The sequence below is a fragment of the Columba livia genome, chromosome 4 (genome assembly GCF_036013475.1).
Source record: "Columba livia isolate bColLiv1 breed racing homer chromosome 4, bColLiv1.pat.W.v2, whole genome shotgun sequence".
Taxonomy (NCBI): domain Eukaryota; kingdom Metazoa; phylum Chordata; class Aves; order Columbiformes; family Columbidae; genus Columba; species Columba livia.
The window spans coordinates 20,777,016-20,849,104 of NC_088605.1; the positions used below are offsets into that span (position 1 = coordinate 20,777,016).

Sequence of the window (72,089 nt, forward strand, 5' to 3'; positions counted from 1 at the left end):
CATACATACATACACAAATGAAATCCCTTTTTCTGTTGTGTGTAAATGTGAATAAGAAAAAGGGAGGATCTGTCTGGAACCAACTATACATTGATCTTTCAATCGTGCACAAATAATTTTTTTACAATCCTGATACCTGTAGCATTTAGCTTTATTTTTTTTCATCAATAATTTAATCAGATTTTTTTCTTTAAGTGCAAACCCCCAAGCAGTTAATAAATGAAATGCTATTTTAACCCCAACTACTTCCTATCCAAAAAACCCCAGACTTTATTACATAGTCTTTTCTATGCTTAAGTTTGTTGAATTGGCTGTGTGTGCATGTGTGAAAATACTGAATAACAGACATACCAAGAGCCTCCATTATCACAGAAAAATGTAACCTGAAGAATTCTTTTTACTAACAGTGTCGCAGGAGCACCCCAAAAGTCAACTTTAGGTGGACAACAAGTTCCAAAATAGACATTATTCTAGCCAGAAAACTGTAGCAAATAAATCAACTAAAACCAGGGTTTATACAATTATTTAGCACTCCAACAACATAAAATACACATCCAGATACCAGTTCAGGAGATTATTGGGGTATGACAACATAAGACTAATGGGGATTCACAAAGTGCACTCCTTCACTCAAAAGAAACAAAACTAGAGGCCACTCACTCCAGAGTACCCACAAGAAATAATCACTCACCTGGGTTAGGCGAGGGCTCACACTTGCCTGGATTAGACTAGGACTCACTCAAGGATATATCCAGCAAAAAACCACTCACCACCGGAGGAGGTGAGGCGCTCTCAGTCCCAGGAAGTCTCCTTAGACTGTGTCCCAGTCTAAGGGGAGGACTCCAGTTCACAGACCCACTGCTCCAAGAAGACCACTCCAAGGTGGTCTTTGGCAGGGATCCCATTTTATAGCCTGGTCAGATCTGGCTGTGGGCATTACAACATAGTCCAGAAGCTTCTCAAATTCCCTGGGCAACTCCTTTGTTGAGGATCCTGTCAACAGACTGAGGGTCCCACCCCTCCTGCCTCCACAGTTGGGTGGAGGTGAAGTCACCCTGCCCTGGGGCAGGGGAGGATGTGACTGTCACCAGCTTGGCACCAGCCTAGGTGTGTACTTGGGAACAGGCACAATGAGACAAAAAAGGTGCTAAGGAGCCATCAACTGCCCTGTTGAAGGCTTCAGATGTCAGGGAGATGTGCAACTGCTACAAGCGGGTATGCCCCAGCTTCCAGAAATCAGTTCTCTACTATGTGTTACGTTATACTGCCTTATTTTACTTCTAATGAGTTATGTTAAACTAATGCAGCAATATGGGCAAAATAGATTATACAGTTCTGTGTTTAAATTAAAGTCTAATTCAAGTTCTTCTAAGATCTTGGTTTTAAGATGTTATTATTGTCAAGGAAAAACAGATAACAATGTCATTGATTCTCTTAATTAAAGTTTCTGCCACTGAATACTTCTTTGCAAGAGAAATATAATAACAATTATAGTTGTGCACAAAGGAGTCCACAGACTGTGAAGGGAGTGTTTCAACTATCTTCTTTTTTAAATCTCAGTAACAGAAGCAATACATTTATTTTTCTTTAAGAGGTTTCTTCCGTTGTTCTGATCAATGTCAGATGCGTCTCTTTTTCAGTTATTTTTTCCCCAGTAGGTTCCCTTTCCTTCATCTATGTTTTATCTTGATTTTTTGCCAATATGATTAGACCAAACCTAAATGTGCCGAGAGAATGCCTTATTGGTTGTTTGCCATTCCTTCTGAAGGATTGCTTGTAATGTAAGATTAATTTTGTATTAAAATACCAGAAAACAAACACATTCAATTTTAATCCTCAGTCTTCAAACCACTTAAGATGTATATTCACAGGGTCCTATTGAAATAAAAACTTTTAGGTTCAATAAATGTCAATTTCATTGTTATATGAGCAGAATTAAGCCAAATTTCCTTGTAAAAGGACATTTATTCTTCTCTGTATTATTTTAATTACCCCGTCAAGAGGCTATGTATATTCATCTCAACTATTTAAAACAGAAGTTTCATGATGACTTTGGAATAAAACTACTCATACTCTTATTCCAATGCCAGGGTTATAAGTCGTTATTCCACTGCAGAGTTTGTTACCTCTTTTCCTTCCAGGAATCTATTTGAATTTAAATACTGTTTTGAAGAGACAAAATTTCACATGGCCTGTTCCTTTCGGCACCTAGTCAAAACAGATTTGCCCCCTCACTTTTAATCTTAGCCATTTTTATTTTTATTCTGTTTGACTTAATTTTTCTGTATATAACAAACACTTGTTTCTGTCTTAACTACAGTGTGACTGTGTGCTTTTAAATATCAAATTAAGAAATATTTAGCTAATACTCCATGCTGAAAATCTAATGTACTTTAATTCTTAGCTCATAAGTTGAAAGAGTCACTTTTAAGAAACAAGGAAGTGTTTAGAAGGCAAGGACAATGGTTCTGGGCTTGGACTTAAACTAAGGTTTCTATGATGGATCACAGCTCAGGAGACTGATTCACAAGTATGATGGCTTCCTTGAGTTGCTGCAGGAAGTATTGACCACACTGTGTGACCTGTCTTTCCCTGCCTCCTTTATGCATAAACAGGTCAGCCAACAAAATGATGAAATATCTTCAGTTCAGAGCTTGCTATCCTAAGGAAAAATATCCCCAGTGAAAATCTCATTTATACGAGTCTGTAGTGTGCTCTCAGTGCAAAGGAGTGCAAACCTCCAAATTACTAGCAGAGCATACAGCTGTGAATGATGTTTTCTCCAGCTATTTATTTATGAATCTCTTTGTTCGGATATTGTCCTGGTTTTGGCTGGGATAGAGTTAATTTTCTTCCTAGTGGCCGGATTTAGAAGGAAATGAGAATAATGTTAATAATACATTGATGTTTTAGTTGTTGCTAAGCAGTCAAGTACTTTTCAGTTTCTTGTGCCATGCCAACTACACAAGAAGCTGGGATGGGACACAGCTGGGACAGCTGGCCCAACCTGGCTGAAGGGATATTCCACACCATATGGCATCATCCTCAGCATGTAAATCTGAGGGAAGAAGGAGGAAGCGGGTGTGTTCAGAGTGATGGTGTTTGTCCTCCCAAGTAATTGTTACATGTGATGGAGCCCTGCTGTCCTGGAGCTGGCTGAACACCTGCCTTGTGGTGGTAAGTAGTGAATTAATTCTTTGTTTTCCTTTGCTTACATGCGTGGCTTTTGCTTTACCTATTAAACTGCCTTGATCTCAACCCAAGAGTTTTCTCACTTTTACTCTTCTAATTCTCTCCCCATCCCACTGTGGGGAGGAAGAAAGCAGCTGTCGTGGTGCTTAGTTGCAGACTGGAGTTAAACCAAGAGAATATGTACAAGGGCTAGTATAATTCACAAATCAAATGTTTTTCAAGGTCACTTACAACATTCTTCACTGCACTGACTTTAAATTTGCTGCAGGGTTTTGCTGGACTTTCTCTCTTTCAAGAATAGTCTTTCAAATTTTGTAGAAAGCAGACTTAAAAAAAAGTTTATTAGTAACTAACCTAATTATATTTTTTGTCAAAAATTATAACCTTTCTGTGTTACTTGATTTTGTTTTCTAGTTAGTCAAATATTTTAGTAGCTGTAGGCTATAAAATCTGTCATTTATTGTAAGAAATGGGGTGGAGTAGAGTTCTTCCCGTCACAGCTGATGACACCTAATTATATACCAGAAAATAGAACTCCCTGGGGAAGAAAAGAATTCAGATCATGTTCAAGTGCAATTGTTTAAGGCTATTTTGGATGGTGTGAGTATTTATGAGCTCTATTAATAATAAATGAACTAATGTTGTAGCTCTACAATTTGCAGACAACCTCATCTGACCGTTGAGAAGACAGTGGCTTTCTGGCAATAATAAAAGCACATAAATATTAATATAATAAGAAAAAACTCTTAGCACTGTATAATGGATGAAAGTACATAAAATGTAGTGAAAAATATTAAAAATATTGGCCATTGCAATTTGGGGTAGCTGACCATGTTTCTTTATTTGTGGCTTAAGAGCCATGTTACATATTGTCTCAGTAATAAAAGTCTTAAAATTGTTACCCTCCAAACAGTTACTCAACCAACAGTATTAATTACTTGTTGAATCACAATGCTGGACAACTATTCAGATGCACAGAAACATTGCAAGCCTTTGCACATAACTTTTTGATGTATTTTTTATACCTCTCTAAAAGCTAAATTAATGCTACATAATTCCAGATGAGTTATCATGCTTCACATTTTACGTTGACAAACACACAGAAGCCCACACAAATTCCAGGAAATACCTTCTAAACACCTGCTCCCAGTTTGAAAATGTTGATAATTATAAAGCTTGTTAGCATTTTGTTTGGGGCTATTCTTACTTTGTTTCATAAGTAATTCCACAGAAATTGTAGCATAGCTAACAGGAATATAGTTCATTAATGGTTCCTATTGTTCATGATCATCATTATAATGCCTAGGGAACAGGACAAAATATAAAACTAACATTTCCCTTCATTTCTTAAAATCTGAGAACATGCTTTTACCCACTCTGATTAAGGTGGGCATCTACACTTACAGCACACTCCACAATTCAGAAAATAAGAAGCACTCTCTGAATTGGGAGTCAGAATAGTTCTATTGCTTAAACTTAGTTTTACAGCAGAGAAAGTTTCTGCTTGCTCAGGGATTTCTGTGCCAGTACGTGATGTAGGTACATTCTGGGAGTCGTACGCATAATGAGAACTGGGGGAGGACTGGTGAGAAGACATACAGAAAGTGGTGTTTGAAAACATTTACCACTCTGCAAGTTACATATGCTTATGTTCCCGGTGGGTCCAGCAATACTCTGCAAGATTTTTCCCTTTGATTTTCCTACAGTTAAGTTGTCAGTTATACAAAGCAGGGACAGAATATTTTCATCTCTGAATTCAATCAGCATAACCAGGGACTGTAAAAGACTTTTTAAAATGAAAAAGACAAAATAACAATGCAAGTTAATTGTTTTTATCTCCTGTCAGTAAATTTAGTGATTATTTTCAGTAACATAAACATGTATCTTGATCTCATAATGCAATTTCATATTGCAATTCAAATATTTATGTGTCAGATCTAAATGTAAAATCATGGAAGAATCCCCTGGCAGGACAGAAAGGACATAAAAGCATGAGGACATGAGGAATTGTAACCCTGAATCTGAAATGCAAAGCAGCACCAAGGGTACAACTATAGTTCAAAGTCTACAGTGGCAGCTACAGAAGATATCTGACTTCTTCCACAGCTTGATACAACTCTCCATATCAAGCCAGTTAATGAGCTGCACTTCATTCAAAAGATATAGCTCAGAGAAAGACAGTCTGATAAAATTATTTTCTTTTTCTCCCAGAAAATGTATGTTGTCGATTATTTGAGAATCAAATACAAGAAATGTGGAAGAAATAAGATTTTTTTTTTTCCTGGTTCTCTTCCTACTGTTGAGGTCTGTTGTACAGATGCTTTTGTAACAATCTGTCTACTGCAATGCACAGGAAATATGAGAAAACTTGCTTGTGTCATAGGCTTGACCTGGGATTTTGTTGGTCATCCCCAAGCTCACAAAGTTGGGCATTTGGTAATTCAGGCAGAGTGGAAAAAGAGTCAACAGGGAACAAGTTACAAGACTCTTCAGAAAGGAGGCAAGTATTTATTTTCCAACACATAAAAAATAATAGACTCTCCTAGTATTTTCTTGTCAATGAATAACCTGTAGTGATCTTGTTTTGTATGGTGGTGTTCTGTACACCTCTGTTGTATTATATATACTGTTATACATGTGCACTCACATATATATACATACAAACACTGTTTCAAAACTTTCTTTTAGAACCCTACCAGCTAAAAAGCCCTAGCCCTAAGAGGTTCTAATTATTTTGTAAGTCATTTTGCCTGAGTATTTTTGTATAGCTGCTATAATAGAACTGTGTGATCCCTAAAATTCTAGACATCTATCTCATTTCTAAAAAGGCATTAACAGGGTCAAAGATTCACCCTAATTCACTGAACAACATTAAACATGAATAAGTGGAGAAACTCTTGCTATTTTTAAACAGCCAGGGGAATCTCTATACCAATAATTTATTTAAACCATTAGCAATGTGATGGTAATATTGAATCCACAAATAATTTCCTTTTTGTGAATTTCTGTTTTACTTCATTGAACTGCAGTGTAAACCTATTCTACTGATAGCAATTTTCAGAAACCTGAGGGACTTCTCTACTTTCTTTTAATTATGCTAAAGTATGAGACTGATTGCAGTTTAGCAGCACACTTTGGAGAGGGCAAAGCATACTTTATTTATTTTTTTTTTCCCAGACATTTTCAATAGTAAGAAAAAGAAAATCATATAGTCTGTAGGTCAGTGTCAGTGTTACCAAGATCTACTAAATACACCATTCGTCATTGAAAATAATTTTCAGGGCATCTTCAGGGCAAAACACAGATGTCCTCGTCCATAAAGAACTGAGTCTTATTCCACTGGAGCTGATGATGCAGGTCTTCTCAGAACACATCTCCCTGAGGAAAAAGGATTTTCCTCAAGTTGTGCAATATGTTTTTCTCACATGGTAGGTTGCTGTTCAACATACAGAGGTATTAGAATCTGTCCAGGTGCTCTATCACCATTATTGATGAAATGTTTTCCTGGTTTTAAAAAGTTATATAAACTATAATGTTTTTTTCCCCTGCACGTCTTATCACGCAAATAGTCCCATTTTGTTTCAAATCACTAGCTACTATTAGAAGAGTCAAGCATTGGAGCTAACTGCCCAGACAGGTTGTAAAATCTCCAGCCTTAGAGTTTTCCAGATGCAGCCGGGTATAGGACTGGGCAACCTGATCTGATCTGTCAATTAATGCTGGTTTGAGCAGGAAATTGGGCTAGAAAATTTCTCAGGTTCCTTCCACACTGAATTATCCTATTAACCTGTGCTGCTAATACAATTAGTTATTGCATGCTAGGTATGTTAAACTTTTCAGTTCATTACTGACCCTTGCTTAATCCTTATTTCTCTCCACAGTTTCCCTCAGTCATACATAGAAACAATACTGTTAAAGTCTACTAGGGACAAGGACTGTGGAGCTCAGCAATAGTCTGCTATCTTGGAAAACAGAAAATATTTTTCTGCTCTCTTAGTGCCTAGAGGTTTCACATTCGAGGTGACCTAGAAAAGATTTTTCGTGTTTTTTATCATGCTCATCTCTCTCTCCAACATCCAGGCAGTTTTAGATAGTTACAGATTTAATCTTATTTTGGTCTGCCTTAGTTTATACTTTAAAAGAGATTTCATCATGTCACTTTTTCTTCATGGCCTAGGGATAAAATGAGGATGGACACTTATGCATAGCTTTATTGTCAGAACACTGGGCATTTCTGTTGTTGAAGCTGTGCAGTATGTTTTATATGACATGGAGAGCTACCTGGGAAAAAGAAATCTCTCCGGCTTTTCACAATTTTCCAACTGCTATTCTTTGTCTCCATGACCAATTAGTTGTTGAAAATCAAGGCTCAAATTTCATTTTCTTTTCACTTTGCCTGTTTCAATGCTAAATCCACAAGTTTATTTCCATTCTATTGTCCCATTTACTCTCTCTGCTCTGGACTGGATTTCTCTTGAACTAGACAGTTTCTTTCTGGCAGTGCTCAGTATTAGAATCCGTAGAAGCATAGCATCGAAAATCTACAATCGTTGGGTAACAATGTCCTGAAGCTGCAAATTGGAAAGTTGTCCCTTGAATAGAGAATGTTCTACATAAGCAAAGATGTCTGAGACAATAGTTGCTAATTATCTTGATATTGTATATTAACTTTCATTTTTGAAAAGCTTCTAACAGATTAGACTAGATTTTCATATAGAAGACTAAATGAATATCTTTCAAACAAAGGCCACTCCATACCAATTTCTAACTGCTCCAAAGTGTGATGCTATTCTATGTCTTAAAAAAGGTTGGCAATAACTTAACAATGGCAAACAATATATTCTTTTCTACTGTCATTATTAGAGATAAATGAACTGGTTTATCTGACATTAAAATTGAAAAAAAAAAAAAAAGGAAAATAAAAGCACAAAGAAAATAAATCTAAATCAATCACTGAGAATGGAAATTGTATACCCAAATAGATGAAGTTTATCAATATTCTGAGCAATTCAAAGCATGATTTTGTAATGAAAATAATCAGATTACCTCAAAAACAAGTGGTATTGCCACTTATTTAAAATAAGTGTTCAGATATGCTTGAAGAAATTAATGCTCACCAGAATTAAAGGCTAAGCAACTGTTCTCTCTGCATTTAAATACAATTGTGTTAGAATTATGCATTTTATGCATGACCTGGTATTGAAATCCTAGCAGTGTCCTACAGTAACTATCTCTGGAGTATTCTGTGCACACACACTACAGTCATTTTGTTTTCAGTGGCCCTCAGTCACTGTCAGCTATGGATCATTAAATGTTGAGCATAGCTTGCTATAAGAACAGATTCACTGAGTCTAGTTGTGGATGACAGTAGATGGTATGCATCAATGAAACATAGTGAGACTTGAGATGGTGTGTAACAAGAAAAGGACTTTCGGCTTCACTGTACGTAAGGAAAATTCAAGTACATATGTAAAGAACTAACCTCTTTTCTAGATCTCAATCTGCAATCTCTGAGTTAGACTTTTCTCATTCAGCACTCAATTAGTTCAGTGTATTGAAAATATATGTCACCCAAAGCATTATGGAAATCCACAAGGTCATTCAACATGGCCTGTCCACAGACTGTATTTTTACACAACCATTACAAGGTTGAACTGAAACTATTTTCATGACTTATTGGAGATATAAATGTGACTCACACTCTCATTCAGTGCACTCCTGCCTTATGCATCTAATTATTCGAATGAAAAAGACTATCACTGCAAATAAGGAGGAATATTTGCCCGTGCACAAATGTCAGACTCTCTGGTCATGGGCATGAATCTTGTATGCCCAGGAAATTTTTAGTAACATCCTTTTTCTTATCTAGTATGGAAAAATATTCACCTGTATCAATTGGACAATGTCTATCACTTACTTTCCTGGCACAATTTCTAGCCAGTGGATGGTACAAGGCTCATAGTGTCTGAGACTGACATATCGCCAGCATGCCTTTTACAGTTAAAGCAGTGTATCTGCAGCCAGGTGTGCAGTTGTTCTGCTATACGGGATCTAAGAGGAGTATTTTAAAAAGCATCTTTGTTACTGGCACTGTGACTTTGACAGTGGCCTCAGTAGCCCAACACTCTGAAGAAGGGCTGATAATATGCCGTATTCACATTCAGTGCTGGTGAGGATCTTTTACAAGTTTGATAACTGAACATGGCTTGGGCTGACATAACCCTGACCATAACATTTGGATTATAATTTCTATTTACTTTGCTTTCCCTCTCCTTCTATGGTGCACTGTTTGACATCTTTCTAAAGAGACAGCAGGAAAAGAGTTCCGTCTGAATGCTGGTGATTATATTTTACTGATTCTTTATCATGCAGATACTCTCTAAATAAACATCCTATATTTTCCATTTCTTAATATCTCTCTCCCATAGGTCAGCCTCCTTTACAGGGAATGCTGGCTTCCTCTTTCCTTCACTATTGTTCTCCCTCTGACCAGCTACAACAGAGAGAAATCCTGTGCCTGAACAAAGTGTCTGGAAGGGAACTGACTTTTCACTGTACAGCCTAACACCAGCTTGTATAGGTGCCTGTGTCAGCATGTTTTGATATCTACAGCTGAGTGGGTATCAACTGAGTGGATATCAACTGATAGGCACATATCAACTGAGAAAACATTTAAACCTTCACAGTATGATTTGAATCAATTTGGCCAGGTTCTAAGCTTCTGTGTTTTCAGGTTCCTTATTGTTTTCTGAGACCTAGAAGGTAGGTAGATTTTCAGCATAATCCTTGCTATTTTTCCAGTTTGTATATGTCAGTTAGTGATCTCTCAGTTGTGGTGGTGTCTGTATGCAACCGAAATGATTCCATAAAGATACAGAAGAAATAGATTTTTCTAATGATAAACCTACCTAATATTTTTCTGTTCTCTGACACAAACAAAATCAATTTTTCAAGAGATTTAAGAAATGGTACACATTTTCTGCTGCAAATATTATCTATAAGATGCAGACTCATAGAAATCCAAAACACTTTCAAGTTACGACTGTTTCAGCTCAGTGCAGTAGAACTAGACCTAAATAAATTCTGCCATTCTCACAATACCTTCTTAGCTGCAGCTTAAAGTGGCCTGATTAGATAGAGGTTCATTCTGTCTAGCTAGAAGGAAAAAACTTTTGCTTCCAACTCTTTCCTGAGCCTACAGCTTTTGTTGCATACGTGTGAACTCCTAATACTGTTCTCCAGGAAATAGTCCATTTAGGATGCAAATATCTCCCAAAATAATTCTGCCATACTGGATTTGGCTCCAAGAAGCCCCACCCTGTAAGAGGATTTATTTGTCACTTATTTAAAGAAGATATGAAAAATATACTGGGGGAAAAAAAGGAAGGGAAGGGAAGGGAAGGGAAGGGAAGGGAAGGGAAGGGAAGGGAAGGGAAGGGAAGGGAAGGGAAGGGAAGGGAAGGGAAGGGAAGGGAAGGGAAGGGAAGGGAAGGGAAGGGAAGGGAAGGGAAGGGAAGGGAAGGGAAGGGAAGGGAAGGGAAGGGAAGGGAAGGGAAGGGAAGGGAAGGGAAGGGAAGGGAAGGGAAGGGCGAGGAAGTATTAATTAGTAACTTCCCACAACCAACTATATAAAAGGTGTGTGCAAGGAATGTGTTCCATGGTTTGTCAGTTCTTTGCTCAGTCAACTTTTATGTTCAGTACTAACTCAAACTACACTAATCATAGAGTAATCGGAGTCAATAAGGCTGCTGGAAGGGACCTCTCTGGAAATCATCTGCTCAAATCCCAAAATGTGATTTGGCTTATTTAGGACCTTGACAAGTCAAAATATTTCCAACAACTGATAATTCAAAACCTCTCTGGAAAATCTGTTCTGATGTTTAAGCACCTTCATTGGGACTTTTTTTCCTTGGTGAAAATTTCCCTTGTCTTGGCTTGTGCTTATCATCTCAGACACGTCACTGTGAAGAGTCAGAGTACATCTTCTTAGTAACTCCCCTTCATGTGGTTAAAATTCTCAGCTATTAATAAATCTCCCCTTATCTTTCTGTTTTCCAGGCTGAACAAATCAGGTCTCTCAGCCTCTTCTTGTGCAACATGTGCTCTAGTCCCCAACATTCTTAATGCTTCTCCACTGGATTTTCTCTAGTTTCTTCAGCTCTAGAGCTGATGACCTGAAATCCAGACACAACATTCCAAATGTGTCTCAGTAAGTGCTAAGTATAGTGAACAATTGTCTCTGTAAACCTGAAAGCTATGCTCTTGCTATTGTAGCCCAATACACAGCCATCAGGACCACAAGAGTGCAAGCTGATTCATTTTTTCTTTCATCCAAGAGAAACCTCAGCTATCGACCAGCCTGTGGAATTGTATGGGGTTGTTCAGAAAGGTTTTGGTTTCTCTAATTCTGTTCTTGTATGCCTGAACAATGCTTCTCTTTCCCCCCTTGGTAGCACAGCCTTTCATCTCCTTTCTTAGTGTTCAAGCTCAGTGAAGAGTACTGTGTGCAGCCAAGGAGGCTCATGCCTTACCCACTGATTTTCTTGTACATAGGGCTAGAGCCTCGGGTTTCGAAGAGGCTGTCTTTAAAGGAAAATCTTGTAATTTGGGCTCTTTTGCCCTTCAGGACAGACCCTTCAGGGTTGAGCCTATCAAAAAAAGCCTAAATATACTCTCCTGAGGTCCAAGGGGTTTATTCATATACCACTTCCCTCAGGATCTTAAACTATTCTGGCTCATAATGACTGCAGTCAAGGCTGTCATTAGCTGTCACACCACTAGTATACCCATCGTATACCCATCAGAACCCGTGTCAAAAAATTGCCCCAAAGACACTGGAGAAATCAGTTGCCAAATCCCAACAATCCCAGCAAAACTGTACCTCTGCAGATCCTCATGGACTTCCTGTTCTTCCTTTTTGTCCCTCATGCTGCACAGGTTTGTGTAGAGAAATGTGACTGTGGCAAGCTGCCTATCCCACTGCCTCAGACAGGGAGCAGGGCAGGTAGTGAGAAGACCAGGGCAGCCCCAGCACAAAACATTGGACATCCCCTTGAGGATGGGCATGGGGCATGCCAGGCTGGGACATCAGACCATAAGTGGGAAGGTCAGCATCAGATCAAGCAAAGGGAACTGGGTCAGACACAGCCATGGGAAAGATCAGTATGGCAATAGAAATGGGGTTGGAGATGGAACAAGGCCAGTTGAGGATATCAGTCTGTGGATGAGGGACACACCTTTTGTGTTCCTGGGAAATTGCCTTACTCTGCATTACTTTGTGAGGTGGGACATGAGATCCTCACCTGCAGCTGTCTCTGTGAAGCTACAGTCTACAGACTGCTGCTGTAGCTTGGCAGTCAGGTCCTGGAGCAGGAGGTGAGGCTGTGTCACAAAATCAATTTATTTGGCTCCCAGGAAGGGAAAAATTTATAAACGTGACTCATTGTCACCAAGCAACACTTGTTCACTTCAGTGGCCGACATAAAGCAGAGAAGGTACAGTAGAGGAAATTTTATACTCCTTCTGAACTCGCCTGAAACTTGTTATAATGCTTTCTACTTGTGGTTTTACTCCACCCCACAACTAAGCACCACACAGCTTCTCACTCATCCCCCTAGTGGGATTAGAGAGAGAATCAGAACGGTAAAAGTAGAGGAAACTCGTGTGTTTAGGCAGAGACAGTTTAATAAGTAAAGCAAAAGCTGAGAACACAAGCAAAGCAAGAGCTGAACATAAAAGCAAAGCAAAACAAGGAATTAATTCACTACTTCCCATCAGTAGGCAGGAGTTCAGTTATCTCCAGAACAGCAGGGCCCCATCACACGTAATGGTTACTTGGGAACACAAACACCATCACTCTGATTATCCTCCCCTTTCTTTTTCTTCTCTCTGCTTTATCTACTGAGCACGATATGCTATGGAATATCCCTTTGGTCAGTTGGGGTCAGCTGTCCCAGCTGCGTGCCCTCCCAAGTTCATGTGCACCCCCAGTCTACTCACTGGTGGGGTGGTATGAGAAGCAGAAAAAGCCTTGACTCTGTGTAAGCACTGCTCAGCAATAACGAAAACACCCATATACTGTTAACAACTCATGTCCACAATGACATAGCGTTCTGGAAAAAAATAAAATAAGTACACTGTATCTGACCTGTTTCAAAAACAGGAGTAATAGCAAAGTTCAATTAATGCAAAAATACTGAAAGTGCTTAATATCTTTTATTTGATTATTTATTATGGATTACCATAAAGAAAATGTAGTTCATAATAGCAAGGCCAGAATAGAAGAAGGTCTTGAGATACAGATTCAGTTCTTAATGTTTGTCAGAACATTAGATCTGTTTTATTAAATTGGTCTCCTTCATATTTGTCACCAATATAATATAATAAAATGTTTATGTTTAATATACCTTATAAGTTCTACTAATACATTGTTGTAATGTAGCTCATTATTTTACTATCTCATTTCCATGGTTGTTGTTATTTTTTTAAGGTTTCGGTTAATTGCGAAGCATAAAAATGGAATGGCCAGTTAAGAGAAGCATAATAATAATAACAACAGCAACAATAAACTAAATTACACAGGGAAACATAAGAAATGGCAGGCAGTAGATAGTGCTGTCTTTTTCTGGATAATAAAAATGAAACCTGATATGTCACGTTAATCTATTTCTGGTAAAATTAAAAATGGTGGAAATCCTCTGTAGTTTGGTGTGATTTTGATATTACAACCCTGCTGTTCTTTCTAAACACTTCAATAGCTTCCATTTAAAAATTACCTCAATTAGGTAATTGATTTATTTTTAATAATTTTAACTAAATACCTTTTTAAACTATACAATTAATTGCTAAGAAGGACTAATACCTATATTTATTTTCAGTTTATGAAGTCTTCCACATGTGACATTAACATTAAGATGCTATTACTGAGACATATAGCATCATAGAAAATAACGGCATAAAACCTGAGACACAGCAATGCGTTTGAGTTTTCTGTTGAAACTCAGAATGCCTTCGGAGACCAACAAGTTTTCCAGGTGCAGTGCACAGCCCTTATTTAAACAAAATATAAAGCTTGCAAAATTTTTCTGCTTCAGAACAGTAAAGTTCAAAGATAAATTTTAATGAATGTTAGCAAAGACACAGTGTGGAGCAATGACAGTTAACATCAGCCAACATTCTGGCTCCTGTGAGTGAAAAGAGTCAAAGAAGCAAGTACAAAATTAGCTTGATGTCAGTGTATTAAATGGTATAAATGAGTCAACAGAAAGGAACAAAGCAGATGAAAATCAAGACCAGCTCTGCTCCCCAGTGCAGCATGAAAAGAAGCATCTTCCTGGTCACCAGTCAGCACAATTAGTGTGTCCTAAAGACTTTTCTCACATATTCCAAGAAGGAAACAGAAATACAGCCATTGCATTGAGAAACCTTCTGACTGATGCCCTAAGAGTTATTGTCAGGGGTGAAACTACCGGTGTCTAGCAGAGATTTGAAGTTAGGAGAGGCAGTGAGGAAGTAGAATACGGTGTGTGAATGCCTCAGATGTATCTAAAGCTTGCAAGTAGGTTAAGGAAAGATGACTACTGGAGGTTACTTATCTTCTTGGGTTGGTTGTTACAGCCTGAATGACTTTCAGCTTCTGGTGAAATGTGACTCTCAACTATTTTTGAGTGGTTAGGTAGGTGATACAGCCAGCATATTTTTCATCTCAATTAAGTTAGAATATTAGAATCTTCTATTTCACATTGTCAAGAAAATGTGTGAAATTGTTCAATGAGATTTTTCTACCCTGTAGCCTTTAAGTCAAGGTACACTTCTTTCTGCTGACTTGCAGATTTAAACTCACTCATTCCTGTATGTAGAAAAGTCACATTAATAATGTGTTAAAGCTGTCACACAGAATGTCCCAAGCATGTCCTTCTTTCAAAGAATCACAAAATCACAGAAAGGCAGAGATGGAAAAGGACCTACATCATCTGCCTCAACACCCCTGCACAAAGGAGTGCCTGCTAGATGAGACTTATTAGGGCCGTGTCCTGTCAGGTTTTAATATCTCTGAGGATGGATGCTCCACAACCTCTCTAGGCAACCTCAGTGCTCAGTCGCTCTCACAGTAAGTTTTAGGTGGTTTTTTTGTACATTTAAACAGACTCCCTGTATTTCAGTTTGTTCCCATTGCTGTTTATTCCTTCACTGGGCATGACTGAGAAGAGTTTTGCCCTGTCTGCTTTACTCCCTCTCATCTGGTATTTATACACACTGACAAGATCTCTCCTTGAGCCTTATCTTTTCCAAGTTGAGCAGTCTCAACTCTCTCAAACTCTCCCCACTTGACACATGCTGCAGTCCCTTACTCATCTTCCTGCCACTCAGATTGTCACAGACAGGCCACTGCTTTTAGCAGTACCCACATATATTGCTACCAAAGCCCACATAAAAAGTACTGACAGTGAAGTCTTGTTCCTTCTTTCTAGTTGACCAGGACTGAAACTCACTAGTGAAAATACACGTCTTTACTCACTGAATTTGCAAGTACATTCTTATTCACAGCTTCTTTGCATATCAGCATGACCTCTACGTACATGTAACACCATTTTCAGACTCTGGGTTCTCTACCCAGAGGCTGGCTCACACACACAATTTTTCCATATGTGGGTCTCCTCCAATACCCCTGCTAGTTCAGGCTGAAGTTCTGTAGTGAATCACATGTGCACACATACATACACACGTGTACAGACATTGGAAACAGGAACAGAGCTGGGTATTTCCAATAGCTGGCACTTAGATCTTTCACACATACATACTCACCTTGTAAAACAGTCCTTCTTTCAGTTTCATTGCTATCTACTAAATATGTTAAAATTAAATGCTTCACACATTTTAATGGGTTAATGCTACTGAATAGGTAAAGGAATGAAACTGGGTGAAAGCCCTTGGGATTCTGAAAAATAAAATAGCCTCTTAATGTCCAATGCTCTGTAACACTACAGTTAATTTTGTCAAAAGAACAGCAGTGGATTTTTACTTACAAAATGAAACAAAAATTGCAATATTTTTAATCTGTAAAGCCTATGTGGTCTGAAGCTGACTTTTTCCCTCACAACTTTTCTAAATTGACAAGAAGAAAATTCCCTGGTTTAGTTTGCAGTGCAACACTATTTTCACACTGCTAAACTGCAGCCAACATACCATCAAAGCTTCAAGAGAAAGCCAGTGTGCCAGGTCTTTCTTCTCAGTTTAATATCCCTGACAGTAGAGAGAATATCAATGACAGCATTAAATGTCTTCTGGCAGGACTTTGCTAAATCTGGAAAAAAAAAAATAAAAAAAAAGTCTAACCACTCAGTAAAAACATGCATGAATCTTTAAAGTCAGCACAAGAAAAAATCTCCTTATGTGCAAATTGTGCAAATTGAAACATGAAATAATTGAAAGCTCTTTTTTTTTTTTTTTTTCTTTTGGTAACTTCTTCTCTAATGGTTAGTGATGAAGCAAAAGCTAAATGTGAATAAAATACACAATGGCAGAATGGATAAAGCAGAAGGTGATATGTTAATTTTAGGACAGTTTTGAATTTTTAGTAGATACTTTTTATAGTATTTAGGGGATACTGAATAAAATGACAGTAAGAAAGTGGCAGATATTGCTCTAATAACTCCCTTAACAGCTTTCTGAGGAGCACATTGAAAAACACATTAAATTTTGAAGAGGGCTGTTAAAACTCCTTCTGCTGAAAAACAGGTAGTTATTTTATATACTGATTTTAATGAACACAGCAAAGTACCAAACATGAAAAAGTCATATACCCTGGTTACTATATCTGGTGTAAAGTTAATGATTTTTCCAGTACTGGCAATCTAGACAGGAATATAAAGATACTCAGTAGAACTGCTAGTGGCCTAGTAGGTCATAATGTAATGTTTAGAAAAGTGTTCTGTCCAGGACCATCCATTTGTTTTCTGCCTCTTCTTGTTATTCCTCAAATTCTCTGAGGAGGTCCAGGAATAAATTGTAGCCCAGACCTGGGAAATATATGTATTTTGTTTTTGTATCAAAACTCAGGAGTTGGTTGCTTTTATATTGTTGGAAGTCAGCTAGATTATAATAAAAGAACAGTATGGGAAGATGACCCTGCATGAAAATATAGTGAGTCTTGAGTGCAAATGTTGTCAAGTATTTAAATTGCCCTTCTCAAGTATTTATTCAGAGCTCATGTTCACAGAGCAGGTGAACATATAATTGCTAGAGACTAGGCAAAGACAAAATACCAAGAACATTTTTATAGGTAAAGAAGATTTTTTTTTTAGTCTCAGAGTTGCTATTGTTGATGAGGCTGTTGCTGGTGATACAGATTTATGGTCAAGACACAGGTTATTTACAATGTTATTGTAAAATAACACTGCAGTGTTACTATGATTTACCATGTAGTTTATGCAAAATACCAGGTGGTATTTTGCAGTATCTGGGGAAATAATGCCGCCGTTCCCTGTAGCCTTCTGACAGTGACAACGATTTATGATGTCACCTGAAGATGAGAAGTTATGGAGTAAGAAGAAGGCCTTTAGTCATATCTCTTCCCCTGGCATCCCACTACCACTTACTGTCTTGACATCCTTGACTTAAAGTATAGAATAAAATGACCTTGCATGGCATGGGCACCATTTTGCTATTTTGGTGGGAAAAATTGAATAGAAACATTCATATAACTCATTAACATTATCCTTTATGATTTCTTGAAGCATTAAGGACTATTGACGTATCCATTTTTACTTGCCTAAATTAGCAGCCTGTTCAGAAATGAGGTACTTTGCAAAATGAGGAACATTTCAGGTGTTATTCTTTAGCAGCACAGTAGAAATATACATCTTCCCTACTAACACAAATTTTCAGAGACTTGTTTAAAATATGCTAGACTAGAAATAGAAGGGGAGTCAGTAAGAAGCTAGGGACAAATAATATTAGAAGGATCTCTGCCAACAATGTCAAGCAACAAATTATAAAGTAGCAGCAGGTAAAGGTGAAATTCTTTGGTATTTTTAGGTAGCTAAACAGATGGTGTTCAGAAAGTCTGAACACCTAAACTCTCTGGAACTGCAGTAATAGTCCACAGAAATAAATATTCCTAAAATAAATATACAACCTTATATTTTCTTCAACTAGGAGGGCAATCCTTTGCTAAAAACGTGAGTGAAGCTAACCGTGTTTAGGCCATATGTTTCTTATCTGACTACCTACAGTAGTCTCTCAAATCCTAATAAACCTGTTTGTTAATTTCAATAGAAACCTCAGGTGCAGACGATGTCTTTATGCACTAAAAACTTACTTTCTAGTTTGTGCACTTATGCATCACTCACATCGAGTGGATCACCTGCAGCTCCCACTGACTTCAGAACACAGGTTGAGGCTCAGTGCCTCTGAAAATCAAGTCACTAACCAAGCAAATTTGACCTAGTGTGCCTTTTTTTTTCTCTTAAGAATTTTTATTGAATTTATTCCCCAGTAATGAGAATATTGTGAGTTTGTCTACTGTGTGCACACAAACTCATAAGAAGACACTTGCACTCTCATCAACTTTTCCTCTTTCTTCCTCTTCCCCTCCTCCAGCTCCCCCCACAAACAAAAGAGCAAACAAATATTCTTCTTGAGGTAAAAAGCTCTTATTCTGTCACTTCCAGAAAAGGACAATGAGATAAAGTGTGAAGGAATGAAATGGCAAGTTTCATGGACAAACAAATATGCTTGAAGCACAGAGACAAAACAGTGTGATCAGCCTCATCTGTGAGTATTCTCCTCCTCACTGACATCTTGATGCTGGCTGTTTTGAGTTTGCTTGTACTTTACTTTCCTCCTTTGGGACATATCATTTGGTTTGGTCTAAGTGCAGAATTAGACTGTATGACATATACTTAAGTTCTTTAAATTTAATTGTTAGGTCTAATATTCTGTGGTTTTGAGATCAAGAGAGTTCTGGTTACTGAGTTCCCTTTGAATATGCAATATAGAATTTGATGGTGTCTTGTCCTGTATGAAAAGAGATTGATGGGGAATGGCAGAGGTGCTAATTCACAGCCAGATATACCTGCGAGGGCTGCGGTGGCAAGCAATCCAAGCTCCTTACCTTGACTGTCTGACAAAATTTATTTTTCCAAACATATGGCTATCATTAATCTACCCTGAATGAGTTACTTATGTCCTGAATGGGATACTTGTTCACTCCTGACATGTTTACAGCTTAGAATATTAATATAAACTGCTTAAAGAAATTTAGGAAGCTGACGCAAATCTGCTGGTAGACTAAGGAGGACCAACTCCAATGTTTTATTTGCAAACTGTAATGGCACAAGAGTGAATACATATTCTGCTTAGCGATCTCTGTTGCCAGCATGGTGCTTTGTCAGATGGAGCATGGCTTATAGCAGTATTCATCTGAGCTGTGCCAACCGATACATTATTATGTATAAGTCAGTTCCTGTGAATTCCAAATACATTCCAAGTAGATGTATTAACTAATACACACGGGTTTTGATTAAATTGCAGGGGGAAAAAAAAAACAACAAAAAAACCAAATCTTGAAATACTAACAGTTGTGCAACAGAAAGTGCTTAAAAATTAAAAATGCTTTTCACAAAAAAAGAAAATGAAAGTCTTATTTTCAGTACTGCTTTTAAAAATAGAAACTACTTAAATATATTTTTTTCACGATGCACTCAAATGTATAAAGAACATAAACTTTGTTCCAGATACAGTAGTTTTTTCTTTTCTTTAAGAATATGTATTAAGCTCAGTCAGCTTTTCTTCAGCTATTCAAATAACTTAGCTGATAATAGACATCACAATTTTATGGAAATGACGAATGCTATAATCTGAAAATAGGCTGTCAAGTGTAGGAAAGATATAGTGGAGCTATAGAAATGTTATTTCCCACTAAAAAATTCTCCTGATATCTTTATGTTAATGGCTCAGAGTGGATCAGAGATCTGAAGTCTTTGAATTAGTAGATTACCATTAGGACTGTACGAATATGGGAATCTTCTATTATGAATCAGACATTTGAATTTCTAAAAGGCATTTTATTTCCATTTAAAATCACGGTATACTCTAAAAAGAAGGTTTAACTGTGTTTATTTCTATTGCTTCAAGATTTTTTGGAATAAGATCATTGTTCCACAATCTAGTTCTCACAAGTAAAACCTTGGTCTTGATCCAATCTGTATAGGCTTCATACATTAGCAAAACTGAACCAACTTGATGGATTTGTGATCTAAGTTAATGCTTCTCATAAGTCAAAGTATTTCTTATCTCTTCGAATCTGAAAAACAAATTCCATTGTATACAGTTGAATTACCATCACCAGTATAACTAACCTTGTGTATGACAGGTGTGAAGCTGTTCATCTCTGAATAGGCTGAGATTTTGACTTAAGACATTTTAATTAAATCACTTCATTGATCGAGTAAGAGAAGAGAAGACAATCCACTTTCCTTTTCATAAAACTTTATTACTTCTATAGTTATAATAGAACTAAAAGCAATGTAAATCTCATCACTAGTAGTAAAATGCAGAGATATGCCTCACAATTAGATCAGGATGAATATTGTTGAATTGTTAACTAAAAAATCTGCTGAAGAATTTTGCTGAAATGTCCAAAATTCACCAGGTAATGCTTTTAGTTATACAAATATTTGTCTAAAATGGTTCCTTCAGAGTAAAGACAAACAGCATACTGCCAAATAAAACACTATCATTACACAATTCCGCTACTAACTATACAAATACAATAACCTTTAATTACAGGACAAAGAAAAGATTACAGTAAAGGAATTAATACAGTATTGTAGGTGATTATTGATGGTGTTTGGTCTAATATGTGCACTGCTAAGCACAGAAATTGGTAAAACATAATAATTACTATTCATAATGACAAAAAATAATAAGGACATTTATTTTTATTTCATACAGTTAAACTCTGACAATAACTTAATTATTAGTATGTTCTTGTCAATAAACAAATAAAAATGTAGTTAATCATTGATTCTAGCTGAAGCATATGCTTAAGTCACAACGATGTAACTATTCTAGTTTTAGCAAAAGACCTGTTTAATCAGAAAATATTTGTTTTAGTCTTACGTCTTTTTCTTCTTTATTTGGTCTATATAATTTTTAAGTCAATCTGTTCCATGTTTTTTCACCTCATAATAGACAGTACTATGAACAGATGATAGCACAGAAATACATTCATGCACGTTAAGTCAGAGAAACTGAATTTTCTTCCATTTTTTCATTTGCACTTGTCTTCATTTACTGCAGTCCTTTGTTCCTGTGCCTCTATTTTAATGCAGGAAACAGATTTCTTACCTGATGAACCAGCAGTGACAAACCTCATATATTTTAATGCCTGAACAACTCTTGGAGTAGTGATGAAAACTGCCATTTCCTAACAGGTGTTTTCCTAAGTCTAATGAAAAAAGAAATTTTGCATATGGATTTATAGACTGCTAAGACTTAGTTGTAGCTTTTTCTTGTTCTGTTTGAAATGTATGAATAAAAGCATCAATGCCAATAATAACTGAATAAATTGATTTCTTCCTTATTTTCATATCTATACTTAGAATTATGGGGCAAAATAACTAGTGTTTAATTGCTAATGCCTCAAAGCATCTAAACCATTAACTGTGAGCAGTCAGCTAATCAAAATTTACTTTACAGAGAACCATGAGATCCATAGACACATTTATGATTGGCTAACACAAACTTACTACTATAAAATATCCTTAAAACTAGTGTTCTGACTCTTTCAGCCATACCGTTTGCTCAGTAAGCCCCAAACTACAACATTTACTATGAAAGACTTCTATTCCAATGTCAGAAATCTAGGTCAGGCTCCATATTAAGGGAAAACATGGGAAAATTTAGCTAAAATTAGAGAGTAAAGGAGATACACAATCAGACAAAAGCAATTACAAATCACTGGGTTCCAGGAAACCAGTGTTGTTTTGTTGTTTGTCCAAGTAAACAACCAAACAGGTGAGATAATGTTATTGAAAATTCACTTTTCTGATTTTATCTTAAGAGCAACATTATATCACATCTACAATTATACCTGCTTATAAAATACAGAAAATTATCTTCTCCATGAACACAGATTTCTTCACAGAATTAAGTTTCACTTTCATATTTAGTACACACTAAACATAAATTTAAGAAATAATGAGTAGAGTTCAAGAGAGTGTGTGGAGAAATACAGAGACTCATTTGTTAGGCAATAACAAGCACATAGAAATGATACTTAATACTTTTGATAGTTTAGACCTTTCAAACATTTACATATGTAAAACTCTACTTCTGAGGATATCACTGCCTCAAGAGAAGTTCAAGAGAAATGGAGTAATAACACCTTTAACTTCCTAGTGCAAGAAGAATTTTTATCTTCTATAATATCTATAAGTCTTATTGGGAACAAGTATGTAGTACATCTTACATATTCTAGTGCTAACTCAGCTGATTTCAAATGACCCTAAAATCACATAATCTTAGCACAAAAGTGGGTGAGAAATGCTTAAACTCTGCCATACAAAATATCTGTCATTCAAAAGATGGTGCTCCAGGGGTGGCGTACCAAGCAGCACAATAGAGAGGAATAACCACTTTCCTTCATGAGCTGGCCACGCTCTTGCTAATAGAGCCCATATGGGGTCAGGCTTCACTGCCACACAGTTGCACTTCTAACTTGAAACCTCTTGAAAGTAAGTACCACATTCCAATACTAACTGGGACTAGGTGAGAGTCCTGTTTTTTTAAGTGACTCTTGCTGTCCAAGAGGTAGTTTAGATGTCTATGCAACTTTAGTTATCAAAATGAGTAGCCCAACTAGGTTTCTTGATGTTAAATGTGTGTCAAGATCATGACAGAGGAGGTAAGGTAACTAATGAAGTAAACTAGGGTAAGTCAGTCTCAGATTCTGAGTAATTATTTTTATATATTATGTAACTAATCCTATTTCATTTTTTTCACATATGAAGAAATCGTGTAACATTGTTTGTCTTCTTTTAGATCTCACTTCAGACACATCTTTCTGGTAATGATGTGGCTGTGAACAAAACATTTACATGTGGCTCATTGGCACTGCACAGACAAAGTTTATTGCTTTTTGTTTGAAGGGAAGGGTGACAATTGTGCTGCATTCTTAATTATGCAGTATCTCACTTGCTACCCTGACAAAAGTTGCAGTTGTAGTACATAATGTGACATTTTCTAGCTCACAGATGGCTTATATAATTGAAATAACTTGCTGCAAGTTCTATGAAGAAAAATGCCTAACAACTACCAACCCAAATTTTAATCCCTGGTGTGTCATTGCTTAGTTAGGTCAATGTAATTATACAAGAAAGCAAACCTGGTCTTTGCTTTCTTCACTAAAAGAATGAATCTAATTGTTAATTAAATATTTTAGACAATATTTAATATTTTTCTTTCCAGGTCACTTGAAACACCTCTCTCTTGAAATTTCAATATAAAAACTTCATTCTTCTTTCAATGTCATATGAACAAATTACACATAGTATCCTTACTGTCCCTCTTCTACTTGGTGCTCTCAACAAAACTAAATGTAAACTCTGAGATAAATACTTGTGAGAAGGGAGAAATTTCTTCCTCATGGGGACAATCAGGCACTGGAACAGGCTGCCCGGAGAGGTTGTCAAGAGTGACTGCACAAAGACCTGAGCAACATGATCTGACCCTCTTTTGAGCCTGAGGCTTGATTGGATGACCTCCTGACGTATCCTCCAATCTGCATTACCCTATAAGACTACGAGCAAACTGGGAATGCTAAGTATATATTAAAAGAAAAAAAAAAAAAAAGGTAACAACAGGGATTAATCAAATCTATTCCTTGACTCCTGAATTGAGTTGACCATGTATCAAGTGAACACCCATCTTTTTTATACTCCAAATGAAAATAGGTCAGAAAATTGAAAAGCTTCAAGTAGTCTAAGTTTGGGAATATTTGTCTGGAGATTTTGATTCCATTTATAGCTGTGTATATATCTGGATTTTTTTTTTCTAATTATTACTTAGTTTTGGTTTTTTTTCAGCCCATCAAGTAAAAAAAAAAAAAGTTTTCTTTTAAAACAGAAACAAAGAGAAACACTTGAAAACTACTTAGAAATTTATGAGTCAATGTCTATTAAATTGGAAGGATAGTAGTCTGAACATCTTAAACATATGGGACTCTTTTATACAGTATAATCTAACAATAGATGAATTGAAAGATGGTTCCTTCCTCTCATACATGGACAAGGACAGCAACTAATTAAAACTCATTTGCTATAAAAGATTTATAGTTATGGAGATTAAAATGACTAGTCAAGATTTTTGAAGAGATTGAGTTTTCCTTTTTATAAAGGGATTAATAATATAAGAAACTGAATTAGCTATAAAATGCAATGCTTTTGAATACATGCAACAGTATTGAAATAAATGGGAAATGTTTTACTGAGATGGATTAAATTTGATTGCATAACAGGAATAAATGTGTGTACTTTATTCCTAACTATACTGTTTTTGAGTACTTAATATGGTTCACTATACAATACACACAAATACGACTAATTCTTTCCATAATGTTAAAAAAAAATCACTTGTCAGGAAATATCCTGTCATCCTTATACATCACAGACACATTTATATTCTTGGTTCTGTCATTGATTCAGGTCCTGTGTAATTGTTAAATTAGTATGCTTTCCCCCCTGACAGTGAGATATGTAATTGTCCAGCTGAAGGCTTGGTTTACCTGAGTATGACTACTTTGAACATATTTGTAGTGTCAGAGACATTGGCTAAGATACTAATGGAATGCATCTTAAGGAAAGGTGTGCTCCTCAAAACATTCAGTAGCTGGGACAAAAAGTTATAGCACGAGAAAAGAGAGGTAAGTAAAATGATTTTTTTTTTCTTCTTCTCCCAAGAGCTAAACAGTAGCTTAAAACCAAGGTTTGTATTATAATCCTTTGCTCAGTGATTTTTCTGTTAACTCAGTTCACTTAAATACAGATCTCTCATTTGCTTGGTTGGAAATCAACAGCTAGTGCTAATAATGCCCAAACCAAAACAACTCTCTGTAAAGAATTAAAAAAAAAAAAAAAAGTGTGTTTAATACATCCTGTTGCTACCAATGTTCATTTAAAAACATATGTAACTTATAGTGTTGCTGTGTCTTTCACGTGGGTATTTGTGATTGTACTGACATTTTTTCTTTCATCGGTAGTAGACTGCCCACAGTGACACTCCATACAATGCTATTTTTTATACAGCCTTAGGTACCTCAAGAAAATACTCCTAAAGCAATACTCACTTTTTCAAAAATATTACTGAATATGTGCATAGTAATGTAGAAATCAAAACAGAAAGGCTGCTGGCTGGTTAACTTCAAGAATTTTATCTTTTTTTCTGCTATTAGAATTTATAACAAATCTTGATAAGAAGAAATATAAAGTACAAACTAAATCCTTACAAATATAAAACATGCTTGCAGCATAATAATATACTAGAATCCTTCCCTTAGTACCAAATCATAGCAGTATAGAACATTTCTAATTAAAACCCACTGTAGTTAAAAATATTAACAGCATGTTTTCGTATATTTTAAACAGGTCCAATTCTTTTTTAAAGCATCAATAACATATAACAGAGATACATGAAAACCTAAGTAGAATTGCTTCTTAATTACATGTTTTAACTGAGATACAAGTGTCACCCTATGGTAATTTTGGCATCTTGAAATAACTATGCTGAAAATTCCATCTTCAGTTATTATTAATTCTACTGAAAATAAAGGTTTCTGATTACCATAGGACAGAAAGACACAATGTGTTTAGCTACAACCACACTGCTAGAAGGAAAGAATGCAACACCACTCTGGTTTTAAAAATGAGATTTCCTCTGAGTTCACATACCCTTCAAGCTAAAATGTGGTTTGATGCCTCATGGTCAACTCATGTATTGAGGATTAAGTTAATTAAGAGTTGCCCTAGTCTATTAAGGCTCCCTGTAGACTAATTATTAAAGTGCCTTGGACCATTACAAACCTACAGCAAAAGAAAGTCACAAAAAGGGTTGCTTATGTTATGAGCACTCCAGTACCCAATAGATCTTTTTTTGCGCTAAATAATTTCCAAAATAAGAAGATTGCCTACACCTCTGCTTTTCTGCCATCTAAGGAATCGAAAAACTTACCAACAAGAAATCTGTATATTCATTAGTGTTTCTTTTTTCTTTTTTTTTTTCCTGTATTCACATTCACATGCTTTTATGACTTACCAAACTCCTTATAAGTCCTCATTGTAATTCCCCATCTCCGTTTCCTTTTTTTTTTAGATTGAGTTAGCAGGTATACAAGGCTTAGGGATTTTAAAAACTCTAATTATGAAATAAAAAATATGTAAAATCATTAAGCATAATTTCTTACAGAAGTGCTGAAGCTGTTTACAAGGTCACTGTTTAGAAATAGCATGTATTTATCCCATGTATTTTTTTCTGTCCTATCTTTTAAGAAATCATAAAAACAGGCAAGTGATTCTATTATCTCACCCCTGTTTCACGTCAATGTATCTCTGCTCATTTCGTTAAAGGTTATCTTAGTTTAGAACCATGTCACAGTGAGACAAGTAAAACCAATGAAGTGATAGAAGTGATTACATGGACAATATTCTTAAAATCTGATTTTATTTACCATATCTATTTATTTCCTCTTAATTCTTAACTGAACTGAATATCTCCCAAGAGTAGGAGCATTATGTCTCTGACAACTGATTTTCCGCAATTGGGTTGACTGTACTTGCCTGCTAGCCACACAAGATTATCAGACATTTCAATAGAGGCAAGAAGGGCAATTCTCTGTGCTCTTCAAAATCTGCCTTTGGATTTCCCGTAATATTTCTAGTCATAGGTACAGCTGATGAGGCCACTCAGCAGGAAAAAAGGTTGAGTAAGTAATTATGTGGTCTTAACTGGAACACTCATCTTCGATTGTTATACCAGAACAGAGAAACAATCTTGTACATACCACAGTACACTAGAAGTAACAAGCTTCGAAAACATGGTTCAGTATAATTGACTTATTCTTGTGCTTTGCTATTGTACTGTGTGATTCAGCAGTTCTGTTAACTTTATAAATATGGACCATTTAAGATTGTACCATATGGTACAATAGACATGAGAATGTCATCTCCCTCGCAGACACACACAGTGAACAGAATTAAAATAATTTTATTTCATGGCCTGACTATTTAATTGGGGACATATAGAAAGAAACTATTTAAAATACAAATTACTCTTCAGATCTTTCTATAATATCGTTTTATCATTTAATTATTAATAGTCTTTGTTAATCATAAATTATGTATTATAAATTATGCTTTTCCAGTTTTAAATAGATATAATATCTGACTGATTTGACAAAAATAACCTCCTTACATTTAATTGTGGATTTGCATAAGTTTGCAGTAGAGAAATATTTTACAGTAGTTCATTAATCAATGGTGGAGACAAAAGCTACAATAGTACAGCTAAATAACGTAAGACTATATTTAGTAAATTACAGCTATCTCTGAATGCAATCATACATCCTATTGAAACTATTTCCTCCAGATTTAGAAGTGTTGAAAGAGTTACCCAGGACAATTCATATGATAGATCTGTGGAGTGTTATACAGGCAGACCAACATCTGACAAATCCAGCGCAAAATAGAAATTTAGAATCAGAATTGAAATAGAAAGAGGGACTTATGAAAAATGCAGGTGTTCTAAATGCAGAAGATCGATTCTGAAGGCTTCCGGTGAGCTACTATATCACAGTAATTTTACCACAATCACAGAATGGCTGAGGCAAGAAGGCAGCTCTAGGTATCGTCTTGTCCAAGAACCCTGCTCAAGCAGGGTCAGCTAGAGCAGATTGTGAAGGACTTCATAAAGTTGGGGGTTAAGTATCTCTTTCTCACATCTTTATGCAACTTGTTACAGTGCTTGACCACTGTCTTTTGTTCAGATGGAATTTCATGTGTTTTAACTTGTGTCCATTGCCTCTTGTTCTGTCAGTGGGTACTACTGAGAAGGCTCAATCTCTTAAACCTTCGTCTTCTCATGCAACACATACTCCAGAATCTTAATCATCTTCATGGCCTTTTTCTGGACTCACTCCAGTGTGTCTGTTGTACTGGGGAACCCAGAAGTGGGTACAGCACTCCAGGTGGGGCTCACCAGTGGGAGGTGAGAGGGGAAGAATCATCTGCCAGTGCTCTGCTTAATGCAGCCCAAGATGGTGGATGCTGTTGGCCTTTGCCACAGGGGGACATTGCTGGGTTATGATCAGCTTGCTGTGCACCAGTTCTCCAGTCTGTCAAGGGCGATCTGAATGACAGTACAGTCATTTAGTATATCACCCTCTCCTGTCACTTCTGTACCATCTGCAAACTTGCTGAAGGTGTCCTCTGTCCCATTGGTCATGTAATTAATGAAGAGGTTGAACAGAATTGTCCTGTGTTTCAATCCCTGAGGTACACAACTGACCTCTAACCTGGGTAACATCATTCAGCCAGTTTTCAATTCACCTTACTTGTGGATTATCTAAACCATGCTTTATGGGATTGTCTATGATATCAAGGGAGACTGCCAAAAGCTTTACTGAAGTCAAGAGTGATTTCCTCTTTGTAAATCTGTGCTAAATATTCCCCTTTGTAAATCTTTGTAAATAGTCCCACTTACCTCTGTTTTCCTTTTTTGTATGTTTCCTTTTTACATTGTAGTTCAGTTATGAACTTCTTGATTATAGATGACAGCCTCCTGACATCTTTCTTTAGTTTTCTGAACATTAGTATGGACATCTATTGAGTCTAGAGGAGGTAATCCTTGAATATCAACCATGTCTCCTGAAGTCTCCAAGGTCATATCCCATGATAATCTTCCTAGTAGATCTCTGAAGTGGGATCCTGAAATTTAGAGTTGTGGTCTTGCTTTTTGTTTTGTTCTCTTCCTTTAGGATTCTCATCTCCACCATTTCATGGTAACTGCAGCCAAGACTGTCCCTGACAATCATATCTTTTACCATTTCTTACTTGTTTGTGAGTATAAGATGTATCAAAACACCTTTTCTTGTTGGATCCTGCATCAGCTGTGTCAGGAAGTTGTCACCAATGACCTCCATGAATTTCCTGATTTGTTTGTTCCCTGCTGTGTTGTCTTTCCAGGAGATATAAGGGTGGTTAAAGTGTCCCATGAGGACCAAGGTCTGTGGACATGAAGCTGCTTCTGGTTGGTTGGACAATTTTGATCTCAAAGTTCTCATCTGGCTACTGAGCTCAATGCATTCCAGCGGCTCTTACATAAAGAGCAACTCAATGTCCTTGCCTTCCTAACTGTCCTTCCTGAATAGCCTGTATCTCTCCAATACAGCACTCCAGTCATGTGAGCTATCTTACCACATGTCCATGATCCCAATAAGATCATAGCTGTGTGTGGGGCTAGTATTGCTTTCTGTGATATTTCTAGGCACCATGCACACAAAAGAATGTGGGGTTAGTGTTGCCTTAATTAATATTTCCATGCAGCAAGGACAGCACTGGAGCAAAAGTGGAACAGAGTTGGTATAGGCTAGTAAGTCCAGATAGTGCCTTCATTGTTCAACAGTAAAAGAGGACAACCTGATCAGAGAAGCTGGAATTCCCTGAGCCTGTGGTCTGGTCTGAGTCACTCTTCCAAAGAAGACCTGTTTCCTGATAGCTTCCCTGATAACCTTGGCCATATAAGTCTTTGCATGTTCAGATATTAAGCTGAGCCCAGTGTTAGTGAATTACAGGATTTGTTCTCATTTCAACCAGGATAATTCTACTACTGAAACAACCCAGATAATTATAATGCCACTTCGTATTTGTTACTGTACTCTTATTTGGTGATAAACTGTTTATCTTTAAATCTGTTGGCCTGGTGTCTGTTACCATATCCCAAATCTGTAATTTGACAGGGCAACCTTAAGTCCTTTCACCCTCCAAGTGCAGAGACTTCAGCCTATCAGTTCATTAACATTCCAGAGTAACATAAACATGATGCATTAGTTTCTAAAATACTGATCATATCTGAATGAGGCCCATTCTTAAACACACAACGGTTTTAAATTCATATACATATATATATATATATATATTTGTCTGCATCTACATATTCTGCAGGGTTTAACCTAATATCTATCATCCTTGTGTTCTGGCTTTGTATAGAACCTGTATATCCTAGGCCAGATACATAATGGGTCTTCTGTAGTTGTTAACAACAATAATAGTAATAGTGAATTATGTGGCAATGAATTGTCTCACTCTTTTTTTTTTTTTTTTCATGACAGAATAGCTATGGTTTTAATTTCTTGCACTACAATAAGTGTACATTTGCCATTTGTGAGGATATAACAGTGGAGATGTGATGTAACACTGCTGTATCATATGTGTACCTTAAAGTCTCACACATGGCAGTTTGGTCAAATCACACAAAGCCATAACAACTCTGAAGGGAAAAAAAGAAACCCAAAAGGAGAAGCAGAAAAAAGCAGAAAACAACAAAGAGGGGGGGTACTTGTCTACTGTTAGTGATAGTAGCCTATTTCAGTATTTAAATGAGTATAGAGTCCCTGTTTTTAAAACCTTTATTTTTTTTCTTTCCAGAATGTGCTGTACCTCTCAATTCAATGATCCAGCTTGTTACCATAGGAACAGCTGAAGAATTTCAGGTTTTGAAGGCTGACTCTGTTATAGTTTCTATATATGGTTTCAGGAATAGATCTGACCTGATCCTGTAAAGGGATGTCTATGACTGTCAGACCGTTCTGACACCCTGTAAAACTGCCTATATGCCTAATAATTAATAAAGAGAGAGATGTGAAAGAAAAACCTAGTGATTAGAGGAGGAAGGCTATCTAGTTAAATGAAAGACTATGGTGGATCAGCAAATCAAATGAACACAAAAGAATATAACAGGAAAGACTTGGAAGAACTAGCAGATTTCTAAGCAGTTTTCTAAGCATGTTGATGGGACATTTTTCTGTTTCCTTAATTTTTAATAAGGTCCCTATATTTTTTTAGATCCTTAAGTTTAATTTCAGCTAAACAATATTCATAGTCAGATAGTTACACATAATGTTGTACTCACTGCCAGCTGTTGCACTCCACATTTATCACTTTTGAAAACTTGGAGAAAAAAAAGTAAATGTGAAGAATGGAAAAACACAAATATGCATTCATTTTCCAAAAATGTATTTAAGTCTTTAGGGAGATATTAGGTTTAGGATTAATGCACTTTTCATCCTGATAAGGCAGCCAAGCAGTCACTGCTGCCCTGATTGGCACCAGTTGGGTGGAGAAGGATCAGCCTTTGTAGCGCCATGGAATGAATAATCTGTGTTGCTGAGCTGGCATAGATGACTTGACCCAAGAATTCCTCACTAGCATGACTATTTGTCCTTATTTTGCTTTAGGATTTTATACCTTTCTGTGCTGTTATTTTCCCTACTAAATTCTTCTGCACCAAAGAATTCCATCTTAGCAACCCCAGCTCTGTAATTTTGCCTTTCTTGTCTCTCCACAGACTTTCTCACTGTTCTTTCTTAGCAGTGTGAATCAAGGTTGAGCAGCTGTGTCTTATCAGAGTTGATCCTTGGAGTCTAGGATCATCAGCCACTAAAACACAGAGAAATGGAAGGCTTAGAACAGGTAGTTACAACACTCTTTCCCAAATTATTTGTCAAGTAGATGATGGAAAACACAAGTGGGGAAACAAAGGAGAAGTAACATTTGCCTTGGAGTGGAGAAATGAAAAAATGTTCAGCATCCATTGTTATCTTCAGAAACATTTGGTCTCTTAGACTACCATCATAGTAAAATCTTTAGCAAAAATATATTGTTCTCAAAAACAAGATGAGACAGAATATTAGGAGAAAGGTGGCTGAAAATCACTAAGGATAAAAGAGAGGAAAGCTGATCTTTATTTTGGAGTTATTTGAAAGTTATATGCAGATTTTTGAAATTTAAAATATTAAAGAAATAAATAAATAAGCCAAGCTTACAAAGCTAAGTGTTAATGATTTATGTCAACAGATCCTGTGACAGATTAACATCATGGTTTTGTGTGACTCCTTATCTCTTATTTTGTTTATTCTTAGTGAAAACTGTTGTTCTATGTTTGTGTGTTTGTGCTCTACGTGAGTTCAGATAAAAATTAGGGGAAAGGATGGGAAATATTTAAATATTCTTTTTTAAACTGTTTTATTAAAATATTCAATGTGAACAATACAATTATATGTCAGGAGATATGAGTTATGATTAGTCAAAACTTGGATTTCCTGATTTTTAGCTCAAGACACTGACTACTCTGTTGACTACATTGCCCTGTGTTTCTGTTTCTTTGTTATGCTGTGGCTTATCCAATCTACAGAAATGGCATTTCCCATCAATGGTCAAATCTTCATAAACAAGATTTTCTAAGTCTACAAAAAAATGTTAATATTGCTGATTATACTTGGACATATGGCACAACTTGTTTTTAATTTTTAATTTTTTGAATTGTGTCAGGAGACCTTCAGGCAATGTAATAATTCTAAAGAGATAGTAGGGCTTCACAGAGACATTCCTGAAGGCTATTGTTGACTCTTGGATTGACAAGTAAACTCCTGAGGTCTAACATTGTCTGTTGTATAGTTAGATAGGGCTTTAAACTTTTCTGAGTTGTTATATCTGTCTGTAAAAATCTGACTAATCTTCATCTGAGGAGAAATTTTAAAATTTTGAAGTTTAATTCAGCTACTGCAGAATTGTTCATCTGCTTTGAGACCTACAATTTGAGTTAATGTAGGCAGTCATTGTAGGGATAACATCATATTACTCTTCTTCTGGACATGTAAGAATACAAGAAAAAAATAAGGATATATTCTCAGGGTAATCATAACGGTGATAGAGAGCACCTGAACATCACTAGGGTCTAATGGTCCTGCAGTCATACTCTTCATTTTTCATGGATCAAAGCAGCAGCTTTTAAAGCGGCTGTTGCTCTTTTGCTCCTGCTATAAACTCCTACCTACTGCTGCTGCCTCTCCAATCAGCTATCACAGTGAAAATCTCCATGAAAAAAATGCCTTTCATGTGATTTTCTCACAAAGTGACTCTCCATGCAATTTTTGATAGGAGAAAGAATCACTGGGGACTGTATAATATCAGCATGGTGAGCACTACCAGCAGTAACTTTGCAAGTCCTTTCATTGCTCTTTTCTTATATTCTGATAGTTCTCAGCAGTAGCACCCAGTAACTTTTGAAAATATGTAGACAAAAAATTCCAAGCAATGGCAGAAAGGAGAGAGTTTTCTGTACCATTTTAGCTAATTAAAAATCAGTTAGAAGAATTTCCCTTAAAGAGGGGTTCAGCACTTAAGTCCAATAATGAAACCATGAGATAGTACCTATGAGAGGGACTGAACTTGTCCTATGATGTTGAGATTTTTCTTTCATTTACATCAGTAAATTCATTAGTTTGGTCCTTTCATAAATTCTTTCTAGGGAACTACTTTAATGCTGACTGCTAACTGATTGCAATTAAATAAATTGCAAAGTAGGTGTGTCCTTCATTAATGAAAACTGCAATTTTACTCAAGTTTGAATTCTCTGCCGATCATCTCAGTCTCTCAGTGTCTATTCTTTGTACCAAAACTAACATGAATTCCCCCGGACAGAAAATTAGTAATTTTTCAGTAAAAGATATGTGTGTTTTTACATTATTTATATATTGCTGAACAGAGTTCTGATTAAAGTCCGAATCTATTTTTGTAGTACAACTGAATGCTAAAAAGTGGCCACCTTTTAATTTCTTACTTCTGTATCTGATATAGCCATTCATTTGTCTTGCTGCAATTGAATTCAACACTTCCTGGAAGAAACATCTCCTGTGGATGGTCTTTTGCCCAGATCTGACCCTAACTCCTATTCAGTTATTCATCAATTCTTCAGTGTCAAAAATAATGGAGAACAAATCCAAAATCAACCTTCCTTAGGAAAATTCCTTTTTTTCTGTTTTTATAGATTGCTTTAGAAAGTGTCTGAAGCTCACCTGAAGGAAGAGAAACTTTGACAGGACTTTTGAAGGGAATGGAAATTATTTTCCTAGAAAAAAAAGGTCTACATTTTCTCTAAAAGCTGTCAGCAAGTCAATGGATTGAAGACCTCTCTTGCTGGGAAGAAGATGGACAATGAGATTTGTCACTGAGCTTGTCATTGATTTAATTCATTGACTTGTTGATGTAGGCTGGGTAGAGAGGCAGCTGAGAAAGAGGTTAAAATCATAAAAAAACTAAACACTTCTTAGCATTTTATAGATTATCTGAATTCAATATATTTCTCACATACATATAGGTATCAAAACATGGAGGGGTCCATATTGCTTATACATATGTATATGCAGAACCATCAGCTGCTGTCAAATTCTGACAGTTTCCTTTAAAGGAATGGCCAGTGAGAACTTTGTCTCACATAACTTTGTGTGTTGAGTGTCTAGGCTGAACTACACATCTGGGATCTCTAGACAGTAAAGACAGAGTGGCACTTCTGAAGGTGCGTCATTCAACCTACATTAAACTTCGGTCTCCATAGAGAACTAAGTGCTAAGTATGTGTCTTCACTGTCTGTTGAGAGAACCTCAAAGATTAGCTTGCACTAGTTACCTAACTTCTTGATGGCCACCTTTAAGTAAGATGAATCCTGTTATCAGTATCAGTGAAGGAGTCGTACATTCAGCATATGTATCTGAGATGGATATACATTTGTCTCCCAGAAATACCTATCTCTCTCCATTAATGTTGAAAGAGTCTACATAGCTTAGACTAAACTTTCAGACATCTAAAGTTTCAAGTAGTCAATTATTACCCTTAGTAGTAAACCACAAAAACACACCAAAATCTGATTTTGTGGTTGACCTTGCCCGTTTAACTAACTTTATTATAGTGTTGAGAATTAAAAGAAACTGTTATTTCATTACTGATATAAGCCCTAGTGCTTAATATTGACCCAGACAAGACTGTATCTTGCTACTATTGCCTGATATATTGTTTATCAGGTTGCCTACTGTTTTTGTCAATGTTACCTGGGTTGGGTTTGGGGTGTTTGTTTGTTTGGGATTTATGTTTTAGTTTGTGGGTGTTTTTGTTTGGTTGGTTTTGTTTGTTTTTGTTTTTGCCTTACAGTTAGGATGAAATCAAACCAGTTTTGAAAGACCAAGGTAGCTTTGAATGTAAAGGGTTTTATGGCATCTCTTTTCATATTCAGACATTAACTGCTTTCTAGAAGTGGGCCAGAGATGCCTATAATCACTTTCACAATAGCTGTGTTGTTATTAGTTGAAAGCTGAGTAAAGTCTTTTGTCCATGGTGGATTTACTCAAATGAATTGAGTGCAGGATTACAAATATAATCTTTATTCATGTCAAAAAACATTATGTTTTGATTCAAATGGAGCCTAAATCTCTGTAAACGACTTTGATCTTGACATGATACAAATTATTTTGTTCACTGTAAAATAAATTATTTCCTAAAGCACTATGAAATCTAAAATAAACAAAAGAATCCAAATACATTCCCTCCTCCCTACTACCATCTGCTCCCTCCCCCCCCCGCCCCATTAATATGGTTAAGTAATAATAGCTAGGGGTGTGTTTTGCCTATATGGAAAAGCCTGTCTTCTGATCATCACATTCTTCTCGTCACATCATGCTGTGGCTTAAACAAAGGCTAGTCTCCACTCATGAAAGTACATAATAGGAAGAGGTGGTTACATCAGTGGCATTACCAATAAATCAATAGTAAGTACTTAGCTATAAACAATAAAATATTCTGTCCAAGACACAAAGAAAATAAAACATACACTATTTATTTCTAAAGAAATAGCTCTGGCTTTTCAGGAATGAAGGATAAGAAAGCGTTCTGTATTCATTGGTTCTTGAATCAAGACTACGTTGTGTGCTTAAGGTTGGTCTTGCCTCTAAAAAAATTCTCAAACTTGATTTAAATATTTCTTATTTTATCATTAAATATCATAAAAGTAAAGACTATTGTTTACATATAGTTTCCGGATTAGCTATTAACATCATATCTTTTTTGCTAAATAGAGACTCTAGCACTTCTTAGTCTGTTTTTTGATAAATTCATTACATTTGGTTTATTACTATCCTAAAGGGCAAAATGTACAATCATAAAACATTTTGAACACTTCACAAGGTTTTGGTAACTCTGAAGTGTGGAAATAGGTTAGTAACAAGATAGTATAAATGGTAGCTTTTGAGGATTGTGAAGCAGGTGTGTTGCATGAAGATAATTAATTTAGCAGAGATAAGCCCCATGCAAGATGGCTAGGTTGAACTCCTGAGTGATGCAAATAACCTCAAGTCAGCACTATAAGTAGAATGGTGCTCAATGGCCAGTCTGGCACGCAGATGCACAAATAGTATAATGTATACTATAGTTCCGGGAGCATTAATGTTGAATTCACACAATTAGATTCACAAATAATGTAGGCCAGTCGTGATCACTGAATCTCCATGCTGCACAGATGCACAACTAGCATAATATACATGTTACATGGATGCACAAATAGGAAAATACGTGCTATATACCTGGGCAAATTATACTATTGGTCTGGGCATATTCATTGAGAAACTCTCGCAACTAGATCCACAAATAACGACGTTTATTAAAGCAACAGGTCCAAATTCTTTTAAATGCTGTTGATAAATACACTGTCTGCAAAAACACACTTTAGTTAAAATAAGATGATAGTTGCAAGGAGTACTGGTACCACATATATATAAATTCTAAGATGAGTATATAGCACTATTAATACAATTACAACTACAAGCTTGAAGTCTGAGTGTTCCAGGGAAAACTTGGTATAACTAAGTGCACAAATCTTACCCAAGGGCATAATCTTGAGGGCAAGGAAGGTTGGCTCAGCTCGTTGACTTGTTCCAGAAGTCCCAGTATGCTGTTCACTTGATTTCTGAGTGATGGTGTCTTCCCCCCACTCTTCCTCTATTGTTCAGGTATTTTAGACTATTTTCTATGTTTAGGTGGAGCTTGAGTGACTCTAGTCATACATACATTTGTGATTGATTGGTTTAGAAACCCTTGCTTTGATTTTTAAGGTAAAAATCTCACTACACATGCTTGAAGGCAGGCCAGAGGTGGGTATCCTTTGAGATGGAGGTGTGTTTTGGTATTATAATGAGACTGTAATGAGCAAAATTAATCCATTGGACAAGTTTCTGGCTCAGTAACTAGCATTTTGGACAGAAATTAACATTTATCCTTCTTGATTGACAGCAGGTATACCTTATCTTCAAAACTGACAGCAGCTATAGCATCTGGTTATTATACCTGTGCCTTGTTACAGCAGTGCCCGGCCATGATACCTTCATATCACGCTGCTCTCTGTATCTTTTCATTCATAGTACACTGAGCTTCCTCAGGCACTACCAATTAAGAATGCAGGCCAGGTGTGTGGGGGTGAAATCATACAGAGCAGATTTCTTCCCCACTGTGCAGCTGCCTTACATGCTGAAGATGTGGAGACAGCTTTATTACCAATAAGTGTGTTCTTGATAATTAGTTTCAATAATTTGCCCTTTCAGTAATTTTTCCACAAGGGAACACAGTTTCTGGAGTATTAGACACTGCCATAATGCAAATAAGGAGTTACGGTAACAATATAGAGATGATACTTCAATAGCGACAACTGGCAGCACTGTCTGGTATCAAAAGGCCAAACTTCTGGCATTCTGCTCAATGAAATCCATAACTTCACAATTGAAAAGCCTCCAAAAATTATTAAAATTTGCATAAATAAGTAAATTAGTTAATATATACTTACGTAAGTTATGTACATTAACCTTTGTATGGAAAATATATATAAAATCAAGTGAGTAGTAGAAAATAAAATACTACCTTCCAGAAATGAAGTTTGAAAATGCTGACAAGAGTGTTCACCTCTGCATATTTTTTGGAAGGAAATAAAATCTTATTAACTGTTACAGGAAAAGTAATGTGAATTATCTTAGCTGCTGTCTTAAATCTTAAAAACTAATTTGTTAGTAGAATAATTTGTTAGAAATAATTTCAGTCTTAAGTGTTAGAATCCCAACTAATATGCAATCAGACCTAGTGGCTTCAATATCAAAACCATTTCTTATGTTGAATCTTGAGTATATTTTTTGAAATAAAGCCAATATTTGATTTGAATATTTCATCATTCATCATCAGGACAATTATAACATAGTAGAACTTTATCTTTTTTTTTTTTTTTTTTGGGAGATCAAAACAATTAAATAGCTACTTGCAAGCTTTTGCTTTTTATAGGTCATAAATGTCCAGAAAATATTTCTGATACACTTGGATATTCTAGAACGATCTTTTCTTTTCTCTTCCACTCTTTTTCCACAGTCCTTAGAAATATCAAAAGAAAAAAAATCTCCTGCACGCAATGTCATAAGCCAAAGTTTAATATTCTGAAAATTACAAGATATATTTCTGAAATTAGATCACAGAAATTCAGCAGTACTTTCTGTACAAAATGTTGCGTCAAAAAAAATAGGAATTATTTTTCAAGGAATAGCTAAGTCCTCTAGTTGTTTGATATTCATGCCGATTTTAAGTCAACAAGGACATCATAAAAGAAGTGTGATGATGGCACTGGCAAAAGGCAAAAAGACTGGTAATTAATATATAAAGTTTAGAAAAAAAAATCAATTTATTCTGTTCCTGTCCATCACCTGCTGATTTCTCCTGTTTCATTTATGGTGGCATTTATTGGCAGTACGATTTTATGGGAATTTATGTTCCTGATCTCAGTGTCATCTTCAAATCAGATTTGTTCTTCAGGAACCAAGCCACCGTTGTAGTTAAGATTTTAATTCTCCATTTCAGAAATTCAGAAAAATTGTGTTCTTAGCTCTCCTGGTGAAGAGCTGAACCTTTGTCGATTTACATAGCATTCTAAACCTAAGACTGTATTTTTGTGCCTTCTCTGCTGAGTTTTCCATGAAGGACATTCAGTGGACAATGGAGCCTGAAAAGAGGCTTTCCCTTGTATTGATAATTAAGCAGTTGAAAAATTACCATCTTTGTTATTTCGAAAGGGATTTTAAAATATACTTTTTCAGTTCCTTACCATTAAAGAGTAATTTTGTTGAATTTCATGTTACAAATGTGTGAACTCTTATCATATTAGTAAATTCTTTGTGATTTCTTCAGTAGAAAAAGGAAAAAATTAATAATATATTTAATACAATTATTCTCTGTTTCTCAGCAAGTCTTTAACAAGATAGAACTTTCTTATATATTATTAAATTTCAGCATTAGACTATATAGCCAAAGTGATGGAATTCAACATATTCTGAGATGAAAGAGAATGGATGAAGACTAGCACACAGTATAAATTCACTATGCAAACATGCTGGACATATCAGAAAAAATACAGTATTCTTGCAATGTGATCTAAGTAATCCAGAGATTTATTCCTTCATGTGGGATCTACTATCAGTAATTCATACAGTCCATATCATGGTTCCTTCTTCAGTTATTTCTGGTTATGGTAGTTTTCTGGGTGGCTACTAAGCCTGACTGGAGAAATACCAATGATTTAGGATTTGTTAGAAAATGCTAATGTGACAAAAATAAAACTTAAACTAACAAAAAAACCTTATTTTCAAATGAAAATATAAGACCTTAATGCTTTATTTTCATCAGTTTTAACTGTAATTAATACCTAAACAAAAGGTATCAGTTGGTAGGGCCTGTAAGTGAGTGTAGAAGCTTACATGGAAATGTTTACAGGTTTGGATTGGTTTGGTGTGGGTTTTTTTGCTTTTCTTCAATTCCTTTATTTCTTGCTGACCATCTTCCCTCCCATTCTCCCAGCACAAAGCAGTAAATGAACAAACACATGAATCTTTCTATCTCTAATTAAAAACACAATGCCAAATGAATTTTATAATAAAATACACACAGTTAGGTTCCAACTTGTTATAGAACAATAACTGTTATTACTCTTTTGTTGTTTTATATAAAAGAACTTTAAAACTACATGAAAAGAATTTCCAACTCATTAATATTGCAAAATACTGGCAATTTTGTACAGTAAAGATTTTCCTTGTTTATTTTTTTTCCTGAAGTAACTTACTTCAATACAAACTGACTGATTGATTGTGATCTAGTTTGAAGATTATTTTATAGAAAACATATGTACTTAACTGCAAGTGTTATGACTTCCCCAGAGAAAACATAAATTTCCAAATGGAGCAGTAGAGAGCAAAACAGATTCTGAAGAAATATAAACCAATCTCTACCCTGGCCTTAATATCCCCTTTGAGAGCTATTCTTTTTATAGGGTTTAGCTTGCTTTCACTGCAGTTGTATTATATTTCTGTTTAGTTAGTGCACAATATTTTCTTTTCCTAATATAAATACTAGTGAACAACAACAGGTGATAAACTTGGACATGTGCCAAAAAGAGGCTTAGGAGAAAGAAAAGAAGTACAGAATCAGTGAAAATCTCAGTTAAATATCATAACCCTATCCCATTCTATGTCCCTGTCCCCATAGGAACAAGTTCAAACTCAAAATGCATACAGAGACTGATTTGAGTAGTGCTTGTGCTTTACAGCCAGATATAAAGGGTCATTAAACCTCAAATGTTCCTCTAGTTGGCTTATAGAAATATTTATTCTCTAAGCATTATTTCAAGAAATATTACTTCAATAATAGAAAAGTTAGTTGCTTCTTCTGCACATTCCTACTAATGGGACACATCACTGAAAATACATATCTATATTGATGATTAGTATGTCTAGAGGCACAGCTTACCTAAGGATATATAGAATTTATTTAATCGTTGAAACTAGACAAATCCTGAGTTTCCTCAGTGGCAAATATGGGGTTTAATTAGCATTTTATTGCATTCCTTGGAAAGACATAGAGAGAATGCAAGTACTAAATAATGCAAATTTAATATACCATAGAGCATATATGGTCTTGCTAAAATTCAGAGAAGACTATTAAAAGTTCATGAATTTTTAAATATTATTTCTATATTTGTTAAACTGTCAGTTAAAAAGTGTGATGGATTTGCTCCATAACTTCAACTGATCTTAGGAATTCAAAGTCCCTTCCTGCATTTTGAAACCTACATAAAACAATAACAAGACTGAAGAATTCTTATCATATTACCATTCTATGCAGCATCTCAAAGGTACTCCTGAATATGTACTACTTCTTTCACAGTTGATAGCTCCAAAGGAGGGATGTCACAATCCCCAAATGATAATATCCCTAAATACATTTTTATCTCAGTCTTTCCCAAAAGATACAGAAGTTCTTGTAACAAATGCTAATAATAAACTCTGCAATGCTTGCATCAATTACAAGCTGTGGTAATTCTAGATCTCTTTGATGGCATTTTAAATCATGAGCAGGCAGAAAGTTATGACAGCTTCTAAAAAGCAATTCCACGACTTCCATGAGAGCATAGGCAGAAAATATTTAATGTCATCCTAATTTTGATATCACTAAAATATTAAACGAAGCAATTGCAGTGGAGTGGCAACAGGTAATTATAAATCAGCTTATATTAAAAATAAATTATTGTAAATAAACTTTTATATTTTACAACTAAAGAGTTATGGTTAAATGGATGGTTATGACAAAGATTTAAGCTGCTGCCTTTTAGATGAGAAATGCTGCGATGTGAAATGTGTGATAATCTACCCCTGAAGTAACAAATCTGTTTATCTGTCTTTCCAAATTGTTTACACTGAGCAAGGCTCTCAACCTGGCAATATCTCTTAAGTAATAAGAAATATTCCATTAACAGATAAAAAACCACGTCTATAGGCAAAGCAAAACACAGCCTAGATAGAATTTTACTCAGTCAGCAAATGTTTGAAGGAAAAAAACAAACAAACAAACAAACAAACAAAAACCCAAATCACAAAAAAAAAAAACACAAACAAAACCACACCATCAGAAATCTAGTTTAATTTAGGATTTTTTTGTGTATAATTGTTAAATTTTCTATCAGTATCATATAAATAGTGGCTGGAATCTAGCTAAATGTCTCTGCACAAGTGATAGACAAATAGACAGTTTATCAATTTAACAATAAATGATATCCATACAGTCACAAAAAAGCAAGTAATAGCATTAAAAAAGTCAGTGGCAGAACTTTATCAGGAAATTACAGCTTCTTTCTATTATTTCTCATTCCTATTCTTTTAATATACCTTAATATCTTGGTTAAACTTTGTGGAAAGGTTGCATCTCATTTTAATATACTTAACATTTTGAACTATAAAATGTCTTAAATTTCAAGATATTTTAAATATCCTATTTATTTTGAATATTTACTAAAGTACACACAAATGCACAACTTGTCCTGAGCATCATGCATCAAATATACTTTAGGCCTATTAACATTTTACATTGTTCTGTACCTCTGTGGATTTCCCTTCAAATTTCTGTCTGTTTTGGTGCTTAAATATGTTATGGAATGCATTCATTTTTTCAGTAACATGTACACTTTCATCGGAGTTATATTGGCATGCTCAGCTTTGATGCTGAAGCTATGCACTGATACTTAGAAATATAACATACAAAAATATCAGAAAAATGTCTCAAGCTGCTAGTAATGGAATCTTTCAGAAAGGTGGTATCTTATTTCCTTCTCTTGTACTGGTACCCCTACTGTTTGGAGGCTTTTCCTACTTCTAATCCAGTTAACCAGTCTATTGCTAAAGAAAAATGAAGTATCATCCTTTCCAGGTCAGAATAATCTCCATTAGAATTAATTTAAATCTTTTGAGAATTATATGTGACACAGACATTTTAAGATATGTGTTGATAAGAGAGTAAAAGGCCACACAGGTGAAAGCCTATAGAAGATATTCCTATGATACCAGTATTGAATTGCATACAGTATTTGATTGTGTTTCTTTTCTATAGATCATAGATGCAGATGAATATACTGAAGTTAAAAGAAATAAAATATTTCCTACATGGAGCTAATGTTATCTGCCCTACAGCCACACCAAAAATTAAATTAATAGCTGGAATTTGTCTGATTTCATTTGTTTGAAAACTCATTTGCAGTATGTGGCACCTGGCAACCTGCCTGATTCCTTCAAACCTGTAGTCATTCATTACAGATGGTTTGTTTCCTAGTGCTGTCTATTCAATTAGAATCTGCAATTCTGAAATGCTTTGCATTCCTCAAGACAAATGAGATACAGTGCCTGAAATGCAGATTTCTTTGCTTCTTTACTTTGCTTGCACTTCAATACAATTTTCTGAATGGTTCTTTTCTCCCTCTTCTTCCACCATATAGCCCCTGCCCTTAAGCAGTGAGGGTTCATCAACTTAATTCTTTTCTACAGCATACCTCTGCTTTCTGTTACTGCAAATGTTCTTAATGATTTTTTCCTTACAGTTCAGCATGTTCAAGATCTTCCTGCTGCTTGTTAAGGGAGAAATCTATCTGTGTAATAACTGGTAAAATCAAATTAAGGAGGTAGAAAACAGAATTACACATATGTTCTGTTTGACTGATATCATAAATAAGTACTCATTGCAGTTTGCTTCTATGTCCATTTTGATTATTCTGAGTTATACAGGGCAGAAGAAGTACCAGCCACCTTCCTAAGACATATCTAAATGTATGCAAATATTAGTCTCATTAATAGAGGATCTTGAAAGTTTTATTTTTATCCATTATTTTAGATTTGTATTTATTTATTTCTCAAAGGAATTAAAAAGACTTGTTCCTTAGCTCAGTTCTTCAGCATCCCACTGTGATGTTTAATGCCAAATTGACCAACAGCAATGGCCAGAACAAAGTATATGAGTGATCGTTTTTCACATATACTTTCATGATTGTATCTCGCTGAAAGTTTCTGAGGAGCTTGTAAGGAAGCCGGTGGACATGACACTTTTGATGTTAATTACAGAATTGTGTTTATGTTGGGAGAGCTCTCTGGAGATCATCTATTCCAACCTTCTGCTCAAAGCAGCACTAATTTCAAAGTTAGATCAGGTTTCTCAGGGCCATATCCAGTTGACTTTTGAAAATCTCTGAAGATGGAGATTCCATACCCTCTTTGGATAACCTGCTCCAGTACTTCATCATCATCATTATAAGGTGCTTTTGTTCTTCAGTCACACTTTCCCTTGCTGCAGCTAGTTACCCTTGCTTATCCTTTTGCCATGTACTTCAGTGTCTGGTTTCAGCTTTTTAATATGATTGTCCTGCCTCTTTTTTTGGACCACTGTAGTTAGTTTGCCCTCCCACAGTAATCCCTGTAGGATAAATAATGCAACTCCTTCAGCTTCTTCTCATGTTACATGTGATCCAGACTCCTTACAATCTTAGTGGCGCTCCACTGGACTATAGTTTTTTATGTGTCTCCTACTGGGACCCCTAAATCTGGACAGTTTTTCAGATTTGGGCTCCTGAATGCTGAGTAGAAGGAAATAAGCATTTCCCTTCAACTGCTTTTGTTAACACAGCCCAGTAGGCAACTATCTTCAACATGCATTGCTGACTTGTTCTGTTTCTTCTCCACCAGGACTCACATCCTTTTCTGAAAAGCTGCTTTCTAGCCAGCCTGAAACCTGCATTAATGTATAGAGATGTTCTGTCCCAGACACGAGACTTTCACACATCTGCTGAATTTAATGAAGATCCTGTTGGCTTATTCTTACATCTTGTTGAGTTCCTTCTACATGGCAATTTTGCCCTCCCATATATCAATGGCTCACCTCAATTTGGTGTCACATGCAAACACGCTAAATATACATTCTGTCTCATGAATCAAGTGCTCAATCAGAGAGAAAAGAGCATATATGTGGGGTACAATTCTCTATATTTTTAAGTTGTAAAGAATAAGACCATCCCTTATAACTAGATCAACTTTGGGTACATTCCTAAGACTGCAATTGCACCCTCTGTAATAACCATTGAAGTCCTCAACAGGCATATGCCTAATTATCATTTTGGTTAGACAGGACTTCCTAAATCCTAAGGGAGGATCCCGCTAGTAAGAACACTATGATCCTTGCAGTGCTGTCAGACATAATGCCTGCTGAGGGAACATCCCTCACACTGAGCAAGTAACATGCAAGTAACCACCAGCCAACCTCCCCCTCTGTAAGTTTTTTTGGTGCAACAGCTTAATGCCACCAGCAACAAAAAAACAACCAGTGAACATTCTCTTAATGTTTTGGATCAGTTTCTATCTTGCCAATTCATTTCATAGTTACCATTCTCTCAACACACTGTTGCCATGGTAAGCAGTTGATCTTAGATGTGTGGAGACCCTATACATTCTTACTTGGTAATAAATCTTGTGGAAATCTTGTGAAAAGGGATCTTATGTGACAATACATTGGTATTTTTTCTGGCTTTGTAAAACATATTTTCCTTAGAGTTAACAAACATGCTGAGTTATTTCAGAGCCACAGTGCTACCATTGACATCCCAAAATTAAACAATAGCTGTGGTGTTTAAAGAATCATTTGAGTTGTGAATATTTATACAAAATCAAAATCCAACTAACTTCTGTAGCATGCAGCTTTTACAATTATCATTCACTCTCTGAAATTAAAAATAATATTTTTTATTAATAATTACAATTACAGATCTAAGGGTGAAAATTTTAATGAGAAAATAAAAACATGCTTTGAATATAATAAAATATGTTCTTAATTTTTTTAAAAAAATTCTCCATAATATATCATAAAGTATTTTATAGTTTAAATTCTAGATTGCTGGAAGTTATAAATAAATGGGTGAATAATGTCCATTTATCTAAATAATAGGCAGATCATTCAATAACTGACTTTTTCTAGTTAACTCAGGATTAAGTTGATAGTGCTAACCTAAGAGCAATATACTATAATCTTCCTATTTTACACTTTACTTTTCGTACCAAGTTTAATAAGTTCAGTACAGCCTATCAGGCCAAAGGGGGAAGTGATTTTTAAACTAAAATGTTAAGAAACTACTGTAGCTGTCACTGCATATATTATGGAAATATCTAAGCACTTTAGGGCAAAAACACTGATGGAAAAAGAAGGGAGTCAAAAAGTCAGACCAGGCAGACACAAACAGTTAATGTTAATTTAACACCATATGTGAACTGAGAAATACTGACTAGTACGTCATGAAAAGAAAATGCCCAAGGAAGTCTCTTCAACAGAAGTCGTTTTACTTACCAGTAGTGATTAATCCTCAAGAGTTTCATGAGGTTTTTATTTTGTTACCTCCGCAATGAAGGATTTACAAAAAAAAATTGCTGGCCTTAATACTTAATATACTGGATACTTAATATAATAGAATTTATAATTTATAGAAATTCTAAATTCTGGATTCTTCAGTGCATGACTCACCTAAAACCAAAGTCTAGTGAAATCCTCATCCTGCTTATGTGTGGGTAAAGTGAGATCAAAACATATATTTTCAAAAAGACTGAACTGTCATACTCGATGGTAAAATTTCTGAAATGGGTATAAATGGTCAGCAAGGAACAAAAGTTATTAGAGTGATTTTTATTGTTTGTTTGTCTTGGGATATTATTCACTACTTCATTCCTGAAGTAATCCTTATTTTGATTCTTCATCCTGACACACACATTTGTTCTTTCACCCTGTTTGAGTGTTTGTAAAACTTCCTGTCTTTCTTAGTTTCCTCATATATGCAGTCAAACTTTATTTATTTTCTAGTCCTACACATATTGAACACAAAATTTGCAGAAGATTCTACACAAAACAAACAAACAAAAAAGTAAATTTATTATTTTAATATGCTAAAGTTACATGCATTTGTTTCTGTTACAGTTTGTAGAAAGTGGCAGATAAACAGTAAAGTAGAAAAGCCTGGATGGAAACATCACAGGTGAGTTATTTCAGCTTTTGGTGTTCTAGAGCTACCACTAGTCACATACAAGCAAAAATATTCTGAACCATGGATATTCATATTTATTTATCTCCTGACATTCTACCATATTTGTAGAAAAGGAACTTCTGTTACATACCTACTTGTCCCAGTTCACAAGCTTCAAAAAACTAGATTGGAAAGTTTAAAGCACAAACATGTGATCTGATTTATCTTCTACACCATCTAGAACATGTATACAGAGAAAATAAATATAAGGAGATTGTTTAAAGACCAATACAGGAAAGGTGGGTTTTGTTGGTTGGCTGGTTGTTTCTGGTGTGGTTTTGTTTGTTTGGTTGGTTGGTTTTTTGTATGCATGTATGTGTGGTTTTGTTTTTTGTTTGTTTTGAGTTTGGTTTTGGTTTTTTTTTTTTGTTTTTGTTTGGTTTTGTTTGTTTATTTGTTTGTTTGTTTTTTAATGGTGATTCAGTCTGAAGAATCAAAATCAAAATCTGAAATTTATATTTCATGTATAAAGGGGGTTTCCTGGAGTTTTCATCACATTACAGTATTTACACTGGTTCCCCAGTAATAGTGCAAAACAAATATTTGCTGTTGACGTGACAATGACAGAACTATTATTCTCAGATTAATGCAATCTGACATATAAGCTTATTTTCTTAATTTATTTTAAAGCATTGGAGTACAATAGATATCAAGTTTTTCATTCAGTATTGGAAAAGTTACTACTCAAGAAAATATAAAAGTAACAGAGACTGGCCAAACATCTTTAATGTGGAAACTAGGTAAAAGAGAAGGAAAAAGAAGTAGTGTGGAAAGAGGAGCTTTCAGGTGTAGATGAGGTTACTGTTGAACTTCTTCAAGATCGGTCTTAGGACCAGTCTTGGTTAACAAATTCAATAGCTATATTTACATAAAAAAGTTTGAGTACAACAATGAAAGCTGTTAATGCCAAAGTGGTATTATTAATATAGAATATCAAGAAATAACTGGCTAACATAGAGAACTAAAATAAAAGTGGCCTGAAATGTAACTGTAAATAAATTAAATACCAAGTCAACAAAATGAAGCCTCCTTCAGGATTAATTAAAAAAAAAATAAATTACTCTGAGTGTGTAACTCACTTGCTGGAAACAACAGGTGAAAGGAAATTATCATAGTACTATCTGATCACCTTTTCACTTTGTAGCTCTTGTGGGATGCACCTGTTTGGCAGGAAAATGCAATTATGTGATGTAGGAGCCAAATTTTATCCAGAATAGCACTGAATTATGTCCAAGATAGACAGGAAAATATTTTTTCAAAGTGTTTTTGAGGCGTTTTTCTGGTATCCTTTTTTGGTACAAATCTGTACAATTCTTATTTAATTTTCTAGGAAAATGAAGTTTTTAAGAACAGTGACAAGAAATCATGAAAAATTCTAAGGCATTCTGAAAAAAAAGTTTCCAGTATAAGGATGCCTTAATAAATTAATATATAAAATACATAAATAAAACTAGTTCATATTTAGTTTGAGCATGTTGCGAAAAAATATTACATAGTAGTAGAATAAAATTACAAATATGGCAAAGCAATTTACGCAGGACCCAAGATATATTCTACTTCTGTAGACCTATGTCTACAAAATTCTTTACACTGTTCGAAGTTCATTCTTACTGTCTGCAACTCTAATTGAATTAAAATACATATATATATACATATATATGTAAGCTGCAATTCTTTAAATACATCTTGCAAAAATCATAGTAAATATATTAAATATTATTTTAACAACTTTAAAGATAAACCTGTTGACATCATATTAAATGATTTTGTATTGTGGAAGTATGTGATTCTACATCTGTTTTGGCTTTTTGTGTTTGTTTGGTTTGTTTTGTTTTTGTTTTGTTTTGTTTTTGTGTTAACTTTCTTACCAGACAAAAAGGAAATTGAATTTCCTGTAGATTGATACTGCATTCAACACAGATACAAAGAAAAGAGCACAGTCATATAGTGTTTATACATCAGTTATTTCTGAATTAAAATAAAGAAACTTCATATTATCCAGAGAGTGATGATGTATTTAGTTATTTCGCTTCTAAAGGACGAGTGACTTAATGCGATTTCATCACACTATAATATCTCTGTATACCTTCCAGAAAATAGGATTGCAGAACTGAAAACTCTTTGGAAATCAAAATATTATTTTCAAAGTTATGCATTATCTAATGATCCCAGTAATTTCTTTTACAATCCCCCTTGTGAAATGCCTAGAAAACAGTAAAGCTTTGTAAAAGTTTTCTTACTTAGGAACAGTAAAAGTCCTCTTAGACTCCAAAGTCCAGATGATGATCCTTGTCATTTATTTAAGCTCATATAAGTGGACACAAAGGATGATATGCATACATTAACAGATTTAATAACATTGAGTTGCCACACTAAGTGGCAACAAAAGTTCTGAATCAGAGATGGAGCAAAGCAAGCTAGATATCTAAGAAAGGGACTTTCCAGAGCTTCCATAATATTCAGAGCCACCTGAGTCACCTTCACCAGAGTGGATTCTCACAAAGAACCTCAACTCGCAAAGCTGAATGTGCAATCCACGTTTTATGTCCCATGAAAAAGTCCAGCATAAACTCTCCAAAGCTCTTTCATTTCTTCAAAGATAAAGAATGCATCATCATGAATATTTATTAAAAAAAAAATGGAATGACTTCACAGGGGGGACTAAAAAAGATAATGCACATGCCTGACAATAAATGCTGCTGTCACTGCTTATGAGAGGTATATCTAGTTCTTTTTAATTCCCAGGGAACATTGCTGTTGCTGCTGGATTTAACATAGTTAGCTCTACCTCTACTAAAATATCATTCCAATTTCTTTTGCATGCAAGCTAATTTCACTCTCAATAAAATTAATATCTTTGAGGTTCTGGATTATGAGGCCATCCACCAGGTCAAACATTAAAATGGTGAATCGTTTTGAAGGTGTTAAAAGAATGAAATGGCAGTTAGGCACTTGTGCAGAATTAATCCTTAGCCTTTCCCATCAATATCAAAACCAAACAACAAAGACAAAATTCCTCCTTTCCATTTCTAGTAATATTTGTCACATTGGTAGGATGATTTAGTATGAAGTCTGTGAGTGGCAATAGTCCATAAGACAGGAATGGGAGGTAGAAGACAGCAGTGAATTGCAAAATACCGTGTATTATCTGTGAACTGCAAAATGTCCCTCCAGGAAAAACAGTGCACCGGGGCTTCAAAGCGACAAGATGATATGAAAAGAGAAAGACTATAAAATGTGATAGGCAGGGCTGTCTGTAGGCACTTTTGGTTGCCAAGGAAGCTTGCAATGTTCAGAGTGTTCCCATGGGTACATTTTAGTCAGTCATTTACTGACTGTGATGGGTAATGGTGACAAGGCTGCACTATCAGGGAGTTTATTCTCTCACCTGTAACAAGGTACCTCCTGCCTCTGCCAGTGGTCTATTTTCAACAGTCTAATAAAACAGTAAATGGACCTTACTTAATGTTGTGTTCTTTTATGTTTATTTACAATGGGCAACTTAATACACTTTAAATTCAGACTGGTGTTTTCGCAGTACTCTTCTAGAATATTCTTTTTTTTTTTTCAGAAAATACATATATTTTAAAGAATATATTTTGTTCTAGTCTATTAATGATTTCTAGTAGGGTTTACTGGTAAATTGAAGTATGATGGTATTATCTTTTAAGTACTTTACCTATTCATCAGTATGTAGTCAATGCATAAATAATGAACAAATTACAACTATTTTTGTGTCATTTCCAGTAGTAAAACTGTTGTGAAAGAAAGTGTAATTATCTACAATATATGTAATAAGTAATTAGATTCCGTGTAATGAACTATGAATTCATTTCATTGAGATTAATTTAAAAGCACAATCCAAAATTAAAATAGGAAATGATTGATCTAAACTGAAACTTTGTTTTTTCAAAATGATGAATGTTTGAATTAAATTACAGGTTAAAAATGGTATTTGTTTTCTTTCCTATTACCTTTATGTCAAGTAATACCTTTTGACACTAACACAATTCTACAAAACATATAGAGCTACAAAAGGAATAGAGCTGCCCATTAAAAAAAATAAAAGAACATTTGGTGGAGCAAAATACTGTTAACAGTTAAAATATGGTAACAATTTATATTTTTCACATTGGATAATAATTCTACAGGTGGATACAGTTGTAAATTCCATTAATAAAAACTAAATCTCTCACAACAGGGATCCTGTTCTATCAGTTAGTCTCCTAGGTGTCATAAAATAACAAATAATAAGTGTATGTTTATTAGAGAATTAGAAAAAGAGGCCTCGAGGGAGGACCTCAAAAGACCATGTAGTCAATCCCTCTTCACTAAAGTAATATTACTTACATTCAGAATCAAACTCAAGAGTATCAAATTAATTTTCCTTTAAAGCCTTTCTATTTAGGGTTATTTCTCTGTGTTGCCATGTAGCCTATTCTATTTTCACCAAAATTACAATTAGATCATTTTTTCTTACTATCAAACCAAAATATTCATTGTCATTCAGTGAACTGGTATCTTTTTCTTTTTCTGCTAAGGACAACTTACATTTTGGAAGGTTATTACTATTTCTGCTCATCACCCTTTTTCCAGTGTTAACATACAGTTCCTTCAACCTTTCTTTGTTGATTACATTTTAGGGGGAAAAAAGGGAGAGTAAAGCACCTTTGATTTTTCTCGTTAGTACTATACCCTATCTGTCTGGGATTTCCAAATCATGCAGGACCTTAATCACACCAGTATGTCCAATGGCACTCTTTAATGTCAGACAGTCCCAGACATAAGGGTGCATGTCGCAGTTGCTTGTTCAGAACAGGTGTGATATGGCCAACAAAAATAACAAATTCCTATTTAGACAGCAACTGTGACCAAATTAAAATAGAAATGTTGTCCTCCACATTTACATAATAATGTTGTCCCCCACATAATACAAAATGCTTCTCAAATGCAAGTGAATCTTAGAATGTACATGCCTTTTTTGTCACGGCAACACATACACAGCAACAGATAAAATCTTGTTTCGTTTGTGGCCTCACTACAGTTTTACATTCTTTTTTGGCACACATTTTTGTACACATTTTATTTATGCCTCTTAATCGCAACATTTCATACTTTGTTTTTATTGATGATTTCAGATCAATTTTCGATGTTCTCAAGATCACACTGAATTCTGATATTCTAAAACACTTAAAACAGTTCCTATCTTGACACCATCTGTACACATTACTGTATATCAACATTTAATTCATGAATGAAAATATTAAATGGAACCAGTCGTAGAACAAACCCTGGAAAGATGTCACTTGCAATCTTTCCAATAGACAGTGAATCAATAATAAATACTGAGTGTAGGTTTTCATACAACTGTACACTCATTTTACATGGATAAAATATGAACAATGCTCCTTGATGTTTCTTGGGAGAGCATGTTATAAAGGGGAGTCCCCAAATCCTTATTCTGACCTTAGTGAATATCGTAGTATTTTCTTCCTCCTCAGTCATCATTCTGTTAGCATAACAGCAAGGAAACTAAATTGCTATGACATCAAATGTTCTTGACCAATATTAGGTGCTTTTTTAACATGTATATCTTCTAGTTGTTTGATAATACTTCTCTACAGACCTTGTGAGGAAAACAGTTGTGTTACTATTCTATTTTGGCTTTAATTGTATTCTCTCTTTTTATTTCCCTTCCTCTCCAATTTTAAGTGTCCTTTCTTTCAGAAGTGTTCAAGCATGACCACAGGTTGAGATTATTTCAACATTTTTAATGGAGTGTTGGTTTCTTTAGTTCCTCAGTTCCTCAAGCACCAAAGGCTTGAATTCTAAGTATTCCTCCATGATTTCTTTCCATATTGCAGCCTACAGTCATATTTCTGTGCTTAGATTAGTGTTGTTATGCGTTTGGACACAATTAATTTTGCAAAGACTGAAGCAATTTCTACTTAAGCCTCCTTTGTTTAAATCATAATTTGTTCTCTTTCCCATGAGTAATTAACCTATATATTTTACTTTATTCTATAATACATCCATAAAAATTTCTTTTTATCTTTTCTTTCCATTACAAATAACTCATTTTGTCTGTTTGTCTTTCCAATTTTATCCCATTTTTGTAGAGGCAAATTACATAATGAATGCTATCCACTAAGGAACAATGAGTTATGAAGAGTCACATATTGTAAATGTAATGAAAGCCAAACAATTTAACTGGACTTTCCATTTGAGTAGGATGATGGAAGATGTGTCTGTGAGAACAAAGAATAGACTCAAAGAGAATGGAAAGAAAAGAAAAAATAAAATTGCAGAAGAGCCCACATTCAAGAAAATCTCTATCTACCATGGCAAGCAGGATTTTGAAATCTTATTACTCCTCTGCTGTGAGCAAGAATCTGTGAAATCTATGAGCAAATATCATCAAGTTCTCTCTTCTTCTGCTCCATGTAACTTATACACTACTACCATGTTCTTTTAAGGAACAGATGTCTCTATGGTGGATCAAAAGCTTCCAACTTTAGTAATAACATTTAGCAGTGGTAACTATGTTAAATTTCATAGGCAGACGTGGCCTTCCACAGCCCATGCTCCAAATACATGTGAAACCTTGTCAACACAACACTTATCACTAACTTCTATGTTAGCAAAAAGTGCTAAGGTTGCATATATTTACTTCTCCTCAATGCTTTAACTCTGTTCATTATTCTTGGAGAGTAAACAGACATGGAACCCACACAGTTATGTAAAGATGCAGACATACTTAAAGCAGTTAAGAAGTCTGTTTTTGTTGTGACTTTTCATATGCTTTTTCAATTACTAATAGCTTCATGCATACATTATCAAATTTGAAAACAAAATCTCAGATGCTATTGAAATGACTGTGTTAATGTTTTCTATAGAGAACGTGCTTTGATTGATCAAGATCAGATAAATAACTAGCATAATCTGTACTCAGTAATACTATATTTTTATTTGATTTTGCACCTAATTCCACTTACTAATTTAATGTATGCTTTACATGTGGAAATTCTAGATACATAATAGAAGTGTGGTTATTCTCACTCATGAAAAAAATCTGGCCTGAAAATTAATCCTTCCCATTGAGTGGACTGCAATTTCTCAAGGAAAAAAAATAACTGTCAGATCAGTTCATCTTAGAATTTATGAAACTGAACTCATTATATTATAATCTACCTGCATCTGCTGAGATCTATTTTATGTTTTATTGAGGGACAAACACAAGAGAAATATTCTCTGTTCATGCTGCAATTTATAAAGAAATACCGATATGCCATTTTCTGTCTCCTGTGAATCTCAGTCTAAATAACTTTAGAACACTGCCCTTCTCCAAGAAGAATCAGTGCATCTTAGCAGCTGAACAATCCTCCAATTCAGGATATTTTAAGGTTTCAGAGAGCCAAAAACATTTTCCTGTCTAATACTTTGTATGTTACCTGACTTTATGGATATAGTTCTTCAGTAATTCCCTGGGAAAGAAAAAAAAAACATATAAAATATATATATATACATATACACATATACACCATTTTAAAATTTTACAGCTAAGTGTATATTTCAGTAAGAAAACTAAAAATTATTATTCCTTTCAAAGTTAGGCAGATGTATGAATGCAGATTTCAAATATAAGATAGACAGAAATAAGACTTTGATTTTACAGAACAGCATTCATCACACAGTGAAAAGTACACTTAATATCTTTTCCCTTAATCACCTTTGCTGAAACATAAAACCTGGAATAGTTTGACTATATGGCATTCTCTGAGAAAACTACTTCAATTATCAACTGCTCTTGTCATTGTTTTCCCTCATATTGCTATTTACAACCATTGATGTTGTCTGCTATTATTATGAGCACAGTCATTTAATGATGGTGTGCAATACAGAATGTATTTTCCTTCCCTGATACTAAGAAAGCATAAAGGAGTTAGGCAATTCTGGTTGTTCGGAGTTACTATGGCTTTGCGCAGGTTTCAGTTTCAGTGAAAGGTGAATTCATTGCAAAAAGAAATTAAGAGGAATGAAAGAACATACAGATCCTTTACATCAGAGTTTGCTCAGCATAGCTTGGGAAAAAAATAAGAAGAAGATTAATTTGTTTTATCCCAATGCATATTGTTTTTTATTATAGTTAAACCAAACCAAGCCTAAAACCCCAAACCAAACAAAAAATGCCCACCAAATCACTTTGTTTGTTTGTTGTTTGTTTGTTTGTTCTTTTGGTTTTGTTTGTTTGTTTTACTATGGCTTTAATCTTCTCTCCAAATTAACTTATGTTGTTTTTCTAATCATATAGTATAAAGCTGTAACACCTACAAATATTCAGCCAATCACAATGTCTGGCCAATTAAGCTTTTTTATTATATTCTCCTGTTGCTTTAAGAATAGAAATGTTATTAAATTGTTATTTATTTTTAAATAATTCAAACACTTGGAAATAGGAAAAAAAACCCGCTTCATTAAATATGAGGTTATTCTCAACAAAAACTAGCACTGCATTTATACTGTACTTTTATAATGAAGTTGTTCTGTTTATATGAAACCAGAGTTTGGTGAATGTTGCATCTAGAATGAAAAAAGCTATGAATCACTTGTCTGCTATTGTAAACTTGTACCAAATTATTCATTGTAACTTTTAAATTATTTATCTTGAGTAAGCTTTTCACCTATAGTTTTTCCAATTCAGTTGTCCTAATGAATATGTTAAATTATTTTCTAGCAAAAGAACAAGTCTTGAAAAATAATCTGAGGACACTTTGAACTTAAAAATAACTCTGAAAACCAAAAACCAGATACTGTATGACTTTTGTGAATCTAGTCATACAATTCAGTCAAAAGTTCTATAATTTTATATCTGACTTCCAGACTGGGAATATTATTTATTAAATAATATATGCCATTAATAGTTAAAAATTTACTAAAATTTTTCATCAAATTGCCTTAATACATATAAATGCACACAGAAAAAATGCAGGAAAAATAGTTTTCTCTAACATTGATTTTGATGACTGGAAAGAGAGAGTAAACCAGAAAGTATTGTAAATTATATATTGCCTTTCTCTGTGAGTTTACAAAGCTGCAGAAATGTAATTGTTCAATGACTAGATTACTTAGGTGATGTATTACAGGCATTGTCTGAGTCACAAAACTCTCCTTTTGTGAGTCTTGTATTTTATGATTTCATATTCAAATAATTGTTTCAGGAAGCCACAGTCTGTAGGTTTTACAAGTACGAAACTTGGATGTGTATTATATAACTTTGCTTCTTTAAATCAGTGTATTCCTCTCTGTCATCTAGGAATTTTTAAAGGCAAAAGGGGCAGTTAAATGTTTAGGTGCCACAGAAATGTCTGTCCTATGAATGTGCATGACCATCATTTTGGTACCAACTAAATCATATGAAAATGTGTGACTGCATGATTATCTATACTAAGGCCTTTTTTCAATGAGCATACTTCTTAGGGCATCAAACAATTTCCATAATGGATATATGACTAATGGTACTGTAATAATATGTGAGACAATCCTTGAAGGTTATGATTAACTAGTCAATCTTCCTCTTCTCCTTTTAGGTAGTCTTTAAAATAAACAGGCCACATAATAGAATACATTTCAGAATTTTATTCATATGTAAATTGTTGAACAAGAAATGAATTCTCACATTAAAAAGTTTCTCTGATATGTAATCCCCCTTGCTTGATATTAAATTTGTATGGTCAGTGGGAAATCCTTATAGTTATATATGAATTAAGCCACCCATAATCCAGGCATCAATATATTATTGAAGCAATGACTACAAAAAAAGTCAAAATCAGACTTAATAGGATTTAAAAATAATCACAGAAGGCTTTCTTTAACCATCATGAAATCCTGAAACAGAAAGCAGACAAAACCAGTTTTAACAAAAATATATATATATGATTACAGAACACAGAGAAAATATTGAACTTCCTAATCCAGTGCATAAAATGTCTATGGGGAGAGAAAGGAAAACATGAATGTTTATAAGTTGACACAAAATTGGGAGGAGCTGTTGACACTCCCGAGGGCAGAGAGGCTCTGCAGAGGAATCTGGACAAACTGGAGAATTTGGCAATCACCAGCAACATGAAGTTTAACAAGGGTAAGTGCCAGATTTTGCACCTGGGACATGGCAACCCTGGCTGTACATACAGACTGGGGTACGAGATGCTGGAAAGCAGCTCTGCAGAGAGAGATCTGGGGGTTCTGGTCGATGGCAATCTGAACATGAGTCAACAGTGTGCCCTGGCAGCCAAGAGGGCCAACTGTGTCTTGGGGTGCATCAAGCACAGCATTGCCAGCCGGGCTCTACTCTGCACTGGCGCGGCCTCACCTGAAGCACTGCATGCATTTCTGGGCATCAGAGTGTAAGAAGGATATTAAGCTACTGGACAGTGTCCAGAAGAGGGCTATGAAGTTGATGCGAGGTTTAGAGAGGAAGCCATATGTGGAGTGGCTAAAGTCACTTGGTTTATTCAGCCTGGAGAAGTGGGGACTGAGGGGAGACCTCGTCGTGGTCTACAGCTTCCTCACACGAGGAGTGGGAAGGGTAGGTGCTGATCTCTTCTTTTTAGTGACCAATGACAGAATGCATGGGAATGGCAGAAAGATGTGCCAGGGGAGTTTTAGGTTGGACATTAGGAAAAGATTCTTCACCCAGAGGGTGGTGAAGCACTGGAACAGGCTCCTTGGGGAGGTGTCATGGCCCCAAGCCTGACAGTGTTCACGAAGAGACTGGACAACACCTTTGGACACATGGTGTGAATTTTAGGGTTGTCATATGCAAGGGCAGGAGTTGGATGTAATGATCCTTGTGAGTCCCTTCCAAGTCAGGACATTCTATGATTCTAAGTTAAACTTTTTCATTTCTTTTCACTTTATAGAAGGAAATGTGAATATTTTTAACCTCTGCTTGCAGTTAACCATGAATTTTCTAAATTCTTTGACTTGATGCATCTTTCTTGGGATGACCTGTTGTTACACTCTATTGTGTTTCCTTGCATAATGCTGACATAACAGTGAACATTATTTCATTATGATGACCCTTCAGGACTGAAAATTTTGAGGGGCTGTGGGTCACTGAGAACCAGGATTTCAACAAACTTTGTGTATTTTATTAACCTTTCCAGTGCCATGGTTTTGTGATATTTAATATAGTTAAATATTAAATATTTATATTAATTAATTTTCTTCTCAGAAAATTATTCTTTACTGCAGAACATAACTGATGAAACTGTATAATATATTATTCATACATACTTTAACAGTTGTGTCAGCTTTGAAGAGGTACACTGGAAACACTTTCCAGGATATATGAAATCTAAATGTTATTAAATAGCATTAGTAGTTACATGTTTCTCACAAAGCATTGTTTTTTTCTGGTCCATTCTGTGAAAGTCCTGAGTAATGGTGTTGCCAGACCTGTAAACATGCAACATACTAACTTATGACACACAAAGCCAGCTTGCAATAAATCAAGTTTTACTATTAGACTATGTTTCAAAATGTCAGAAGAGCCAGGTAACACCACATGAATTGAAACTAATCTGTGATACTGTACTAAACAAATTTTTTATTAAAAATGTCAATACGTGAATTTGATATTTTTGAACTTCAGACTTCTCTATTTTGTACAAAGGTGATCAAGAGACTGGAGCATCTGTCACATGTTGAATGGCCAGAAGAGCTGCTCAGCCTGGAAAAGAGAAGACTCAGGGGAACCTGACCAACATATAAACATACATGATGGGAGGGAGTAAGGACAACAGAGTCAGGCCCTGCTTAGTGGTTCCTGGTGAAAGAAAAAGAACAAATGGGAACAAGCTGAAATGTAGGAAATTCCTTTTAAACATAAGGGGAAAAGCTCAACTCTTTTTTTTGCTATGAAGGTGATCGAACACTGGAACACAATGCTCAGAGATTTTGTGGAATCTCCATCATCTGAGATATTAAACAAAAGATCTAAGCATTATGTTTCTTAATCACAGAATCACAGAATGCTAGGGATTGGAAGGGACCTCAAAAGATCATCTAGTCCAATCCCCCTGCCGGAGCAGGAACACTTAGATGAGGCTACACAGGAATGTGTCCAGGTGGGTTTTGAATGTCTCCAGAGTAGGAGACTCCACAACCCCCCTGGGCAGCCTGTGCCAGTGTTCTGATACCCTTGCTGAGAAGAAGTTTCTTCTCAATTTTAAGTGGAACCTCTTGTGTTCCAATTTGAACCAATTACCCCTTGTCCTACCACTGGTTGTCACCGAGAAGAGCTCCATCCTCAGGACACTCACCCTTTATATATTTGTAAACATTAGTAAGGTCACCCCTCAGTCCCCTCTTCTCCAAGCTAAAGAGATGCAGCTTCCTCAGCCTTTCCTCATAAGGGAGATGTTCCACTCCCTTAATCACCTTTGTTGCCCTGCGCTTGACTCTCTCCAGCAGTTCCCTGTTGTTCTTGAACTGAGGGGCCCAGAACTGGACACAATATTCCAGATGTGGTCTCACCAGGGCAGAGTAGAGGGGAAGGAGAACCTTTCTCGACCTACTAATCAACCCCCTTCTAATACACCCCAGGATGCCATTGGTATTCTTGGCCACAAGGGCACAGCGCTGGCTCATGGTCATCTTGCTGTCGACCAGGACCCCCAGGTCCCTTTCCCCTACGCTGCTCTCTAATAGGTCACTCCCCAATTTATACTGGGAGCTGGGGTTGTTCCTACCCAGGTGCAAGACTCTACACTTTCCCTTGTTATATTTCATTAAATTTTTCCCTGCCCAACTCTCCAGCCTGTCCGGGTCTCTCTGGATGGCATCACATCCTTCTGGTGTGTCAACCACTCCTCCCAGTTTGGTGTCATCAGCAAACTTGCTGATAGTACACATTTTGAACAGATATTCTATTTTCATAGATGGATGTAGATAAACTATCATAGACAGAAAATTTGAAAAATCATATATTTTTTACACTATGAGGTTTAAATGTTCATTCATAGGTTTGTATAACCTTTTTAGGAAAAAGATAAAAATGTTTTCTTAAAATTATCTGCTAATACACATGAAGAGAAATGATAAGAAAGAAGGAAATGAACATATAAAATAGTGATGGTCAAGGAAAGAAACTTATAGGTATCAAACGTAATAACAATATTTCTGTAGCTGGAGCTATCCAAGGATATATCATATAAAAGATATAAACTTCAATAATTGGTAATACTTTCTCACAGGCATTTTTTTCAAGAAAAGACTTTGTAGAAGAACACAAAAATAGCCCAGGAGCCAGTAGTAGCACAGCAGAAAACAAAACTATGTGCTATTTAGAGTAAATTTTTTTATTTAAATGGTTTGACATGATCTCTTTCAGTCCTGGTCTTCTCTTTCCCCATATGGGCCAACAATTAAATTTGTCAAGATTTAAAGCAAAGTGACAATAAACCATGACAGATGGTCTCTGTTACCCCCTCATTCACCCCCACCCCCCTTTTTTGATAGGAAATATGATAAGGCGGAAGGAAGAAAGGCTTAGACTTGCTGGGTTGAAAAAAGTTTTAAAGGCTTTACTAATGCTACTAATAAACAGAGAAAATGATACAAAATATGCAAAACCAATCTTGAATGCCCTGGGGTAGAGCAGTGTTTAATCCATCCTGTGGTGCGCGGAACTGGCGTGGCTCCAGCGGCTGCAGGGCAGGCACCTGGAAGTCATGGGCAGAACTTTACATCAAACCAGAAACTGCATTCAGGGACGCAGGGCCTCAGGCCTCAGCTCACAGGCAGGCAGGTGGGGTCCTCTCTAGATGCTGGCCATGGTTGAAGAGAGTGAGATCTTCATGATCTCCTACCTTTATATGATGTATGTCGTGGATCGGATGGAATACTCAGTCAGTTTTAGTCACCTGCCCTGTCCGCTCATCCTTGCAAGAAGCGCCCCCTCAATTATGGGATGTTATCAGCAATGGTATAGCAATAAATCTAAACTTGAGCTTCCTCAGCATTCCATTGGTGATCTTATCAGCACCAAGCACAGTGTCTGAGAAGAAATGTGTAGCTTACTTCAGGGAAGTGCAGTTACTTAGAAGAACTTAGCTGAAAGGAACAAATTCACTAAAAGAAAAACTGGTCTTGTTTTTAACAAAACCAGGACACTTTCTGCTCTAGATTTCAGAGCATTTTAAAAAGATGGTTGTTATGTTACATACAGAGAAAATTGTTACCATGAAGTTACTTCCCAAAGGGACATAATAAATAACATTAAAAAATCAGGTTTATCTTGAACTTATTTTTTTGGTAGGGTTTTCTAAAATAGAAATTGAAATAGATTTCTTAGGGACACTACCTGGAGATTTGTTGTCTGCAGAGGACAGAGCATACTTTGCCATTTATGTTCTTCCAAGGATGTATAAATGGAAGGGAAGAATGAGGCTTATTTTAGAGAAGTATAACAGCGATCAGTGAACAGAACATTTCGAATCAAGCAGCAGAACAAAATACGACAACAAGTCTCATTTTTACCTGGGACTGGGTTTTTGGGTAGTTTTCTTGTGAAGATTAGATGCGGTATGATTCCAAGTCTGTGCTGAATATGTGGAACAGAATCACAAGAAGATACAATCTAATCACCTGCATGCAGCCTCTGTTTAGTGAAGAGCCCATGAGGTATTGTTTTTGTTTTGTTTTGTTTTGTTTTGTTTTTCCTGTTATTTTCTTTCTCCTTGTCCTACTGAGGAAGGGGAGTGATAGAGGAGTTTGGTGGGCACCTGGTGGCCAGTCAAGGTCAACCTACCACACTGACTTAGACGAACCCTTATTCAAATGTATTCTGTTTAATTATCTTATTCATTCATATTTCATTACAGATTATAACACACTGTTATGCTTACTTATGTCTTTTATTTCTGCACACAACATACACTTTAATTTTTTTTTTGAGGTATGATGCTTTGCTAACTGTGTCGTTCATGTTTCTGTTAGCCCTACCATTACTGATTACTTCCACTTCCTCCATTTTGTTGTACTGCAGACTTGCAATTTAATACATGCTTTCACGAGTTGTTCTTCTCCCAGTACTCTGTCTCCTAGCTTGAATTGACATAGTTTTTTATGTCACTATCTTACCACAACTGCCATTAAAATTAAAACTTTATTTTTTTGTTATTCATTTTCTTTTCTGTAAGTAAAAGAAAATCTATCCTGTTGAAGCCGTTTCACTTTTTATTTAAAATAGTTAAATATTCATTAGCTTGGGGAGTCCCAGGGTCATCTCTGGTTTTGTTCAATGACTGTTAATATAAAATGCATGAACAGTCTTGGCAGCAAGATTGACTCCAGATTATTTCAGAACTGCAGGTAAGTAGATGCTGAAGACCTCAGTGATTTTTCAAAGTTAGAATATGAAACTGAAATTCAGAGCTGGTTACTGTTTTGCACAAAGTAGTAGTATTAAAGAATATGCACTCTGCGTAAAACATCATGAAGCATCTAAATCCTTTAAAAATGGATACAAACTAAATCCTTTAAAAATTGATACCATTTCTATGACAGATGTTAGAATTTACCTTAGCTGTAAAGATATCAAGTTATCTTTCATTCAAGTAGTAGGCATTTTATGCTCTTCTCTTTGCTTATCCTTTTTTTAACTGTCTTGCTCTTACACATAAGTTTCCCTAGTGTTGAATGTATGTATCTGTGAAATACTTAGACTGAAAAGGTTATTATACAAGTATGTTGCAATAAATGTGACTAGTTTTGTTTTCTTGCCTTTGAAAGACTGTATTTATACAACAGATTTTACATATTTTCTGCACAATTTTAAAGTGTCTGTATTTGACATTTTGTGTTCAACTTCACTGTCAAAAGGAACTTCAAAGATATTTTGTAGATTTGCAAGTCTAACCTTGAGTATCACCCAAGATCATACTATTGTTTGCGACGGAAAGAAATACAAACTATCTCTTACCTTATTACTTTGCATACTGTGTCACATTATTGCAATCTAGGGTGACACAATGCATCAAACATGTTAGCTAAGATATTAACACTTGTAAATTTTAGGTTGAAATGTTTAAAAATATTACTGATTAAAAATCAACACCAAAATATTTGGACTGCTTGTGTACATTTCCAGCAGATAGTTAGACAGGTGAATGTCAAGGGTAATGCATCCCTGCAGTGCAGTCTCCTAAGGACAGTGAAACCTCCTGTCACATATACTAATCATGGTTTTGAACAAGTAACTGAAAATATCAATATTTAACATAAAAATCATCAGTTATTTATGAAGTGTATCAAGTGGGAACCACACTTTACAGGTAAACAGAAAGATAAGATCCTAGCCTTCAGTTGCTTACTTCTTTGATATTAGAGATATGAATGTTTATTTTTATACCGGCATATTTTGAGTGGATGCAACCATGTAAAGTACAAAACATACAGAAACGTTTCTTCTTCACAGTTTAAAATATTAATCAATTATTAGTTAAAAAAAAAAGAAATTCCAGATTCTTTCTAGTCTGGTCTCCTACATATCAGCTAGTACACCTCAAAGTTTACCACTGGTTCACCTATATACCCACATACAGAATGGAGAGATAAGTCACATGGAAAATAAGTTTTACAAAACTTTAAAGTTTATTATCACTGTGTTGACAAGTCATGAGGTTCGACGACACAAGCATACTGATCATCAGCATCCTGCTTAAATGTGGTGTTTTATTCCTGCTCACTCCATTCCCCAGCTCCTCCCTGATCCAAATTTCTCCCTTCATTTTCCCCTCTTTGGCCCTTCCCCTAAACACACTACAGTAGTTTTACACATTTTCACAATCCTGTTAAAACATCCCCTACCAAGTTTTCAATAATCCCACCAGGGTCTTCATATATCCCACAAAAAAATGTATTAATTCCCATGAGTCCCATGGTAATCTTGTTTCTCCCTTCCTACCACTTACAAAGTTATGGTTGAGCTTCTTCAAGGTGACTCTTTAGTGAATCTGTCAGTGGCCCATCTATCAGGAGCCTCTGAGTTCTCATCTTCCTTGTTGTTCCTGTTATCTCCTGCTTGTTAGGGTTTGTGTATTTACTTACTAATTTTACTCTCTCTTTTCTCTGTTTTCTATTCAGTAATCTACTCATCAAATACTCTCACAAACAAGATATCTTTACATTCCAGGTATTCACATAGCCTTTAATTTCCACATATCTTTACAGAGCTGACCTCATGCCTTTAATATTATCAATAAAAAATGACTAGGAGAAATAAAGTGATAGCACATATAAAACATACAGTGAATGTGAAATACTGTAGCAATGAACTCAGATACTGGTTAAATTGAAACTATACAGAGGCTGTACTCTAGGATCATAGGTTAAACATTTTTACACTTATTTATTTTGATTTTATTTACTTTCATCAGATTCAGCATGGGTTTTTCTCTTCAGTATGGACAAGTAAGGAATAAAAATGGAAGTGTATTTTATTTAGTCTACTGTGACATAATTTTGATACCTAATTATAAGTTTAACAAACACATGTCAAACAAGAAAAAAAGTTAATATTAGAATACTTCATCCTTCAAAATGATAGAATGAGGAAATAATAGACAAAAAATATCTCCAAGAAACAAAGCATTTCTTAGAATTTGTATAACTCTCTTTTTTTTTTTTTTTTCTTTCCTTAGGAAGTCTCCGCTTATATTTATGAAATTTAATGGTATGAACTATTCAGAGACTTGTATTTTAAAATCTGTATTCTTTGCTTTCTGTAACACAATGTAAGTCATGGTAGAGGTATTGATATGAGGGGATATGCATTGAACTTCTAAACAATTTCTTTGTTCTTTTATTTCTTTGCTGCTTCCATCAAAAACTGACTATATCTCCTTAAACTCAGTATGCGATTCATGCACTACATTAAAACCACTTTCAGTACCTTTGTGATGAAGACGATGAAAGTTGAAGGCTGTTCAGTCTACTAAGGTCCAAATAAATCTGTGTTCTACTTAACTGAATAATAGTGCTAATTCTGTAGGGACAAAGTCTTACTTCATATGTGAAGCACTCAGAATGTCTTGAATTTCTAATTAGCAAACTTACACAATTTTGTCCTTGGTATGCAGTTACTACAGCTAGCATATTTATGACACTAGTACAGTCTGAGGTAAAAAAAAAAAAAAGCAGATACTTGAGAAGGACATTTGTGGCAGAGGTTTTGTGGAGACAGAAAAGAGACCTGGGAACAGACATTATGCTTTGCGTGTCCCCCAAAAGACCAAATTAGAAGTATTCAGGCAAAGAAAAATTCATGATGACAACAAAACCCTACTGTTTGAGATAATTTAGACTCCTGTTCATCTTTCCTAACTGTTCCTGTTTCAAAAGTTCCAAACTCTTGCCAAACCACCAAATTTGGTCTCCAGTGTTTTCTGTGTTGAGTTTTTAAGCATCAGGTTTGCAATGCAATTTGAGCATCTGCTTCTGACTTGATTTATGTGCAATTCATTCCTGTGAACTCATAGTTGCTTGCATGTGCTCAGTGCCCAGGCTCCACCAAAACTCATATATTAAACCTCTACATACGCTCAAGCTGTGCTACATATCTTTCTACACTCAGGGAGCCATCCATGTTGCAAACTCAAGAGGGGGAAAGCAGTCACAGTGTGGAGACCAGACTGAAATGAGCAGACACTGAGGCAAGGCTAAACGCACTGTATGTAACCTACCTATAAAATCAGAACTCTGCAATAAATAAGCAAATATAAGAAATTCCACCAGGATACATCTCTAAATAGAAAACCCAAAGAAATGGCCTCCTATCTGCTAGGTGTGTAAATTTATTGCAAGATGCCAACATACACAGTATTCAGTTCTGGATAATTATGAAACAGATCATTAACAGTTCTAAACTGTCATGTCTCTTGGGATCCAGGATGGTACACGGAATCATGATAACATAGCTACAGATGCAGAAAAAATCCCCAGCCAACACTAGTAAATTATATTACTGTATCAAGAAAATAAAACAGCAGGAATATATTGTGCTGTACAAAGTCAAAATAGCATATTTGCATGCTTCTTCATACCTCAGCTGGAAAGGTTAACACAAACATTCAGGTAGTGAAAATATTTATTCAGATTGAATGTTTCCACATTTGTACAAAGACTACACCTATTTTTCCTAGCCTGTAGTTAATGAGGTTCAATAACTACAATAAAATCTTCATAGGACTTCTGTCCTTCATTCTCAAAGCGTAACAGATTTAAACTGGCACGTTGATATATTTTGTGAGAAAACATCAAGAAAAGATGACTAATGCTCTCATTAACGCATTATGGAATGATAAAAAAGCTTTGTTTATGAAGGTTGAACAACTGCTATGGAGTATGTTGAAGATGAATTCACATCACATGGGCGGTTAAAGATAAAATTTAGAAGAAATCATCTGGTTAGAAAAGATGAGAATTGCTTCTCCAGATTAGCATTAACAGGGAAGAAGCATGGGTCAGTGCCACAACAGGATTTTCCATTAGGTATTCATATCAAAGGTCTCTTTTCAGAAGGCACATACCCAGAAAATTGCATTAGATATAGAATTTTAGCATCATTCCTGAACTTCAACCCTAAGCAGACAAGCAAATATAAATATTAATGATGAATTGGTGTGGGGATTTTGTTTGTTTGTTTGTTTGTTTGGTTGTTGTTGTTGTTGTTTGTTGTTGTTGTTGTTGTTGTTGTTTTGTTTTTTCCCCTAAAGCAGCATATGATTCCTGGATTTCAGAGTCACACATCGTCACACACAGCTTTTTGTCATTCTAGAACAAAAAGAAGACAGGAAGCATTTTTAATGCCTGTAACCTGTTCCACAAGTGCTGCAAGTATTCCTGGGATATTCAGGAGTGTATGTAGTCAAGCTGTTCACTCTGGTTGTACATATTTGGGCTGTAACTAACCATGAAAGAAACAATTATTTTAGGGGATTATCGACTGTGTCTTTTCTCTCTCATTAACAGCAAAATCTGCATGGCTACACAGTCTGGTTGGAAAAATAAATAACTCTATTTGGCATGCAAGAATAAATCTGGTCAGAAATTTTCCAGAGTCCTTTTTTTTTTTTTTTAAAAATTATTTTAGTGATACATATGCCTCAAAACATTTTAGAATTGATTAATTTTAAGTCAGTATTCTTAAAAGAAGGTTTAGTTTTTCATGAGCCTAGGAAAGTATATTTTCTTGGAACTGAAGAAGGCTGGACACACTGGATAGAGTCTGGTCTGATCCGCAAATCATTTCATGGTCCATCATGTGGCAATTTGCTGAGCATGCTACCTGTATGTGGGGATGAACACACCGATCCTGCTGGTAGCCTGGAGATTTAATTTTCACTCACCACTGGGAAGCTACCAGTGCAAATATTTTTTCTTGACCTATCACAAGGTTAGTAAGCAGACAAGGCAGATAAACGTAAGCATTGTCTTACTTTAACTATTCTGTTCTTAAATGGAAAAAATTCTGCTAATATCCAGGAAAGAAATAAGTCAATGGCAACAACTCTTGAAGGAATGCTAAGAATGTTCGTTGTGCACTTGATTGATAGTCACAAAACTGGAAATATGTTGGGAAAAAGAAAGAACAGCATAAATTTGTATAGAAAAGACAATTATCTTGATTTAGACATTAGAATGAATGAAATACACAAGACCACAGAGTGAAGCCAGCTGTCAGAGCCAAGACAGCTTGGAATATGAGGAAGAAGATGTATTATAAATTTAATCTAACAGAGTAGTCAGTAGGGAAAAATCCCTTGTACCATTTGTGAAAACCTCACAGTACCAATAGTTTCTAATGGAAAACTATTAAAACAAGTTCACTATTTTGACATGAGTATCAAAACTAAAGGAGGTAATAATTGGTAAACAGCATGTTCTAATGGTTTTCTTTATACATCTATTCTTATGGAAAACATTGGGACAAATTTATTAAAAATTGTCTTTTCCTAAGAGGTAGTGAAATGAAAATATATGCTTAGGGGAAAGGAAAAATGAAGAAAAGAAAGGAGATCCTGCACTTAGTGAGAAAGGATATCAGAACAAAAATGGAATTATTGGATATTTTTTATTCTATTTAAAAACAAGTGTGTCTCTCAACATAGTGGGTGATGGCCTGAAGGGATGAGTACATAGACTATATTATTATTAATCTTTAATTTATACTCGTAATGTTAATATTGCTTCATTAATTCTTTGGAATCCATAAAGTTATTTGTTCAGGTATAGAGAACATACAGCAGATGTAATGAACAATGAAACAGAAACAGAAAAAAATTGTGTTGAAACAATTGTATGTCTCTTAAAAATAATTTTAAAATATCTTGCATGTAAAAGGAATACAGAAAATGATGTTTTCTCACTGAATACTTTCAAGAACAATAAAGAAACATTATGGGATACTGCAAATAAGTTTTGAACTCTGAAAAAAATAAGTTTTCAAGTTTTTATTACTTTAAAGGTGTGAGTATTATGACTGTTATGTTTGTAACACAAATAAAATGCTGTTAATAAAGTGAGAAAAATATGCCAGCTAGGCAACATAGACATGGCTATTTGCTTAGCTCTTTTTGTCAATACCTTTTGATAATTAAAGTCACAAAAAAAAAAAAAAAAGGTATTTAATTCACAAGAATCTTTATTTTTTTCGATTGGTGTGTATAAACATATAAGAAATATATGCATTTCTGAAGCACGGATACAGAACTGATAAGGTAAGCATATTTAGTAGATTCTGTGTAATATGTAAATTATTTTCTTCCTCCTCACTAGTTAGTAACACACAAACTTATTCTATCATACATAATTGTGGTACAGTAATACAATTCCAGAATACTGAATCAGTAGACACATGTAAATTTAAAGCAATTAGAGTAAGTTGGAATCAGGCCCTATGTTTTTTTCCTGGTAAAACTGATATGGAGGACAGAACTACTTCTGACAGGTCTTTCATAACAGTTTTGCATGAACAACTGAGTACTAAATTACCCAAAGTAGCAAAACTGGAAAAAACAAGGTTTTGGATGTTATTCTATGAATTACTTACTACATGTGCTGGGAGTCTTTATGTCTGTCATTCACTATAATCTGCAAAACCCCATTACATACAGCCTCCTGCTTTTGATTTCCTTCCTATACATCTGACGTGGATTATCAGTTTAATAACAAGATGATATGCACAGCAGAACTGCTCACTAAACCTTTTTTCCACCCAACAGGGAAAATATAAAGCTTTTAGCAGAGGAAAAAATGGATCAATTTTGTGAGAACATCATTAAAAATAACCTTTTGTTCTTCTATCATAATTCTAGAAGTGAGTATAACTCTGGAAATGACGATACAGGAGAAAATAATCCATGTGAATTGTAGGATGATTCTGTAAAACATAACAACATTGCAAACGTCACCATTTCAAAGTTATTCAGCAGAAGTTTTATCCACTAGTTATTTTGTTCTTCTGTTTTTTGCTTTCTTATAACTACTTTTTTTTTTTTTTTTTTCCTTATGACATTCTTATCCAGAGTTCTTGGAAGCATGCAAGAAACTAAAGTAAAATCATTACAATCTGTGTTAGGTAGCAAAATAAGCAATAGTAAACCAGCTGTGATGTAAAAAAAGACTTCTGGGGGAAATTCTGCTCCTGATGGAATCTTGCCCTGATTAGTATTCTGACATTATCTTGCTGATTTGTTGTTGTTGTTGTTAAGTTTAAAGGTTAATGTTTTGTGAGATATATAATGGGGAAGGGACTTTTAAAAAACAATTAGAGAAGCAAGTTAATATTAGCCATATATGTAGCTAGTTATATCAAATTTCACTAAAAGATGTGAAACTAGAACTTTTTCAACTCGTTCAAGAGGTGTGTGCTAGTGGTACAGCTCAGAGCCGGAATTGCAGTTGAAATAACTGGAGACTTCACAGACAGTGTCACAGATCTGTAAAAGTTTTAAATAAGATACTTTCCAATTTGTACCTCTGCTATAAAAGAATATAACTTTGTAAGGGTTTTTTTTCTGCAATCTTCACTTGCACTAGTTTGCTGATAACATGGATCACTAGTAGTCTAACACAACAACTTACCTTAGCCTGGCTGACCAGTAAAATCTCTTATAGAAAGCCCAAACTTTCTAGCATCAATCTTCAGCCAGAAGTGAACCAATAAAAAAATCCATTTGAATATGAACAATGTTGACCCAGATTTTATATTAATGAAGATGATGCTAAAAACATGTTTGCATTATTTAATATTTAGCATGTACTAGAATGTTAAAATATAGTTCATTACACAACAAACCTAATAATGTTATTTATCCAACAGACCATTTTCTTTGTGCATAAGCTGACTGTCATCAGATAAATAATGTAATTGCTTCCTGATCCCACCAAACATCACCATTTTTAAGTTCAGTATTAAAGTAAAATAATCTGAACTCATTTACCTGCCCAGCTGGGGTGGGATTCAAGTGCCTCCTAAAATATTACAGACAAATTTTATTATTTCCTCCAGCATTTTCTAAAAGCTATTGTCTATTTATCCACTCTTTCCAAAATCATCTGCAAATCTGAGAACAATTTTGATACAATTTTAAATGTTATCTATGATTTGACACTGAAGGTTTGAAACTATTAATATTAATGTTTAATGTATTAGAAATATTGAAGATTTGTAAATAAATCTCTATCCACTGAGACTGCCCTAATCAGCAGCATGACAGTATTATGTCTTTAATCTTTGGTACCTATCTGTGGTAAAACAAAAGTGTATCTACAGTCTCACTGTATAGTCTACATGGTGTCACAAGCATCATTTCTGTTACGCCCTCCTTGCCAAACAGGACATTTGCTTGGTCATGTTGTCCCGTGTTTTACACTCATTTTCAGACAATCCAAACTTTGGTATCCTAAACATCAAGATCCATAACTCAAGATGATGACAATGACACTGAAATTTTCTAAGTGCGCGAGGAGGTTTACTGTTCCCTAGAGTTGTTTAGCTCTGTAACAACTTAATGGATTAGTATGGGATCATTCGTCAGTCTGGCAACACCCAAGACTGAAAGCATCCATAAGATGTCTCAAAGGCATTATTTTCCTTGATCTCTCCTTCTCCTGCAATTCAATCTGATAATATCAAGATATCAAATCAAAACTATAATACTAACACTTTTTGCTACCACTGTTTCATTTGTGGTGTCAGTTATGCTAGTAAGTCTTGAACTGTTACAGAATACAGTGACATAAACTAATATTCTCTCAATGACTTCAACAGAGTTACGATAATTTAAAACTATTGAGATAATTCCTTCCTGTTTCAGCAAGCTAAAGACAGTTGTTACTATAGTCTCATTACTGGAATTATTACCTTCCTTAATACTCCTGAGCAATCTGCTGATGCATATGATGAGCCTGCCATATTCTTTCTTGGCTTATCACTTATGAAAGTTTTAATCCTATTCTCATTATTATCATATTTTATTATTATTTGTGATCCATATAGCTCCACAGAATTAAGTTCTTAGCAAGTTTTATTTCTATTACTGTGAATGTTAAAAGAAAAAAATCTGCATGTGTCCCTGTTGCCCCTGAGTGATCTGTGATAGAATATGTACTAATCCTACAGTTTGTTCCTTCTTTGTTCTCTAGTTGGTTTCCTGACCCCTTAAACCAAACTCTTGATCTCTGGATGGCATTGTTTTTTTAATTTTGGCACATATTGAAATTTGTGCCAAAATCATCTTTCATCATCATCTTTCATGTTCTTAAGGCAAGAAGATAATGTT

General features: G+C 35.2%; 1 long non-coding RNA gene across 1 annotated transcript; it reads left to right on the forward strand.

Annotated features, from left to right (window-relative positions):
- The first annotated feature begins 2,827 nt into the window (after positions 1-2,827).
- Positions 2,828-48,147, forward strand: LOC135579465 (uncharacterized). The gene is made up of 3 exons (XR_010472615.1): positions 2,828-3,177; positions 18,864-18,966; positions 47,136-48,147. It is a non-coding gene; the product is annotated as an uncharacterized LOC135579465 (long non-coding RNA).
- Positions 48,148-72,089: the final 23,942 nt, after the last annotated feature.